The sequence below is a fragment of the Bombina bombina genome, chromosome 1 (genome assembly GCF_027579735.1).
Source record: "Bombina bombina isolate aBomBom1 chromosome 1, aBomBom1.pri, whole genome shotgun sequence".
Taxonomy (NCBI): Eukaryota; Metazoa; Chordata; class Amphibia; order Anura; family Bombinatoridae; genus Bombina; species Bombina bombina.
The window spans coordinates 323,536,805-323,608,893 of record NC_069499.1 but is presented as its reverse complement, the minus strand read 5'-3'; positions in this window follow the sequence as shown (position 1 = coordinate 323,608,893).

Below are 72,089 nucleotides of genomic sequence, written 5' to 3'. Positions count from 1 at the left end.
TAGTGTCGGTGATGTGGGTGGCGGGGGTGGTTTTAAATAATTTTGTTTTGGCAATTGGTGGCATTTTAGTTATGCTTAGTTAAATTGTTTTTTCGGATGCTTTTCATTTTTTTCGGATCCATTCTTTATTCATATGCATTATTCTATTCTAAACTTATGAAAGAGCGAACTGATCCGAAAAAATGATTTAACTTAACATAACTAATTTGCTGAAACAATTTTTTTTTAAAACTTAAGTAAACTAATTTGCAGAAACAAAATGATTTATTTAACTAATGGAAACGAGACAAAATTTTTAGCGTTGTACATGTCTAGTTTTGGCTATAAGCTGTATTCATAGCTATCATTCTTAAGTTTCCATTAGTTAAGTACCCTTCTAAGAATCTGATTGGATAAAAAATTAAAAGAAACATGCAAGAGAATTTTTATCCAGTCATATTCTTAGAAGGATATTTAACTAATGGACACTTATGACTGATAGTTATGAATACAGCTTATAGCCCAAACGTATAAGCTAATTTCTGCTTGAGAGAACCCCTGTGGACTCATACCATGGAAGTTTATAAAACTTGTTTATTGGAAATAAAAGCTATGTTTTATACTTTGACCAGTGTGTCCAGTGTTCCTATGTTGAAGTTTCTATTGCCTTTGACATATGGTGGCTTTCTCCCTGAAGTTCAGCCCTAGTATGGAGGCTCCAATGAGGATCAGGATCCCTGAGTGAATTGTTGTACCATGTGACCACTACAGCAAGCAAATGACTGGTGTTGTGTCAAAAGAAGCTACCTTGTCAAGATTAGCTACCTCGACATGCGCATGCTCACAATTAAGTAATTGCATTCTACAGATATTTCAAAAGAATCTTTGGAATGCAATTACATAATTATAAGCTATTTCCGACAATGTCTTTTCTAATTCTGTTACACAAGGCCGGTGACTGGTCATGCTTGCAATGGGTCCATTAACATTAAAACTTTTGTTTGCACAGTACATTTGCATATAGCGCACAATATTTTAAAGCACTATATGCAAATGTACTGTGCAAACATAAGTTTTAATGTCAATGGACCAATTGTGCACATGACCAGTCAACATCCTGGGGTAACAGAATTAGAAAAGACACTGTTGGAATTAGCTACCAACAGCTACCAACAGCTTTAACTACTCATGCGCATGGATATCCCTGCTTTAAGATTGAATAGGAGACTACTTTTCATCTCTGTCAAGATTAGCTACCCAAGGATGTGCCCTCTGCTTATAATTATGTACTTGCAGTACAAATATTCTTTTGAAACTTCTGTGGAATGCAATTACGTAATTGTGAGCATGGGAACGTTGAGGTAGCTATTCTCTATGAGGTAGGTAGTTTGAGTATTGAGGCTTACATGAGGGCTGGGATTCCAGAGTGACACTAATGTAGCATGCGACTGCTACAGTAAGAACACAACTGGTGGCTAGATAGCAGCGACTGCATGGGTCACACCACAGCTGAAAAGTGTAACATGAAAACCCATTCGATGGAGTTTTTCTAGATGCAAGGGGTTTTGATGGAATCTCAAGGACAGTGATAGTTTACTGAACCATATGTTTACAAGGGACCCTACTTTTCCTCACAGGTTTTAAAAAGAGCCTGGACTTATTATAGAGATGTAAGAATTGTCTCTTTATTAGTGACATTTTACAATTGTTTGAGAGTGTTTATACAAAGTATAGCAGTTAAAGTTAAAATTGTTAGTGGTTCTAATGACTGTGCATTCAATAAAACAAAAAATGATTTCTGTCTAGTAGCCCTTCATGCATATGTAAACTAAGTTTCATTGTACTATCTCTAAATTTCTCACACTGGAAATTCTCACCACTGAAAATCTGGCAAGAATGATATGGCTGAAAAATTCCATCTAACATGGAGGGCAGTGCTTTGAATATTAGAAACCCATGGCGATATTTCCACATTAAAATATAGATTACACCCATGGATCACCCATCCCACGGAAAGCCTATGGGGTCGATTTATCAAGAGCCGAATAGCCCTTGACGCCCCTGTTTTGTGCAAGCCTTCAGGCTCGCGGGAAACAGCAGTTATGAAGCAGCGGTCTTAAGACCACTGCCCCTTACCTGGTCTGCCTGCTCTGAGCGGCGGAAAGCAATCAACCCGATCAGATACGATCGGGTTGATTGACACCCCCTGCTAGCATCTGCAGGGGGCGATATTGCACAAGCAGTTCATCAGAACTGCTTGTGCAATGTTAAATGCCAACAGCATATGTTGTCAGCATTCAGCAATGTCTGTCAGACATGATATGCTACAGCATATCATGTCGGACAGCATTGATAATTTGGCCCCTATATATTCATTATGTCTGTGATCTACCTTGCTTTCAAAGAACAAGAAACCTAATTTACTACTAATCCTATATGAACTGTGGGGATACATGTATATACAATTATTTATTTATATGTATTTTATTGTATAATGTGATAATATTTATTATAAGTATTGTCATGATTTGACATGTCTTCCTTATAAAAAATAAAACATGCAAGAAGCAAAAAACAAATGCTATTGCCTTGGTAATTTTTTAAATTAGCTTATATAATTTACTTTATTTCTGGCGGATGATTACAAAGAGAAATCTTTCTATTTGCTGATTTGAAAATGTTCTAAAAATCAGCCAATAGAACTCCCAGGACAACCCTATAAAAGGGGAAACTGATAGCAAAAACCGAGTGTGCTGCAGGACAGCATGAAGACCAGACAGAAGAGAGGAAGAGCCGTTGCTGCCAAGGAGGATTAGTAAAGATTTTCATTAATTAATTACTTCTTTGTTCTTTTAATTCATGTAGGCTTCTGTTCGTTTATTCATGAACATGAATTAGGCAATGTAGATGTCTAACGTGTAAAAGCGATTATTTACATTATATCTTCAATGTAGGTGGAGAGGCTGTTTTGAAAATTTCACCAGTATCGCTTCCTATAGAGATGTATAGTAAAACGCCTCTCAGCGAGACTGCCTTCAAACACTGATTTCAGCTCTTTTGAACATTTCACCGACAATCTCGATCCCACAATGGATAGCTTTTGAATATATCACCATTACTACAATGCTTTGATCATCGGGGTCTAAGCATGAATCTTTGAATATGCAGTGAGAGCTAAGAACAGGAGAACTTGTAACCATACACAGAGAGATAAAATAATAAGGTCAGCACTCCCTGCAAACTCAGCCTATTTGATTTGTGTTGCAGTTTCAATTGACAGAAACAGCTATTTCATATAAAATAAACATCAAAACAGCAATTTCCAATATATTTTAAACTCTGTAGCTGGTATAAGTCTTTGGAAATACCCTAAAAGGAAACTAGTTCTACAGTAAACTGTCCTTTTAAGCATACCCTGTAGCAAAACCACCTCCCCCAAACAAACCTCTAACACTCTTAGCCCCTTCACTTTGCACCTATTAACAATGCCAATTACTCATCAGTAATCCCCCAAATGCTAGATTACTCCTCCTAAAATCAACAAATAATTTATTCATGCAACACTGAACACTTATCAACCACCTCACACTCAACAAAATTGCCATCTTCCCTGCACCAATCAATTACTTATAAAACACCCAATATATATCCCTCAACATATCCTACCCCATTTCAATTCTGGGGCACCCTTAAAGGGACAGTAAACCTTAAAAATAATGTTATATAATTCTGCACATAGTGCAGAATTATATAACATTATTTAAGTGCTATAGTTCTAATAGCCCTTTTTCTCTTCAAATAAGTAAAAATTACGGTGCTTTTACAGACCCGCTCTCTGCTCTCTGCTGAGCGGGTCTGTAATATTTAGTCAGCGCATCGGGCCAGCTGTATAGTCACAGCCCGGCCCGACCGCACCATAAGACTAAGTGCAGCTCGCTCCTTTCACAGGAGCGAGCTGCACTTAGTGCTATGGCGCATCGGGCCGGGCTGTGACTATACAGCTGGCCCGATGCGCTGACTAAATATTACAGACCCGCTCAGCAGAGAGCAGAGAGCGGGTCTGTAAAAGCGCCGTAATTTTTACTTATTTGAAGAGAAAAAGGGCTATTAGAACTATAGCACTTAAATAATGTTATATAATTCTGCACTATGTGCAGAATTATATAACATTATTTTTAAGGTTTACTGTCCCTTTAAATCATTTACTTGTCAAATTTAAATTTGTCCACTACCTTAACCAAATCTATATATCAAAGATCTGCATACCAGAATCATGATTTTACTGCTTAGTAATACAAACTTGCTTGGTAATACAGACTTTTGAGATTTTTATTTTCAAACCATACACTCACAAAAAAACACACACGTTTGTATGTATACATAAAGCTTTATAGAGTCAATATTTTTTTTAGCTATTTTCAATTTAAAGGGACAGTCAAGTCCAAAAAAAACTTTCATGTTTTAAATAGGAAATGCAATTTTAAACAACTTCCCAATTTACTTTTATCACCAATTTTGCTTTGTTCTCTTGGTATTCTTAGTTGAAAGCTAAAACTAGGAGGTTCATATGCTAATTTCTTAGACCTTGAAGACTGCCTCTAATCTCAACACATTTTGACCACTAGAGGGCATTAGTTCACATGTTTCATATAGATTACATTGAGCTCATGCACGTAAAGTGACCTAGGACTGAGCACTAATTGGCTAAACCGCATGTCTGTCAAAAGAACTGAAATAAGGGGGCAGTCAGCATAAGCTTAGATACAAGATAATTACAGAGGTAAAACATGTATTATTATAACTGTTGGTTATGCAAAACTGGGGAATGGGTAATAAAGGGATTATCTTTCTTTTTAAACAACAACAATTCTGGTGTTGACTGTCCCTTTAATGGTTAATTTCCTTAGCCATTAATGTCTTTAACCAATAATGAAAATGGGTATTTGCTCAAGTAGCCAAATATATGCTGGTGTTTTATAAATAAAAGTAGCCAAGTATATGCTGGTGTTTTATAAATAAAAATAAACCATTAGAGATTTACTGTCAGTGTACTGCTAATATCAAACATGTGCCTCAGTGTCTCAGTTAAGAGGGTACATTTTTGGTGACCATTTTAGTTAATAACCGTAAATCAATTCCACTCTCCACAAATGTTTTACAATGTTCTGAAGCTAAAGATGCTATCTTGGCTTTGGGGATATTGTAAGACAATATATATGACTTTCCTTGGGTATTGTTGTGTATAACCTTTTCTTAGCTTTTCTTGTTTCTTTATCAGCTCTTTTCTCAGGCAACAAAACAATTTATCCCAGCATGTTCCTGAACATAAGACAGTTTTCTATTGAGAAGTTTTTGTCTACCACTGTATCGCCAAAGTTTAATTATGCTGTGTATAGTCTTTAATGTCCCTTGTTGGCATTTCTTAAAATATTTTTTGCTTCATAGTGTAAAATATGCATTTGATTTTTACAATGCTCTATCAGGAAATGCTCTGACATCTGTGCTAGAGAATTGTAGAAAACCATATTAAGCCCCTTTATGACTTTGCAATTAGTATTGCTATAAGGATTTACTGCTAAGCCCTTACAGTAAATTTTGTATAACACTTGGAGGGCATTTTCATAATTTACCCAACAACAGTAATATATTAATGTGAAGGATCAATACCATAATTAGAAATACATTTAAAAACACATATCTATATATCCTGGTATACACTGCAAGTATAAGTCACAGAACCCCGATAAGAATTTGGAATTTCATTGTCTTCTAAGATTTTTTTTTTTTATAAGATCATTTAATGTTTTTTTTTATTAAAGCCGTCTGAAGGATTTATTAAATACCATTGATAGAGTGAATGTTTAATTAAGAGTAAGGGCATTTTGTAATTTATATAATTAGCTTGCCAAAGGCATGGGATGTGTACTATATTTTGTAAATACACTATAGTTACACAATAAATACAACTCACTCTATATTGTTCTTATCCAGCTTGTGCAGCTACAATTCTATGTTAAGTTAGCACATGCATAACATAGCCCCTTGCTATAGAAATTACTACAAGGTGGGAAAATATTCCAAAGGATCTGCTGCTATGTCGAGTGAGCCTGTCAAAATATTACAAGCTACCGACATAGCGACATCACCGAGAGGCATTTACTATACATGCCATTGGTCGGCGATGCTGGCTATATATAGCATTGCCGCCTATATTGGAGAAGTATAGTAAAGTAAACCCTTTGAAATATAACTGCTGTGCCTAACCACTAATCCTAATACCCCTAAACCAAAGTACCCCACGATAGCAAACTAACACTACACGCTAATGAAGATCTGCTGAAAGTACTAAACTATTAACCCCTATACCCCCATATACCCACCAGAAGTACTAAACAATTAACCCCTATACCGTCACATACCCAAAATGCAAACTAGCCTAATACCTAACCCCCCTCTAAACTAAACCCCTAAGTTACAATAAAAAAATCTAAGTGACAAAAAAAAATTAAACGTAAACCGCTACAACCCCAAATGCAATCTAACCCTACTCTACCTAACACCTATCCCCCCTCTAAACTAAACCCCCTAAGTTACAATAAAAAAAAATAAGTTATATAAAATAATAAAACTACAGTGTCCAAAATAAAAAACACCATTAAACTTAACACTAATCTACATGCCCCATAAAATAGTGTAGGTTTGCTCTGATGTAGATGTACTCAGTCAGTGGGAGGTAGCTAGGCATGACTTAGATATAGGCATTTAGGGGAAGTTAGCGGGACGTGCTAGTGGGAATAGACTGCACTTTAATTTAGAAACATCGACACAAGATCGATATGTTCAAATCAGGGAAGTAGCAAGGAGAGTAGCGGCCATGTTTGTATCACCAGCTATCAGCTGTTGAGACTATAGCACCTGAGGTCGTTAGTGTAGGTGTAATAAAACTTAAGTCCCTACAGCAATATTTGGAGTGTGTCTACACAGAAATTAATTTAAATTCCAGTGAGCACACTGTCAGCGCCATGTAGGCCGACTTCAAATAGACTGCAGCAAAATGCAGACAAGCAGTGATGTCAACAATGCCGGTGGTGACGTCATGCTCACATTGACTTCATTGGGAGAGACATTGCCACTAGCCAGCATTGCTCAGTCATGCACCTTTTCTTTGAATACCTTCACAGACCATTAGACTGCGAGGCCACCAAGGCCAGTGAGGCAGTTTCTTGTTGATGCTTTGAATATCAGGGGCCATAGTCTGTTGAAGTTACTGTAGCTGTATTCATAAATACCCGTTTAAAGGGATAAGGCTTGGCTACCAAAGGCATTACTTAAATTCCCTTGTGAGGTAACTGTTTTGAGATAAACAACTTTTATCAGAAATCACTCCACTACTTCACATTTAGCTTATGCATTCACTATATGGTCAAAAGTATGTGGACACCTGGCCATTACATCTATATGAGTTTGCTGGACATCCCGTTCCAAAAGCATGGGCACTACTATGGTGTTGCCCCCCCTCCCCCTTTTTCAACAAGATTTTGTAGTGTGTGGATTTTATGCCCATTCAGCCAAAATAGCATTTGTAAGGTCAGGCACTGATGTTTGTTGCAAAGTTCTGGCTCAAAATTGGAGTTCAAATTCATACTAAAGGTGTTAAGTGGACTTGAGGTCAGGGCTCTGTACAGGCCACACAATTTCCTCTACATCAAACTTGTCACACCATGTCTTCATGGACTTCACTTTGTGCACAGGGGCACAGTCATGCTGGAACAGAGAAAGGCCTTCACCAAAATGTTGCCACAAAGTTGGAAGCACCCAATAGTCTTTAATGTCTTTTTATCCTGTAGCATTAAAGGAACATTTAACCCAAACCTTTTGTTTCAGGATTTAGGTAGAACATACAATTTTAAACAACTTTCCAGTTTACTTCTATTATGAACTTTGTTTAATTCTCTTGGTATCATTTGTTGAAGAAGCAGCAATTCACTACTGGTTTCAAACTTAACACATGTGTGAGCCAATGACAATTGGTATATATAAGCAGCCACCAATCAGCAGCTAGAACCTAGGTTCTTTGCTGCTCCTGAGCTTTTCTGGATAATTTTTTCAGCAAAGAATAACAAGAGAAGGAAGCAAATTAAATAATAGAAGTAAATTGGAAACTTGTTTAAAATTAAATCATGAATGTCTAATTATGACTTTACTAAACCTTTAAGATGACTCTTCAACTAAGGAGCCTAGCCCAAACCTTAAAAAATATAACTATTATTTCCAATGGGAACAGCAAATATATACAACTAATTTTAACAAAATCTTACATTAAAGCATAATGTAGTAATAGTATGGCAGGATTGGAGAAGAGATGATGGTCACACTAATGGTCAGACCCCCCTGTACATCATTACAATCAAAGATGAGTATAAGAAAAAAAATATTGCTCCTTTCCCAATGTCCTGTACCTTGTTTGGCACCAAACAGCACAACCAAATTAATTTATTGATTTGATAAAGCAATTTTTCATTGTTGTTGTTTATGTTTTGGACCACTAGCCAAATCGGCATAAATTCAGGGAAATTTGTATTTGTGCACATCTCTAAAAAAACTTATAGTTCACCAGTGGAAGATCTAGTAGAGATGAAATTACATGAACTGACATTTGACAAAGGTGGCATCCTATGTCAGTGCCACATTTTAATGTCACTGAGCTCTTCAGTATGTCCTATCGAATTGTCAATGTCTATTTATTTTGAGATTTAATTTTCATGTGCTGGATTTTATGAATCTGTTAGCAATGGGATGTGGCTAAAACATCTGAACTCATATTACAAGTTTACAAATAAATGTGTATGCATCAGGTTAGCACAAGTGGAGACCTAGGGGTCGATTTATGAAGCTGTGGATGCTGCTCGTAAGACCGCTACTCCTTAACTCGTTTGCCCCCTCTGAGGCAGCGGACAGCAATCAACCTGATCGGATGCGATCGGGTTGATTGACACCCCTGCTAGCGGCCGATTGACCGCGAATGTGCAGGGGGCGGCATTGCACAAGCATTTATTGATGTGCGGCAGACATGATCCGCTACAGCGGATCATTTCCGCTCGCACTATAATAAATCGGCCCCCTAGCATAGAGAGTAAGAGCTAGAAAAAAATTATGTGCACCAAACACAACATAAATACATTAAAATAACTTGTTACACATATATACACTGATAACAAATATTCATAGAAATATTAATATTTTTTTATTCTAAGGTATGTAGTATATGACAAAGTGTTTCAATGGAAAGTACTATAATGTATATATATATATATATATATATATATATATATATATATATATATATATATATATATATATAATATATATTTATATGTGTGTGTATATATGTGTGTATATACATGTCTATTTTTGTATTTTTAAAAAAAATCTTTATTTATAAATCCACAGGGTAAACAGCACAATTAGTAAAGCACATTTACTGTTATCACAGCACAGTAAGTGAGGTTGTTTAGCATGAACGCACGAAAATACAAATGGATATAAGTTAATAGAAATTATATTGTATATTAACTAATATAACTTTCTTGTATTTAAGACTGATACACAACCTTATTTACTAAGGCCTAGATTTGGAGTTTGGCGGTAAAAGGGCTGTTAACGCTCCGCGGGCTTTTTTCTGGCCGCACCATAAATTTAACTCTGGTATCGAGAGTTTAAACAAATGCTGCGTTAGGCTCCAAAAAAGGAGCGTAGAGCATTTTTACCGCAAATGCAACTCTCGATACCAGAGTTGCTTACGGACGCGGCCGGCCTCAAAAACGTGCTCGTGCACGATTCTCCCATAGGAAACAATGGGGCTGTTTGAGCTGAAAAAAAACCTAACACCTGCAAAAAAGCAGCGTTCAGCTCCTAACGCAGCCCCATTGTTTCCTATGGGGAAACACTTCCTACGTCTGCACCTAACACTCTAACATGTACCCCGAGTCTAAACACCCCTAACCTTACACTTATTAACCCCTAATCTGCCGCCCCCGCTATCGCTGACCCCTGCATATTTTTTTTAACCCCTAATCTGCCGCTCCGTAAACCGCCGCAACCTACGTTATCCCTATGTACCCCTAATCTGCTGCCCTAAGCTCCGGTCGTCAGATTAGGGGTTAATAATTGAAGTTAGGTGTCGGCGATGTTAGGGAGGGCAGATTAGGGGTTAATACTATTTATGATAGGGTTAGTGAGGCGGGTTAGGGGTTAATAACTTTATTATAGTAGCGCTCAGGTCCGCTCGGCAGATTAGGGGTTAATAAGTGTAGGCAGGTGTCGGCGACGTTGAAGGGGGCAGATTAGGGGTTAATAAATATAATATAGGGGTCGGCGGTGTTAGGGGTAGCAGATTAGGGGTACATAGGGATAACGTAGGTGGCGGCGCTTTGCGGTCGGAAGATTAGGGGTTAATTATTTTAAGTAGCTGGCGGCGACGTTGTGGGGGGGCAGGTTAGGGGTTAATAAATGTAATACAGGGGTCGGCGGGGTTAGGGGCAGCAGATTAGGGGTACATAAGTATAACGTAGGTGGCGGTCGGCAGATTAGGGGTTAAAAATTTAAATCGAGTGGCGGCGATGTGGGGGGAGCTCGGTTTAGGGGTACATAGGTAGTTTATGGGTGTTAGTGTAATTTAGGGTACAGTAGTTAAGAGCTTTATGAACCGGCGTTAGCCAGAAAGCTCTTAACTCCTGCTATTTTCAGGCGGCTGGAATTTTGTCGTTAGAGCTCTAACGCTCACTTCAGAAACGACTCTAAATACCGGCGTTAGAAAGATCCCATTGAAAAGATAGGATACGCAAATGGCGTAGGGGGATCTGCGGTATGGAAAAGTCGCGGCTGAAAAGTGAGCGTTAGACCCTTTAATCACTGACTCCAAATACCAGCGGGCGGCCAAAACCAGCGTTAGGAGCCTCTAACGCTGGTTTTGACGGCTACCGCCAAACTCCAAATCTAGGCCTAAGTATGGCACAAGAATACACTGCAGGATTTTTGTTTATGTACTAAAACGGAACAAACATAGTGAAATAAACAAACAGAGGTGAAGAAAAAAATAAAATAATAGGGGGATGATAGGAAGGACCTCTCTCATCCCACCTCCCTATAATTCGATACCCAAAGAGGGGGGAATAGCTCAAGCAAGACAAAATCAGCAAAGCTCTTTGCATTTAAAAAAGGTGCAAAGATATTTTTTTGGACAGACAGCGGATATGCCTTAATAATTGGAAGCCATCCTAGGATAAATTTACTGATTTTCTTATCTGTTGCTAACTGAGTATGAAAAGATTCATATATGATTTGGAACTGAATTTCCTTAAGAAAAAGCCCAAAGGAGGGGGCCCTATGTGCCTGCCAAGTTAGTTATCAAATATCTGGCTGTAAGAATAATTATTGTAAGAGGATATAAATATTGGGAGCCAGTATAGTTACGGATCCTAAGAAGGACTACCTCCTCAAAGGAAAGTTGAAGGGATAATTCGAATAACTGGTTAACCCAGAACTGAATTTTCAGCCAAAATTGCAAAATTTTTGGCAGGACCAAAACATGTGCTTTAAGTTACCATTCGGTAGCCAACATCATGGGCAAACAAAAATTTGTGAAGGATAAAAACGTGCCATCTTAAATGGCGATATGTAATAATTATTGATAAGTTTAATGTAGGATTCCTTCCAACTCATAGCAATCACACATTTATTTAATGTTAGAAAACTCTGACAAATCATATCTGGATTAATTGAAGGCAAAAAGGCAGACCAGGCACTACATAAGTTCTCAATTAATGGTAAACTTTGTTTGGCCAACATCAGGTCATACATAAGAGAAATTGAGGTATTGCCTCTTGCACAATTATTGATACAGATGTTGATCTCTGACCACTCACTTGTATTTGCATCTAAATTGCGACTTGTTATATAGTGGCGAAGCTGAAAATAAGCAAAAAGGTCATTTCTAGGCAGGCTATATTTTTGAAATAGGACATCCGGTGGAAAAATATACTGGCCTTCTGAGAATAATTGATAAACAAATTTAAGACCATTCTCCTCCCACCTTTTAAAAACTTTATGATGGAAACCAGGCATAAATTCTTAATTACCTCTTATGGGTAAGCACTTTGAATAATAAGGATCTACTTCTAACATAGAGCAAAACTTTTGCCAAGCTATAACTACTTTTTTGATAGTTCTTAGTGAATATAGATTAACAGGGATATTTTTAACTAGACAGTGTAGGATAGTCTTTAAAGAAAATGGGGAAATACAATAATTGTCCAATCAATAGTAGCAAAGTTATTAGAATCTGTGATCCAGTCCAATGCTATTTTAACCAAAGTGGCAATATTATAAAATTTTATATTAGGTAATGCCAGCCCCGCTGCACTGCGTTTTTGCATCAATCTAATTAATGAGATATAGGGTTTTTTACTTCCCCAAATGAACTTCGATTACCAAGCATTAAATAGCCGTAAGTCTGTGTTAGTAAGAAACAATGGTAGATTTTGAAGTGGATATAATACCCGTGGAAAAATAATTGTTTTCATTAGATTAACTCATGCAGACATGAATAAAGAAAAAGAGGCCCATAGGAAAAGATAATTTCTGATTTTCTGTAGTAGCAGCTGAAAGTTTAAATTGTACCATTTTTGTGGGGTTCCTATGAAAAAATATACCCAGGTATCTAAAAGAATCGACTACCTTGAAAGGATGGTACGGGTAACTTGATCTGGATTTAATTACCCATATGAGTTCACTTTTTCCAAAATTAATTTTATACCCAGAGAAAGAGCTAAAGTCGGAAAATAATCGCAAAATCAGCGGGATAGTTTGCAACATATTATCCATAAACAATAGCAAATCATCAGCGTAAAGAAGAACTTTCAAATTGTGAGGTCCCATAACCACACCAGTCAAGTTATCCCTTAGCCAAATAGCAAATGGTTCTAATGCAATATTGAAAAGGAGAGGTGACAGCGGGCACCCTTGTCTTGTTCCTCTGCGAAGCATTATTTTAGAGGATATCCTCCTATTAATCATTAAATATGATATGGGGTTTTTATATATTTTATGTATAAAATGAACAAATTGCTCTTGAAATACAAAATTTTCAAGGGCCTTGAATAAATATTGCCAGGTAATGGAATCGAAAACTTTTTCTGCATTCACAGTAAGGAGTGCTATTTCTGACTGAACACCTTTTCTTTTAGATTTATCAATATTCCAAATGTAATCTAGCAGAGTCGCCACTTGCGGATATGTTTAGAGGAATTCCTACCGGACATAAAGCCAGCTTTATCGGGGTGTATGATTTCATCTAAACACTTGGCCATTCTAGCTGCAATAATGGAGGTTAAAGTTTTATAGTCAGTATTGAGATTTGAAATTGGTCTGTAAGACGCAGGATCCTCCATATCCTTAACTTTCTTCAATATTAATGCAATATTAGCAACAGAAAAGTAGTTGGACTTGAGTTGAGTTATTGGCAGAATAATACTCATTATATAGTCTTACTAAAGTACCATTTATCTCTTTGGCTAAGATTTTGTAAAATTCTGCAGGAAGAAAATCGGGTCCTGCAGCCTTACTTGATTTAGTTTAAGCTATAGCTTTGATAATTTCTTCTACTGCAATTGGGGAGTTTAATACTCTTACATATTCCTCAGAGATCTTGGGGAGTGAGATTTTTCAAATTTGCCAAAGTAAATATCTGTTTCGTCATACAGTTTTTGATAAAAACTGTGGAATACTTTAATAATGTTTTCAGAATCTGTATATCTTACATTGCCAGATTTAATCACTGTGATATAATTCTTATGTTTCCTGTTTTTGACCAGTTTAGCCAAGTGTTTAGCTGAACAACCATAATAACCTCTGAAATGAATGTTCAGCTTTATTTCCTCCCTGTATGAATTGTGTTTTAAAAATACATCTCGATTTCTACTAGCTTCACAATATTTACTCCAATTAAGTGAAGTTGCTTCATTAACATATCTTCTAAATGAGTTTTTAGCTTGATTTGCAAGTTGAATTTTGGATGCCCTAGTTTTCTTGTTCCATGCATGCAGATAAGCTTTGATCTCACCTCTTAGGACTGCTTTAGACACTTCCCAAAAAGTCTTTATTTTATTAAAATGTGATATATTGAAAGTACAAAAATCTTTCCATTTCTGTTTCAGTCAGACGATAAATCTGGGAATATTAATCCAGAAGCGAGGAAATTAACAATGTTGGCTTCTATCTGTGGGTCTGGCTAAAGAGATAAAAGAGAGAGATACAATAGCATGATCTGAAATTTCTATATCACTTATCCCTGATGTCATTTTTAAAATAGAGAGAGATTCTGAGACCAATAGCATATCGATTCTAGAGAAAGTTTTGTAGGCTTTCGATTCGCAGGAAAAAACTCGATCCTCCAAGTATCTACCAACTTGAGTTTATGACAAAACTATTTAAAGTATTTTGCACTTTAATTATATTCCTTAAACTTTTTCTTCGATAATCTGTCCAGCTCAGGGCAAAGCATTAAATTAAAATCACCCCCTAAAATAAGATTCTGTCCTATGCAGGGGAACAATTTACCTTTAATATTTTCCCAAAAATGTGGGCTGTAAAGATTAGGCCCATAGATATTACACAGTGTGAAATGAATATCATTAATCTTTATTTGTAAAACAATGTATCTTGCGTCAGGGTCTACCTCAACACTTATAATCTTAAATTCTAAATTTTTATGAAGTAAAATCGCTACCCCGTCTTTTCTATTACTAACTGGTGCTGCAATAACCTCACCTACCCACCTTATTTTCAGCTTCGCCACTTCCGTCTCCTTCAAGTGAGTTTCCTGCAAAAATACCACATCCGGATTATGCTTAGCAAGTGCTTTTATAATCGGTTTACGTTTCATTAGAGAAGTTATACCTGCAACATTCCAAGAAAGAACGTTAACAATTTTACTAGCTGGTAAGATCATCTATATCTTAAGTGAGCATTTCCTAGATCTAATACATGATCCAGTTAGGAAGAAGAAAAAAAAAAAAAGGGGGGGGGGGAGGGGGAGAGGGGAGAGAAGGGGAAAAAAAGGAAAAAGAAACCTGTTCCCATATCGAGTATATGGTGCACACAATAAAACAAATACAGTACAGAGCTGGCGGTCGATGCCACCAAGGGGACCCTGAAATAGATGCCCGCCTTTACATTTCTTTTGTGAGCAAATGAAAAACAAACCCTCCTTGAGGTTAGATTTAAACCCATAACAAACACAAAAAAAATTTTGAGACAAATTGCCCTATCTCCAGACTAAGTTAGCCTCAGAAACATTGTTAAGTGTCAGCCAGTTCTCATTATGTTCGACTACAATCTTAGCAGGATATATTCATCTGGCTTTAAGACCTTTACCAATAAGTTGTTTGCAAAAAACAGCCATAAGTTTCCTTTTTGATGAGGTTTCGCTTGAGAAATCCTGGAATAGTAATATTCTATTACCTACAGAGAAGGACTCGCATTTCTTATATAGTTTTAAAGTTCAACTTTATCCTGGAATTTTTTTAAATTTGACTATACATATTCTATTCCTGGGAGAGCCGTTTACATTAGCTTTTTTTGGGCCAATCCTATGGGCTCTTTCTACTACTAGTGGGAGTTGCTGAGAGGGAAAACCTAAAGCCAACGGCAATGTAGAAGATGAAAATTTCAGGAGATCATCAAATTCTGGACTTTCAAATTCTGACATTATTACGACTGGAACGATCCTCCAGATCTTCCAGATGATTTTGCATATTCAAAATTTTAGATTCATGTTCTTGTGATTGCTTCTCCTGTGAGTTGGCCAGATATTCTAAATCTGAAATCCTACTCTCAGCATCGGCTAGTCTATTAGAAAAAAGACTTACTTCTGAAGAGAGAGAGGTGATGTTAGAAGAGATGCTAGAAAGTTCTTTTTTAATTAGATCAAATAGGGGCGATAAAATTTGTGACAATTGAGCCATTAAAGGCTGCAAATCTGAGGTGGGATTGACTGGTTCAGTGATGGAGTCTAAACTAACATCAGTTAATTTGGATTTCCTGTCTTTTATTTTGGCAGGCATTGTGGGTGAGTTGTGTTTTTCCTGCGTGATAAATCTTTCCATAAAAAAAGAGAAAAGAGAAAAAAACAAAAAAAAGAAAAAGTGACTAAAATAAATCTGCAGACTGTGATAAAAATATAGGAGTAAGGGTGGTGGACCCAAAACGTGGTCAAATGGTGACCTCTAAATATAAGAGTGTGTCCCTTTGTGGCCCTCTCAGGGGCAATGGTATCCTGCGTGGGACAACAAATGAAAAATAAGTGAATGGGAAACTCAATAAAAGCATGTGCCAAGTGTAATTCAATTATATATATATTATTTTTTTATTATTTTTTTCCCCGTTCGTGAGGAGACAATGAAGCCTATTTATGTAATGTCTGTCGGACCTGATCCGACAGTGCGGATCAGGTCCGACAGACATCGCTGAATGTGGAGAGCAATACGCTCTCCGTATTCAGCATTGTACCAGCAGCTCACAAGAGCTGCTGGTGCAACGCCGCCCCCTGCAGACTCGCAGCCAATATGACTCCAGCGTACTCGATCGGGTTGAATTCCGGCGATTCCTGTCCGACTCATCAGAGCAGGTGGACAGGGTTATGGAGCAGCGGTCTTTAGACCTCTGCTTCATAACTGGTGTTTTTGGCGAGCCTGCAGGCTCGCCAGAAACACGGGCCCTCAAGCTCCATATGGAGTTTGATAGATAGGCCCCAATGCCTGACTGTGTATATATGTATACATATAAAATCTATATATAACTCTGATATAAAAAAGAACAACTAGAAACAGAAATATCACAACACAGCACCCTGATAGGGAGCCTTATTTGACTGGCACCTTAATTGAAGGCCCCAAGGTCCAAATGGACAAGTGTTAATAAATCCCAAACAAATTATACAGATAAATTATTAAACTTTCTCAGCTGAATGCTAAAATGAAAAAAAAAGAGACCTAAAGCGCATATATGCTTAAAACTATAATTCTTGGCTAAGTAAATTGTACTTATTTTTAACTTCAAAATATATATCGCTCCCAGCAGAAACTGCACTTGCAATCCGGACTATAAGCAGTTTTTTTTTTACACCCACAAGGGAGATGAAAGGTTCCAGCAGGACAAAAGGGCTAATCAAACTTAGACTGCACTTTAAATGTCCACATCATCCAAGCTTTAATTACACAGAGAAATTGGCATAGCATTCATGAAATAGATGCAAGGTAGTTTATTGGCTAGAATAACTTGAGACTCCTCAGACCAAGAAGAAAGGCTGGATCTTAGTAACCCTGCACAGCTCGTTGAATTAAACTGTGGCACCACCAGCATATGTTCAGATTTTAGCAATAAATGTTATAATAAACCACAAAAGATACTTGGATAAGTGTAGAATAGTGATACTTGCGACTCCAGCTGTTGCAGACCGCAAACACTTGCCAGCACCTAGGCCACTCCGGTTTGAAGATACAGGTGATACGGATACAAGATCTCTAGCTGTGACTACTGACTCTGATTGGGAAGGCAGGAGATCTAATAGATTGAATCTGACCCCGTGAGATGGGGGAGGGGGACTACCGGATTCCTCCGAGCACCACCTACCCCTGTCTACCAGCAGGATTTTCAACTTGGCTCTCCAGCGGCACTTCTTTTACCCACGCTGACCAGGGATTCTGGAAAGCAGTAAAGCTCACAGCAAACAGGATTCCATTACGACCACCGCTCCGGTCTGCACCTTGTAACAACATTAGCGGATAGACCGCACTTCTAGGAGTCCCACAGCAATAGGCTTGTTGTCTGCCTAGCAGCCAATCCAGCCCTTGGAGATTGTCAGGCCACAGAGCAAATGGCAGGGGGAGATGGAAACACGGTGACTATGCAAGCAACCGCTACGGAGGATCACTAGCCATGTGAAAGCTCTGCACCCAAAAGGAAGTCCCCGTATTTTTGTATTTACTGTAAAAAAAAATCTTTGTATTTTTTAAATAAATAAATATATATATATATATATATATATATATATATATATATATATATGTATATATATATATATATATATATATATATATATATATATATATATATATATATATATATATATATATATATATATATATATATATATATATATATATATATATATTAGGGTGTTGTCAGCAACTTCCAGTGTTACCTATACAAGGGCTAGTAACAATGACCTGAATTTAAATAGTTTACAGACCATTGGTGCAGGAGAAAAGGCAAAATTTAATTTAAGCAAAAAGGGTATATCAGCAATTCCTATCCAGCACTAACTAATCCCTAAAAGTATGTGGATATATTACCTTAGCGTTAAGGACCTTCAACATAACAATATACTCTTCAAGAACCTAACAATGCATAATGCATAATATACTGCAAGAAAGGGAGCATAAAATAAAGCATTTATTGGATCTACGTAAAGGCAAAAAATATATGAAAGTAAAATTCGGCCATTCAACTCCTATCATAGTGCACTATGAATACCAAAAAATCATGATTCAATGGGGCCTAGTTATCAACGTGTCTACTTTTCCTGCCTTCGCCGGCCCAATACGCCCGCCTAAGCTCGCCTCACATTGCCGCCGCGGACCTGCAAAAATTTGCCTAAGTTATCAATAAAGCTGTCAAAAAGTCGCGCACCAAGTACGGGGCGATGAGCAGCGGACTGTGAGAGTTATCACTCATCCGATCTCGCTGCTCTTCGGCTTTTTTACAGCTTTCTTGCTAGCCTGTCACTAAGCACTCACACTAACTACACTGTTCTACCCTCTATACCGGCGCCCCCGGAGCCCCCCGCAACTAAATAAAGTTAGTAACCCCTAAACCGCCGCTCCTAGACCCCGCCGCAACTCTTATAAATGTATTAACCCCTAAACCGCCGCTCCTAGACCCCACCGCAACTATAATAAATGTATTAACCCCTAAACCTCAACTCCTAGACCCCGCCGCAACTATAATAAATGTATTAACCCCTAAACCGCCGCTCCCAGACACCGCTGCCACCTACATTATACCTAGTAACCCCTATCCTGCCCCCCCATACCGTCGCCCTCTATAATAAAGTTATTAACCACTATCCTGCTGATCCCGCACCTCGCCGCAAATAAATAAATAGTTTAACCCCTAAACCGCCGCTCCCTGAACCCGCCGCAACCTATATTACATTTATTAACCCCTATCCTGCCCCCCTACACCGTCGCCACCTATAATACATTTATTAACCCCTATCCTGCCCCCCTACATCGTCGCCACCTATAATAAATGTATTAACCCCTATCCTGCCCCCCACTACACCGCCGCCACTGTAATACAATTATTAACCCCTAAACCTAAGTCTAACACTAACCCTAACACCCCCCTAACTTAAATATTAATTAAATAAATCTAAATAATATTTCTATTATGAACTAAATTAATCCTATTTAAAACTAAATACTTACCTTTAAAATAAACCCTAATATAGCTACAATATAAATAATAATTATATTGTAGCTATTTTAGGATTTATTTTTATTTTACAGGCATCTTTCAATTTATTTTAACCAGGTACAATAGCTATTAAATAGTTATAAACTATTTAATAGCTACCTAGCTAAAATAAAGACACATTTACCTGTAAAATAAAAACTAACCTAAGTTACAATTACACCTAACACTACACTATACTTTAATAAATTATTCCTATTTAAAACTAGATACTTACCTGTAAAATAAACCCTAAGATAGCTACAATGTAATTAATAATTACATTGTAGCTATTTTAGGAATTATATTTATTTTACAGGTAACTTTGTATTTATTTTAGCTAGTTAGAATAGTTATTAAATAGTTATTAACTATTTAATAACTACCTAGCTAAAAGAAATACAAAATTACCTGTAAAATAAATCCTAACCTAAGTTACAATTAAACCTAACACTACACTATCATTAAATAAATTAAATAAATTAACTACAAATAACTACAATTAAATACAATTAAGTAAACTAACTAAAGTACAAAAAATAAAAAAAGCTAAGTTACAAAAAATAAAAAAAATAAGTTACAAACATTTAAAAAATATTACAAAAATTTTAAGCTACTTACACCTAATCTAAGCCCCCTAATAAAATAACAAAGCCCCCCAAAATAAAAAAATGCCCTACCCTATTCTAAATTACGAAAGTTCAAAGCTCTTTTACCTTACCAGCCCTTAAAAGGGCCGTTTGTGGGGGCATGCCCCAAAGAATTCAGCTCTTTTGCCTGTAAAAGAAAAATACAACCCCCCCAACATTAAAACCCACCACCCACATACCCCTAATCTAACCCAAACCCCCCTTAAAATAACCTGACACTAATCCCCTGAAGATCATCCTACCTTGAGTCGTCTTCCCTCAGCCGAGCAGCGATGGAACCAAAGAGGAGACCCGGAGCGGCAGAAGTTATCCTCCAAGCGGTGCTGAAGAAATCTTCCATCCAATGAAGTGATCCTCCAAGCGGGGCTGAAGAATTCTTCCATCCGGGCGATGTCATCTTCCAATCGGCACTGAAGAAGCCTTCTATCCGGGCGATGTCATCTTCCAAGCGGGGTCTTCAATCTTCAATCTTCATCCCGCCGACGCGGAACATCCTTCTTTACCGACGGACTACCGACGAATGCAGGCTCCTTTAAGGGACGTCATCCAAGATGGCATCCCTTCAATTCCGATTGGCTGATAGAATTCTATCAGCCAATCGGAATTAAGGTAGGAAAAATCTGATTGGCTGATGGAATCAGCCAATCAGATTCAAGTTCAATTCGATTGGCTGATCCAATCAGCCAATCAGATTGAGCTCGCATTCTATTGGCTGTTCCGATCAGCCAATAGAATGCAAGCTCAATCTGATTGGCTGATTGGATCAGCCAATCGGATTGAACTTTAATCTGATTGGCTGATTCCATCAGCCAATCAGATTTTTCCTACCTTAATTCCGATTGGCTGATAGAATCCTATCAGCCAATCGGAATTGAAGGGACGCCATCTTGGATGACGTCCCTTAAAGGAGCCTGCATTCTTCAGTAGTCCGTCGGTAAAGAAGGATGTTCCGCGTCGGCGGGATGAAGATTGTAGATTGAAGACCCCACTTGGAAGATGACATCGCCCGGATAGAAGGCTTCTTCAGCGCCGCTTGGAAGATGACATCGCCCGGATGGAAGATTTCTTCAGCGCCGCTTGGAGGATAACTTCTGCCGCTCCGGGTCTCCTCTTTGGTTCCATCGCTGCTCGGCTGAGTGAAGACGACTCAAGGTAGGATGATCTTCAGGGGATTAGTGTTAGGTTATTTTAAGGGGGGTTTGGGTTAGATTAGGGGTATGTGGGTGGTGGGTTTTAATGTTGGGGGGGTTGTATTTTTCTTTTACAGGCAAAAGAGCTGAATTCTTTGGGGCATGCCCCCACAAAAGGCCCTTTTAAGGGCTGGTAAGGTAAAAGAGCTTTTTTAATTTAGAATAGGGTAGGGCATTTTTTTATTTTGGGGGGGGGGTTGTTATTTTTTTAGGGGGCTTAGATTAGGTGTAAATAGCTTAAAATTGGTGTAATATTTTTAAAATGTTTGTAACCTATTTTTTTTATTTTTTGTAACTTAGCTTTTTTTGTGTACTTTAGTTAGTTTATGTAATTGTATTTAACCCCTTAATGACCGAGGACGTGCAGGGTACGTCCTCAAAAAAAAGGCAGTTAACGCCTGAGGACGTACCCTGCACGTCCTCGGTGTGGAAAGCAGCTGGAAGCGATCCTGCTCGCTTCCAGCTGGTTTCCGGTTATTGCAGTGATGCCTCGATATGGAGGCATCCTGCAATAACCATACATGGCCATCCGATGCAGAGAGAGCCACTCTGTGGCCCTCTCTGCACCGGACATCGATGGCCGGTATCGTTGGTGGGTGGGAGCCGAATTGGGAGGCGGGTGGGCGGCCATCGGTGTTGCGCGTGACGTCACGGGGGGCGGGATCGGGATCGTCGGGGGCGCGCGCGCGTGCACGGGGGGTGGCAGGCGGGCGCGTGCACGGGGCGGGAGCGGGTGGGAACCGCTACACTACAGAAAAGTAGAAAAGTAAAAGTAAAAAAAAAATTAAATAAACTTTTTTTAAAAACCATCTAAGGGATCTGGAAGGGGTGGGGGGTTGGTCTTGGGGGGGGGGGGGGAAAGCTACACTACAGAAAAGGGACATATTTTATTAAAAAAAAAAGCATTTTTTTTCACTAAACTGGGTACTGGCAGACAGCTGCCAGTACCCAAGATGGCGCACATTAAGTCAGAGGGGGAGGGTTAGAGAGCTGTTTAGTGGGGGATCAGTGAGGTTGGGGGCTAAGGGGGATCCCTACACAGAAGCATATGTAAATATGCTAACAAAAAATGCACAAAAAAGCCCAAATATACCTTTTATTTTAGTACTGGCAGAGTTTCTGCCAGTACTTAAGATGGCGGGGACATTTGTGGGGTAGGGGAGGGAAGAGAGATGTTTGGGAGGGATCAGGGGGTCTGATGTTTCAGGTGGGAGGCTGATCTTTACACTAAAGCTAAAATTAACCCTGCAAGCTCCCTACAAGCTACCTAATTAACCCCTTCACTGCTAGCCATAATACACGTGTGATGCGCAGCGCCATTTAGCAGCATTCTAATTACCAAAAAGCAACTCCAAAGTCATATATGTCTGCTATTTCTGAACAAAGGGGATCCCAGAGAAGCATTTACAACCATTTGTGCCATAATTGCACAAGCTGTTTGTAAATTATTTCAGTGAGAAACCTAAAATTGTGAAAAATTTTACGTTTTTTTTAATTTGATCGCATTTGGCGGTGAAATGGTGGCATGAAATATACCAAAATGGGCCTAGATCAATACTTGGGGTTGTCTACTACACTACACTAAAGCTAAAATTACCCCAAAAAGCTCCTTACATGCTCCCTAATTAACCCCTTCACTGCTGGGCATAATACACGTGTGGTGCGCAGTGGCATTTAGCGGCCTTCTAATTACCAAAAAGCAATGCCAAAGCCATATATGTCTGCTATTTCTGAACAAAGGGGATCCCAGAGAAGAATTTACAACCATTTATGCCATAATTGCACAAGCAGTATGTAAATAATTTCAGTGAGAAACTGAAAGTTTGTGAAAAAATTTGTGAAAAAGTGAACAATTTTTTGTATTTGATCGCATTTGGCGGTGAAATGGTGGCATGAAATATACCAAAATGGGCCTAGATCAATAATTTGGGATGTCTTCTAAAAAAAAATATATACATGTCAATGGATATTCAGGGATTCCTGAAAGATATTAGTGTTCTAATGTAACTAGCGTTAATTTTGAAAAAAAATGGTTTGAAAATAGCAAAGTGCTACTTGTATTTATGGCCCTATAAGTTACAAAAAAAGCAAAGAAGATGTAAACATTGGGTATTTCTAAACTCAGGACAAAATTTAGAAACAATTTAGCATGGGTGTTTTTTGGTGGTTGTAGATATGTAACAGATTTTGGGGTTCAAAGTTAGAAAAAGTGTGTTTTTTTCCATTTTTCCTCATATTTTATAATTTTTTTTATAGTAAATGATAAGATATGATGAAAATAATGGTATCTTTAGAAAGTCCATTTAATGGCGAGAAAAACGGTATATAATATGTGTGGGTACAGTAAATGAGTAAGAGGAAAATTTCAGCTAAACACAAACACCGCAGAAATGTAAAAATAGCCTTGGTCCCAAACGGACAGAAAATGGAAAAGTGCTCTGGTCACTAAGGGGTTAATTGTAGTTATTTGTAGTTAATTTATTTAATGATAGTGTAGTGTTAGGTTTAATTGTAACTTAGGTTAGGATTTATTTTACAGGTAATTTTGTATTTCTTTTAGCTAGGTAGTTATTAAATAGTTAATAACTATTTAATAACTATTCTAACTAGCTAAAATAAATACAAAGTTACCTGTAAAATAAATATAATTCCTAAAATAGCTACAATGTAATTATTAATTACATTGTAGCTATCTTAGGGTTTATTTTACAGGTAGGTATTTTTAAATAGGAATAATTAATTTAATGATAGTGTAGTGTTAGGTGTAATTGTAACTTAGGTTAGTTTTTATTTTACAGGTACATTTCTCTTTATTTTAGCTAGATAGCTATTAAATAGTTAATAACTATTTAATAGCTATTGTACCTAGTTAAAATAAATTGAAAGATGCCTGTAAAATAAAAATAAATCCTAAGATAGCTACAATATAATTATTATTTATATTGTAGTTATATTAGGGTTTATTTTAAAGGTAAGTATTTAGTTTTAAATAGGATTAATTTAGTTCATAATAGAAATATTATTTAGATTTATTTAATTAATATTTAAGTTAGGGGGGTGTTAGGGTTAGTGTTAGACTTAGGTTTAGGGGTTAATAAATTTATTACAGTGGCGGTGGTGTAGTGGGGGGCAGGATAGGGGTTAATAAATTTATTATGGGTGGTGACGGTGTAGGGGGGGCAGAATAGGGGTTAATAAATTTAATATAGGTTGCGGAAGGGTCAGGGAGCGGCGGTTTAGGGGTTAAACTATTTATTTAGTTGCGGCGAGGTGCGGGATCGGCAGGATAGGGGTTAATAACTTTATTACAGAGGGCGGCGGTATAGGGGGGCAGGATAGGGGTTACTAGGTATAATGTAGGTGGCGGTGGGCTCCGGGAGCGGCGGTTTAGGGGTTAATACATATATTATAGTTGCGGTGGGCTCCGGGAGCGGCGGTTTAGGGGTCAATACATTTATTATAGTTGCGGTGGGCTCCGGGAGCGGCGGTTTAGGGGTTAATATGTATAGAGTAGCTTGCGGTGGGCTCCAGGAGCGGCGGTTTAGGGGGTAATAACTTTATTTAGTTGCGGCGGTGTAGGGGGACAGATTAGTGGTGTTTAGACTCGGGGTACATGTTAGGGTGTTAGGTGCAGACATCTCCCATAGGAAGCAATGGGATGTCTGGCAGCAGCGAACTTGTACTTTCGCTATGGTCAGACTCCCATTGATTCCTATGGGATCCGCCGCCTCCAGGGTGGCGGTTTGAAAACCAGGTACGCTGGGCCGGAAAAGTGCCGAGCGTACCTGCTAGTTTTTTTGATAACTAGCAAAAGTAGTCAGATTGTGCCGCACTTGTGTGCGGAACATCTGTAGTGATGTAAGAATCGATCTGTGACTGAGTCCGGCGGATCGAAGTTTACGTCACAAAATTCTACTTTTGCCGGTCTCTAGCCTTTGATAACTAAGGCGAATCAGCCTCGCCACAAATACGCTGCGGAATTCCAGCGTATTTGAGGTTGAGGGCTTGATAACTAGGCCCCATTGGCCCCTATTTAACAAAGTCTGGCGGACCTGATCTGACAGTGCGGATCAGGTCTGCCAGACCTCACTGAATACGGAGAGCAATTCAGCATTGCACCAGCAGCTCACAAGAGCTGCTGGTGCAACGCCGCCCCCTGCAGACTCGCGGCCATTGGGCCGCCAGCAGGGGGGTGTCAATCAACCCGATCGTACTCAATCGGGTTTAATTGTGGTGATGTCTGTCTGGCTGCTCAGAGCAGACAGACAGGTTATGGAGCAGCAGTCTTTGTGACCGCTGCTTCCTAACTACTGTTTCTGGCGAGCCTGAAGACTCTCCAGAAACACGCGCCGTCAAGCTCCTTTTGGAGCTTGATAGATAGGCCCCATAATCATGTGAGAGTGCTCTCAAAACAAAAATAATAAATATACAATATGTATATAAAAGGATAATTTAGAGTTCCAAAGTCCTGTTAAAGTCACAGGGAAAAGTTGCTAGGGTTCCCAGCACTGAATTAGAAGAATTATATCCTGTGGTGGAATGTGCCAATACCAAACAATTAATATATAGTGGATGGTCAGAGTACGTCTGGGTTTGAAAGTCTGAACAGTTACCACCCTTATTTCGGCAAATGCACTGATTGCTGTGCGATTATAATATATATTTATACCTGCATATGTTCATATAGATACATAGGTATAGATTAATAAATATATATTTAATAATAAAAAGAACATTTTCATCTATGTGAAGAACATTAGAATTTGAAATATTCATAACTACCTTCGGCTTTAGCATAATTGGTCTTAAGCGGTGTCGGGTTAGAATGTGAGTGATGTGTTACTTTTTTTTTTTACTTGCTCCATTGAAGTCTATGGGGAGAAGAAGGTAATGCGGTCATGATATCTGAAGTCCTGAAGTTTGTGCACATTGCTTTTCTCTTGCATGCTAGCTTTTCACTTTAGACTTAATTTATGCACACTGATACATCTAAGTTAAAAGATTAATTCCAACGGTGCTAGCAGACAAGTAAAAAAAAAAGTAATTAAGAGTAAGGAAAAACGCTACCTATTTTGTGCAGAATAAGGTAACATATGGATAGACTAATAGGGGCATATTTATCAAGGTCTGTTGGACCTGATCCGACAGTGCGGTTAAGGTCCGACAGACCTCGCTGAATACGGCGAGCGTATTCAGCATTGCACCAGCAGCTCACAAGAGCTGCTGGTGCAACGCCACCCCCTGCAGACTCGCGGCCAATGGGCCGCCAGCAGGGGGTGTCAATCAACCCGATCGTACTCGATCGGGTTGATTTCCAGCGATGTCTGTCCGATCAGGTTATGGAGCAGCGGTCTTTGTGACTGCCGCTACATAACTGCCAGAAACACGGGGCATCAAGCTCTATTCGGAGCTTGATACATATGCCCCCTAGACTTACCTTTTAAAAAATAATTGAAATTATAGATTTATGTACAAATTTTTTTCTTACCTTTCATGTATAGCCATCCTCTTTGGCTTTGCAGTTTAATCTAAGTTTAATCACAGCTCACCCGGTCATGCCTTTTAACTAAACGTAGCGCACTCCTGTGCTGGGTAAACCTCTGTGCTGGGTAAACCTGTCAGCTGACATGCAATTGATATTTTCCTGTCATTATTTATATCAGTAATGTATCATACATAGCAAGCATTATATCATCCAGAGTTATTACAGTTTCTCTTACATTGATCTGGTGTAATAAAAAACTCTAAGGGGTTGATTTATGAAGCAGCGGACGCTGCTACTGACCCACTCCGCTTCAGTTCCGCCTGAAGTGGAAATTAAGAAGCAGCGGTCCTAAGACCGCTGCTCCTTAACTCGTCCGCCACCTCAGAGGTGGCGGACAGCAATCAACACGCTTGAATACGATCGGGTTGATTGACACCCCCTGCTAGTGGCCGATAGACAGCAAATCTGCAGGGGGCGGTATTGCACCAGCTGTTTACATTATCGATGTGTGGCGGACATGATACGCTACATTGTATCATGTCCGTCCGCACAATATTAAATTGACTCCTAAGTTTGCTGAAGACAGTTTAATGTCAAAAGTCTTACACCATGGCAAGAATGAGCACAGCAACAAGACACAAGGTAATTATACTGTATCAGCAAGGTCTCTCCCAAGCAGAAATTTCAATGCAAACAGGGGATTCCAGGTGTGCTATCCAAACTCTTCTGAAAAAGCACAAAGAAACAGGCAAAATTAAGGAATGCAGATGCAGAGGTCGGCCAAGGAAACAGTGCAGCAGATAAAAGACACATCATGCTTACTTCCTTTTGCAATCAGAAGATTTTCAGCAGTGCCATCAGCTCAAAATTGGCAGAAACCAGTGAGACCCTGGTACACCCATGTACTCTCAGGAGAAGTCTGGTCAGAAGTAGTCTTCAGGGAAGACTTGTGACTTGTGGCCAAAAAGTTATCACTCCAACATGGAAACAAGGGCAAGCAATTTAACTATGCATGAAAACACAGGAAAAGGGGTGCAAAAAATGCAGCAGGTTCTTGAATGTAATATTTTGCTGTTGCAGAAGGCAGTTTGTTAACCAAAGGTTTGAAGAGCGGTACAAGAATGATGTCTGTAGACAATATTGAAGCATGGAGGGGGTTCCTTTAAATTTTGGAACTGAATTTCTGCAAAATGAATTGGGGATTTGGTCAGAATTAATGGTCTCCTCAATGCTGTGAAGTAAAAGCAGATACTTGTCCATCAATTTATTCTGCAGCATGACAACAAACACACAGAGAAAGTCATTAAAAATAATCTTAAGCGTAAAGAAGAACAAGGAGTCCTGAAAGTGATGGTCTTACCCTTACAGAGCCTTGATCTCAACATCATTGATTTAATCTAGGATTACATAAAGATATACAGTATAAGCAACTAGAGCTTCCTAAATCCCAAAAAGAACTGTGGTTAGTTCTCCAAGATATTTGCAAGTGTACCTAGAAGAAATTGTGCTGTTTTAAAGGATGGTCACACCAAATATTTATATGAATTAGATTTCTCTTCTGTTTGCTAAATTTGCATTTTGTTTATTGATACAAATAAACTATTTCTATTTCTATTTTTAAAAGCATTCTGACTTTTTCACAGTATTGTAAATAATTAATTTTCTTACATATACTGTGCATTCTCATATATATATATATATATATATATATATATATATATATATATATATATATATATATATATATACTATTTTACTATATCTTATTCATTTGTTCTTAAATATTATAAGTGCCCTATGACTGATTGTGCACTTTTGACTTTATCAAAGTCCAGTTAATGCTTAGCAGCCCGACTATAACCAGAATCAAATGACAGTAGACACCTTTAAAATTTAGTTTAAAGCACTTGCATAGTAAAATAAATTTGCAATATACTTTGATTATTTGTTTTTCCCCCTTTCATGTAATTTAGCTATGAAAATTGTGTATTTTCCAATTCTCAGAAAAGGAAGTACACACTGCAGGCTTCTCAATTCTACACACCTTTCCTAAATTGTCTTCAATTGGTAACAACTGCACAAAGTCAGCATCACTATGGGATGGCTCCTGGAACATGACAATGACTACCGCTCAGTCCCTGGATCTTAATCCTATTGAACATCTTTGGAATGAGCGGGAGAGGTATATTCGCTGCAGACCTACACCTCCGTCGAATCTCCAGGAGTTGCGTGACACACTCATGTCTGCATGGTACACAATACCTCCACAACGTTTTCAGCATCTTCCTGAAACCATGCCTAGACAAATTCAGGCAGTTTTGAAGGCTAAAGAAGGCTCAACACGCTACTAGGTAGCTGTACCAATATATATATATATATATATATAACTTAAGCTAGCAATACCGCTTCACGGGTAATCTTGGCCGTTATGTTCTATGTTAAATAAAAGCATCAAGTAAATAGAAAACAAAGCTAAAAAGTAATAAACTGTGAAAAATAATAACTACTTAAGAATTTGTGTGAAGAAATATCCAATAGCTACCCTATTATTTCATATAAAAGTTTGCAAAAAAAAACATTTCAAATTCTGCTTTAAGACCAAATGGATTAAATTTGTATATGCATTCTGTTTCTATACAAACTAGCCTATTTTCAAAGTTTCCTTCCATCCAATCCTTATTCACTTTAAATACTCCCCAGAACTTTAACCCTCTAGGGTTATGCTGATGATATTTTTTGAAATGTTTACACAATAAGTTCTTTCTTTTATTTTTTTCTTTAATGTAGCGATTACCATTTGTCTTTTCATATCTAAATGTGGCCTTGACAACAATCTATTGGAGATTTGCTCCCAAAAGTCTTTTGGTTTTATGATAAAATTGGTCACTGACATATTTGAGTAATCACAATATTGTTTAGTTTGTTTGAAACCCAACACCACAAACATTTTTTTCATCCAAAAAGCTCCTGAAAAAGCCTTTTCATGAGTTAAGTACCTGTTTTCAAAATAGAAACTGTGAGGTCACCTGAAACTGACTGATACAATAGCCCATTCACATATCTTAAGGTTACTGTAAAAGTGTTTTTAATTAATTCTTTCTTTCATGTAATTGGCAAGAGTCCATGAGCTAGTGACATATGGGATATACAATCCCACCAGGAGGGGCAAAGTTTCCCAAACATCAAAATGCCCATAAATACACCCCTCACCACACCCACAATTCAGTTTTACAAACTTTGCTTCCTATGGAGGTGGTGGAGTAAGTTTGTGCTAAGATTTCTACGTTGATATGCGCTTCTCAGCATTGTTGAAGCCCGATTCCTCTCATAGTACAGCGAATGTCAGAGGGACGTGAAGGGAGTATCACCTATTGAATACGATGATTTCTCTAACGGGGGTCTTTTTCATGGGTTCTCTGTTATCGGTCGTAGAGATTCATCTCCTACTTCCCTTTTCAGATCGACGATATACTCTCAAATTTACCATTACCTCTACTAAGAACTGTTTTAGTACTGGTTTGGCTATCTGCTTTATGTGGATGGGTGTCTTTTGGTAAGTATGTTTTCATTTACTTAAGACACTCTCAGCTATGGTTTGGCACTTTATGCAAATTATATAAAGTTCTAAATATATGTATTGTACTTATATTTGCCATGAGTCAGGTTCATGTATTTCCTTCTGCAGACTGTCAGTTTCATATTTGGGAATATAAACACTTTAAGAAATGTATTTCTTACCTGGGGTTTAGTCTTTTTCAATTTGACTACTTTTTGCATTTGCGGGTATTAGGCCAGCAGGTGCGTCAAATGTTAGACTTTATTACGTCATTTTTGGCGCAAACTTTTTTGGTGCGGGAAATTACTTTTTTTGACGCAACTTCGTCATTTCCGGCGTCATACGTGACGTTGAGATCTTTCACATGGCAGTGTCATTAGTGACGCAAGTGTGTCATTTCCGGTCATTTTTGGCGCCAAAAAATTTTACGTTACGTTGTGCGTCATACTTGGCGCCAATTTTTTCTTCATTATTTCAATACCCCATTGTTGTTTGCCTCCTGTTTTCTTTTCTATCAAGAGGCCTATGCTTTTGCATTTTTTTCCCATTCCTGAAACTGTCATTTAAGGAAATAGATAATTTTGCTTTATATGTTGTTGTTTTTACATTGAGCAAGATGTCCCAATCTGATCCTGCCTCTGAAGTTTCTGCTGGAACATTGCTGCCTGACATGGGTTCTACAAAAGCTAAGTGCATTTGTTGTAAAATAGTAGAAATTATTCCACCGAATGTCATTTGTAATAGTTGTCATGATAAACTTTTACATGCAGATAGTGTTTCTATCAGTAATAGTACATTGCCAGTTGCAGTTCCTTCAACTTCTAATGTGCATGATATACCTGTAAATTTTAAAGAATTTGTTTCTGAATCTATTATGAAGGCTTTGTCTGCATTTCCACCTTCTAATAAACATAAAATGTCTTTTAAAACTTCTCATTTAGCTGATGAAATTTCAAATGACCAACAACATAATAATTCATCCTCTTCTGATGAGGATCTATCTGAAACAGAAGATCCTTCCTCAGATTTTGACACTGACAAATCTACTTATATATTTAAAATAGAGTATATGCGTTCTTTATTAAAAGAAGTGTTAATTACTTTGGATATTGAGTTAACCAGTCCTATTGACGTTCAGTCTAATAAACGTTTAAATGCTGTTTTAAAACCTCCTGTGGTTTCCCCAGGTGTTTTTCCCATTCCTGAGGCTATTTCTGATATGATTTCTAAGGAATGGAATAAGCCAGGTACTTTCTTTATTCCTTCTTCAAGGTTTAAGAGATTGTATCCTTTACCAGCAAAATCTATAGAGTTTTGGGAAAAGATCCCCAAAGTTGATGGGGCTATTTCTACTCTTGCTAAACGTACCACTATTCCTATGGAAGATAGCACTTCCTTTAAGGATCCTTTAGATAGGAAGATTGAATCTTATCTAAGGAAGACCTATTTATATTCAGGTCATCTTCTCAGACCTGCTATTTCTTTGGGTGATGTTGCGGCTGCATCAACTTTCTGGTTGGAAAATTTATCGCAACATGAATTGGATTCTGACATATCTAGCATTGTTCGCTTACTGCAACATGCTAATCATTTTATTTGTGATGCCATTTTTGATATTATCAAAATTGATGTTAGATCCATGTCTTTAGCTGTATTAGCTAGAAGAGCTTTGTGGCTTAAATCTTGGAATGCTGATATGACATCTAAATCTAGATTACTATCTCTTTCTTTCCAAGGGAATAATTTATTTGGTTCTCAGTTGGATTCTATTATTTCAACTATCACTGGAGGAAAAGGAGTTTTTTTGCCTCAGGATAAAAAACCTAAGGGTAAATCTAAGGCTTCTAACTGTTTTCGTTCCTTCCGTCAGAATAAGGAACAAAAACTCAATCCTCCTCCCAAGGAATCTGCTTCCAGTTGGAAGCCTTCCTCAAATTGGAATAAATCCAAGCCATTTAGGAAACCAAAGTCTGCCCCTAAGTCCGCATGAAGGTGCAGCCCTTATTCCAGCTCAGCTGGTAGGGGGCAGATTAAGGTTTTTCAAAGATTTTTGGATAAAATCTGTCCAAAAGCATTGGATTCAGAGCATTGTCTCTCAAGGGTATCAAATAGGATTCAAAGAAAGACCTCCTGTGAGAAGATTTTTTCTCTCATGCATTCCTGTAAATCCAGTAAAAGCTCAGGCTTTTCTGAAGTGTGTTTCAGACCTGGAGTCTTCAGGGGTAATCATGCCAGTTCCTCCTCAGGAACAAGGTTTGGGGTTTTATTCAAACCTATTCATTGTTCCAAAGAAAGAAAATTTGTTCAGACCAGTTCTGGATCTGAAAATTTTGAATCGTTATGCAAGGGTCCCAACTTTCAAGATGGTGACTATAAGGACTATTCTGCCTTTTGTTCAGCAAGGACATTATATGTCCACAATAGACTTGCAGGATGCATACCTTCATATTCCGATTCATCCAGAACACTATCAGTTTCTGAGATTCTCTTTTCTAGACAAGCATTACCAATTTGTTGCTCTTCCATTTGGCCTAGCAACAGCTCCAAGAATCCTTTCAAAGGTTCTGGGTGCCCTACTATCTGTAATCAGAGAACAGGGTATTGCGGTGTTTCCTTATTTGGACGATATCTTGGTACTAGCTCAGTCTTTACATACTGCAGAATCTCACACGAATCAACTAGTGTTGTTTCTTCGGAAACATGGTTGGAGGATCAATTTACTAAAAAGTTTCTTGATTCCTCAGACAAGGGTCACCTTTTTAGGCTTCCAGATAGATTCAGTGTCCATGACTCTGTCTCTAACAGACAAGAGACGTTTAAAATTGGTCGCAGCATGTCGGCTCCTTCAGTCTCAGTCATTCCCTTCAGTAGCCATGTGCATGGAAGTTTTAGGTCTCATGACTGCAGCATCGGACGCAATCCCCTTTGCTCGTTTTCACATGAGACCTCTACAGCTTTGTATGCTGAAAAAATGGTGCAGGGATTATACAAAGATATCACAACTAATATCCTTGAATCCCAAAGTACGACACTCTCTGACATGGTGGATAGATCACCATCGTTTGGTTCAAGGGGCTTCTTTTGTTCGCCCAACCTGGACTGTGATCACAACAGATGCGAGTCTTTCAGGTTGGGGAGCTGTTTGGGGGTCTCTGACAGCACAAGGGGTTTGGAAATCTCAAGAGGTGAGATTACCAATAAATATTTTAGAACTCTGTGCAATTCTCAGGGCTCTTCAGTTCTGGCCTCTACTAAAGAGAGAACCGTTCATTTGTTTTCAGACAGAAAATATCACAACTGTGGCTTATGGCAATCATCAGGGTGGGACTCACAGTCCCCAAGCTATGAAAGAAGTATCTCGGATACTTTCTTGGGCGGAATCCAGCTCCTGTCTAATCTCTGTGGTATATATCCCAGGTGTAGACAATTGGGAGGCGGATTATCTCAGCCGCCAGACATTACATCCAGGGGAGTGGTCTCTCCATCCAGATGTGTTTTTTCAGATTGTTCAGATGTGGGGGCTTCCAGAGATAGATCTCATGGCCTCTCATCTAAACAAGAAACTTCCCAGATACCTGTCCAGGTCCAGGGATTTTCAGGTGGAAGCAGTGGATGCGCTGACACTTCCTTGGTGTTATCAACCTGCTTACATCTTCCCGCCTCTAGTTCTCCTTCCAATAGTGATTTCCAAAATCATCATGGAACAGTCTTTTGTGTTGCTGGTGGCTCCAGCATGGCCACACAGGTTTTGGTATGTGGATCTGGTTCGAATGTCCAGTTGCCCGCCTTGGCCACTTCCGTTTCGGCAGGACCTACTATCTCAAGATCCGTTTTTCCATCAGGATCTCAAATCATTAAATTTGAAGGTATGGAAATTGAACGCTTAGTTCTAAGTCATAGAGGTTTCTCTGATTCAGTGATTAATACTATGTTACAAGCTTGTAAATCTGTCTCTAGAAAGAGTTATTATCGAGTTTGGAAGACTTACATTTCATGGTGTTCTTCTCATAAATTCTCCTGGCATTCTTTTAGAATTCCTAGAATTTTGCAGTTTCTTCAGGATGTTTTGGATAAGGGCTTGTCTGCAAGTTCCTTGAAAGGACAAATCTCCGCTCTTTCTGTTTTATTTCACAGAAAGATTGCTATACTTCCTGATATACACTGTTTTGTACAGGCTTTAGTTCGTATTAAGCCTGTCATTATGTCAATTTCTCCTCCTTGGAGTCTTAATTTGGTTCTGAGGGCTTTACAGGCTCCTCCATTTGAACCTATGCATTCTTTGAACATTAAACTACTTTCTTGGAAAGTGTTGTTCCTTTTGGCTAGCTCTTCTGCTAGAAGAGTTTCTGAGCTATCTGCTCTTTCTTGTGAGTCTCCTTTTCTGATTTTTCATCAGGATAAGGCAGTCTTGTGGACTTCTTTTCCATTTTTACCTAAGATTGTGAATTCTAACAACATTAGTAGAGAAATTGTTGTCCCTTCTTTATGTCCTAATCCTAAGAATTCTTTGGAGAGATCCTTACCTTCTTTGGATGTGGTAAGCGCTTTGAAATATTATGTGGAAGCTACTACAAATTTCAGGAAGACTTCTAGTCTATTTGTTTTATTTTCTGGTCCTAGGAAAGGTCAGAAAGCTTCTGCTATTTCCTTGGCTTCTTGGTTGAAACTTTTGATTCATCAAGCTTATTTGGAGTCGGGTCAAGCCCCGCCTCAGAGAATTACAGCTCATTCTACTAGATCAGTCTCCACTTCATGGGCTTTTAAGAATGAAGCTTCAGTTGATCAGATTTGCAAAGCAGCCACTTGGTCCTGTTTGCATACATTTACTAAATTCTACCATTTTGATGTATTTGCGTCTTCGGAAGCAGTTTTTGGTAGAAAAGTTCTTCAGGCAGATGTTTCACTTTGATTCTTCTGCTTTTTGATTTAAGTTTTTTTCTTTCAAAAGTGAAAATAAACTTATTTTTGGGTTGTGGATTATTTTCTCAGCGGAATATGGCTGTTTTTGTTTTATTCCCTCCCTCTCTAGTGACTCTTGAGTGGAAGACTCCACATCTTGGGTATTGATATCCCATATGTCACTAGCTCATGGACTCTTGCCAATTACATGAAAGAAAACATAATGTATGTAAGAATTTACCTGATAAATTAATTTCTTTCATATTGGCAAGAGTCCATGAGGCCCACCCTTTTTATGGTGGTTATGATTTTTTTGTATAAAGCACAATTATTTCCAAATTTCCTTTGTTGATGCTTTCTACTCCTTTCTTTATCACCCCACTGCTTGGCTATTCGTTAAACTGAATTGTGGGTGTGGTGAGGGGTGTATTTATGGGCATTTTGAGGTTTGGGAAACTTTGCCCCTCCTGGTGGGATTGTATATCCCATATGTCACTAGCTCATGGACTCTTGCCAATATGAAATAAATGTATTTATCAGGTAAATTCTTACATAAATTATGTTTTTTTAAGTTCATTAGGCAAGAGAAATACTCATTTACATGTATGAAATTAACCTATTGTAATCAGAATACGTCTTCAACACTGATTAACCATATGAATGCCATATGCATCTTGGCATCATGGGCATACTTCTATAATCATTTAAGGAAATTGGGTTTTAAAAGTGGATCACTCATTTCATAGGAACTTATAGTACTCCGATTACATTTGCATCACTGCTGAGCCATCTTAATGCATATTTTATTTTGTCAAGATGGGCAGACTGTGTACTATTTTCTATCTCTATATGGTCGCTTTTAAACTTTGACAAGTATTGTTTTTGACAATATTTACATCTATTGCTTGTTAAAGCACTGTTTCCATTTTGGCATGAACTAAAAACAGGATAGGGACAACCGATTTCTATGCAAAGGACTTATCTTCTTTTACTGGATTTTAACATTCTTTAAACTGTAATTTTAAAACTGTAAATAATGAACCCGCTACATACATTGTATCAGCTTAAGAGACCCTTAAATGAGATTGCACCTTCCTGACCGTGTATTTGTAGGGAACCAGCCTCCTTCGATGCTAAGTCCAAACTCATTCACTAGAGTGCTGTTCAAAGTGCCTAGATTATTGAACTCATTGTCACAAATGATCATTCAAGTTTGCAAGTACAATAATCTAGACACAAGCACCTATAAAAGTCGTTACAATCGAATATTAAAATAATAAATAAAAACACACCATTTGTAGAGGTTAAAGGGACACTGAACCCAAAAATTTTCTTTTGTAATTCAGTAAGAGCATGCAATTTTAAGCAACTTTCTAATTTACACAATTTTTCTTTGTTCTCTTGCTGTCTTTATTTGAAAAAGAAGGAATCTAAGCTTTTTTGGTTCAGTACTCTAGACAGCACTTTTTTATTGGTGGATGAATGTATCCACCAATCAGCAAGGACAACCCAGGTTGTTCACAAAAAATGGGCCGGCATCTAAACTTACATTCTTGCATTTCAAATAAAGATTCCAAAAGAATGAAGACAATTTGATAATAGAAGTAAATTAGAAAGTTTTTTTAAAAGTTCATGATCTATCTGAATCACGAAAGAAAAAAATATGGGTTCAGTGTCCCTTTAACCCCTTAATGACAACTGACGTACCAGGTACGTCATGCATTAACAAGCAGTTAATGACAATGGACGTACCTGGTACGTCAGTTGTCAAACAGAGTGCTGGAAGCGATCACAAATGCTTCCAGCAGCTCTGAGGGTATTGCAGTGATGCCTCGATATGGAGGCATCCTGCAATACCACTTTACAAGCCTCCGATGCAGAGAGAGCCACTCTGTGGCCCTCTCTGCACCGGTAGCGATAGTGCCAGTGTCCGCCGGGTGCACGATGCGCGTGCGCGTGCACGATGCGCGAGTGTGCACGTGAGCGTGCATGTGCGTGTGCACGGGGCGCGCGTGCATGTGCACCCATTAGCCACACTGACACCAATGAATGAGGGCAGAAAGGGGAAAAAAAGGGATTTTTAAAAAAAAAAAAAAATAAAAGGATCTGGGAGGGGGTGGGGGTGGGGGTATTGTGGGGGGCTGCTACACTACAGAAATAGTTTTTTAAGTAAAAAATAAAATAAAAATACTTTTTGGGGGGTTTTTGGGGCCAAACTGGGTACTGGCAGACAGCTGCCAGTACCCAAGATGGCGGTAATTAGGTAGGGGAGAGGGTTAGAGAGCTGGAGGGGGGATCAGGGAGGTTGGGGCTAAGGCAGGGGTCCATCACAGCTAAAATACTTTATTATTTTTATTTTAAAAAAAAAAAAAACCTCTTTTATTTAGTACTGGCTGACTTTCTGCCAGTACTTAAGATGGCGGGAACAATTGTGGGGTGGGGGAGGGAAGAGAGCTGTTTGGGAGGGATCAGGGGGTGGGATGTGTCAGGTGGGAGGCTGATCTCTAAAATTAACCCTGCAAGCTCCCTACAAGCTACCTAATTTAACCCCTTCACTGCTGGGCATAATTAACGTGTGGTGCGCAGCAGCATTTAGCGGCCTTCTAATTACCAAAAAGCAATGCCAAAGCCATATAAGTCTGCTATTTCTGAAAAAAGGGGATCCCAGAGAAGCATTTACAACCATTTGTGCCATAATTGCAGAAGCTGTTTGTAAATAATTTCAGTGGGAAACCTAAAGTTTGTGACAAATTTTGTGAAAAAGTGAACTTTTTTTTTTTTTGATCGCATTTGGCGGTGAAATGGTGGCATGAAATATACCAAAATGGGCCTAGATCACTACTTTGGGTTGTCTTCTAAAAAAATATATATACATGTCAAGGGATATTCAGGTATTCCTGACAGATATCAGGGTTCCAATGTAACTAGCGCTAATTTTGAAAAAAAGTGGTTTGGAAATAGCGAAGTGCTACTTGTATTTATTGCCCCATAACTTGCAAAAAAAGCAAAGAACGTGTAAACATTGGGTATTTCTAAACTCAGGACAAAATTTAGAAACTATTTAGCATGGGTGTTTTTTGGTGATTGTAGATGTGTAACAGATTTTGGGGGTCAAAGTTAGAAAAAGTGTGTTTTTTTCCATTTTTTCCTCATATTTTATTTTTATTTTTTTAGTAAATTATAAGACATGATGAAAATAATGGTATCTTTAGAAAGTCCATTTAATGGTGAGAAAAACGGTATATAATATGTGTGGGTACAGTAAATGAGTAAGAGGGAAATTACAGCTAAACACAAACACTGCAGAAATGTAAAAATAGCCATTGTCCGGTCATTAAGGGGTTAAGTGACTTTTTCTGGAGATCCCCATAGCTTTTTTTGAGGGGGTACTCAGGTATTGATTGCCACCACCTCTTTATCTCGTAACAGCTAATATCTACCTCTTCATCTCGTAACAGCTAATATTTGTAATCATTAGATAAATAATCTAGTTTTCACAAGAGGGTGCTGCAAAATATACCAAGCATTGTAAATAACTTTGTCCCTTTGCTTTTCTTGAAGTTACTGAGCACAATATATTAATAAATAATCATTGTGTACTGGCACCTTTTCTCCCACAAACATAGCACTGTGTACAAGATATCATGTACTCAACGCAAATACATATGTAGATGTACAGCTATACATATGTAAATGTGTGTCCTGCTAGCTGTATACAGTCTCTCTATTTGGGAAGAATTGAGCTTTAATTATTAAATAGTGAAAAAGGGGTAGTGTACAAGCGCTAAGGTAATCCCCAAGCTGTATCCAAACAGAGATCCTAACCAACCTCCAAAAAATATGCACAAGTAGTAAGAAGTGAATATAGCGCCAACAAGAGGCCAAGGGATAAATATACTCAGAGAGATAAAAGAAGATTATTTAATGAACCATGTTAAAAAGCATCAGTAATAAAAGACTATATATAAAAAATGTAAAAAGCACATATAAATAAAATTACAAATACAGGAATATCTTACAGATGCTGCTCAAAGGGCCAAAGCTGATAATTACAATAAAAACAGAGGTAATAACAGGTGATCAGTGTGAGTGGTACACCAGAATAAGAGTGTATACTAATAAAACAGAATTAGCCTAAGTACAACTATAACAAGTGCATCAAGCAAAAAACTATTAAACAATAGTACAAACAATAGTGTTCAAAAATAGTGTTTCAAAAATAGTGTTCCAAAAAATAGAAAAATGCACTGCTGTGCAAAAAAAAAAAAAAAAAAAAAGGGGGGGTAGCAAAATAATTGTATATATACGATCAAATAGTGAGTGAGTGCAAATGGATATGAAAATGCTAGCTACTTAATCCAGTGAGGTTAAGATATAATTAAATAAAATACACAATATGCAATAACATAAAAAATAAAATACACAATATGCAATAACATAAAAAATAAAATACACAATATGCAATAACATAAAAAATAAAATATAATCCAAAAAAGTGTTCAAAAAGTTGATCAACAAATGTTAGTGAAGAACAAAAATAAGTCAATCAAAACTAAAAAATGGAAAAAATGGGTGATGAAAAGCAAGGTGAAAGTGAGGAAATTGATTCCTTCCAATGTTAGTTACTTTAACAGATGTGGTAGCTGAAGTAGCTGATTGGATCCTAGCACCTGTCAACTGCTCCTATGGTATCCTAAAAAGTGTCCCTGTAAAAAAAGAAATTCACAACATAGTGTATCCAATATGAGAATGAAGTAAAGATTAAAGTAATGCTTACCAATATGTCAACGCGCTTCTGCCCTCAAAAAAGGGCCTTTCTCAAGACTAGGTCCTAATCCTAATATGAGTCTTCTAATATATTTAATATTTGTGTGGCATCTGTTAAATAAGGGGGAAGAATAATTACATATTTTTGTAAAAATTGGTCCATGCATTTTGATAAATTTGTTAAGGATTCTTACCCTGGTATTATTAAATAGCCCAGGGGTCTGTTTAAGTCCTTATAAATTTTAAGCAAAAAGTAAAATATAAGAATTTAATTTTTAAAGAATATATTATTCTTCATTCAAATTATACCTTCTCTGCTTCTTTTTTTTTGGTTCTCCATGTAATCCTTTATATGAATTTTATCCCCCTGGATTCTGGTTTGACATCTCTAAATGATAACTAATATTCATAACCATAAGTATTGGAGTCACATGGGAATCACCATGTGTAGGGAAGTCCTCTCCAGTACACAAGGCCGCTACACAAAGCCACTAACTGAAAAGCAGCTAAATGGTAAGAACCACAGAGAAGGTAATCTAATTAATTGTCTCAGAGCCGTGGAGAGTCGGCAAACATCAAAGTAAAGACAACATCGGACAAAGATTATCTGTTTAATATAAATTCACATTACAGATTAATAAGAAGTTGTTTTCATGTTACTATAATGATATAACATCCATGAGGTACCTATACAAGAACTGATTGTGAATATTATTATCCATATCTTTGGGCACAAATAATGACTGTTTATTCTTACTTTTATTTTATTTATTATAAATAAATTTCTGAACATTTTGTAACCATACACCTACATTTCTTTAGTCTGATCTATTCTCTTTCTGTCTGATATGCTATTCTTTGGCAAGACAAAAGATATTTCTTGTAATTACAAAATGTTTAGGAGGTGATTGGTGCTCTTCAGGCCAACCGTGTTCCCGACCAAATATTATGCTAATTGTTTTTTAAAGTTGAACAAATATGGCATTTTACGTATAAATGTGTGTGATTATTTGTAATTATTCTACACTTCTCAAAATCTAAAAGAACAGAGTTTCCTCCTGATACAAATACATATGGCTAGATTATGAGTGGAGCAATATCTTCATGTGTGGCCGTAAAGGAGCAAATTTCACCCTTTACATTAAATATCCAGCCATAACAAGTGGTTGGTTAGTGCTCCGACAGGCTCACGATTTCACAATTAACAAAAGACCAGACCTCTGGTTAAAAAAAAATATATCCCTATTGCCGCCAAAATACAGAGTACACTACAGTGCATTTACATTTCAAATAAAGATGAGAATTTTTATTTTAAAAAAAACTGCACAAAGCAGTTATAAGGGGTTAAAGTGAGCTGATGTGACATGTTAGGGGGAAAAAATGTCACTAAAGTGCCTTTGCAAAGAGGTGAATTGGGGACTGTGTTTTGACTCTAAATATATATGTATATGCTTATATACATATATATTTACGTGTTAATATTTGTTTATACACATATAAACACATACATATATATGTATATACATATATATTTATTTATTGCTGCCCATTGTTGCGCAATTTGCCCACCGCTCTGTGCTGGGTGGTTTGCCATGACTGTCGGCATTAAAACAAGGCTTTCATTGGAACCTATGGAAATGCTCTCTCATGAGCACTTGCCTTCCAGGCAATGCAATTGCGAGGTCGGGTTCGCATTGTGCCACACTTGTAATACCAGCACACATTTACGTGCGCTGGTATTACTGAGTGGAGCGCAAATATCGAGCTTGCGTAAGTGCAATATTGCGCTTCACTCATAATCCAGCCCATAGTCATAAATGTTTAGAAAATGCTAATTGATAAGATAATATGGTACAATTGTTGGCTTGGAATTATGGTTGCCTTGAATGGTTGAATGATGAGATCAAATTAATAGAAATGTGTTACTTTGATGTTTACTATCTACAAAGAGCAGTGCAACTAAAAGCTAAACCACAGGAAAAAATAGCCTATCGGCAAACACAATAGTTGATAAAATAGTTGGTAGAATAATAATGAGCACTATTGGCCTATTCTCAACCAATGAAAATTCCAAAAGGGAAAAAATGTTAAAAAATACTTAAGATAGATATTACTTAGCATAAAAAATTACAATCAAAATATAAGTCCCAGTGTCATAACCTGAAATACATTCCACCTATTGTATTATATATTCATATAAATATTACCGTTATGGTTTTTAGTGAATTTCCAAAAATCCCAGTTGAATTGCTCTCAGGATCGAGTTGGAAAAGTCTTATATGACCCAGATATCGATTTTGTTCGCATTGATAGTGAACTCCCACTTGTAAGTGTTCTTTCTGAATCGTTCCGGAGCCACAGATCGTAAGATCCCGATTGAGAACGGATCTTTTTAAGACAGAACTGCAAAAGAAAAAAGGAACAAGCGCATCCGCGATTCACTGTATCAATTTTATTTCAGTCAGATCCCTGACTATGACAAATAAACACTTACAAGATACACAAATAAAATATGCCCATAATATCGATGTTTTCACACAGAAGTACAGGTCTGGCTTTAGTCGAATCACAGGACTAATTGAATTCCTGTTAAGAAAGTTTACCCGTGTGTAAACGAAACGCGTTCAGATAGAGAGTGACATCCTGAAAGATAGCATACCCCTGCTGGCGTAACTACTTACTTCCTGCCAGCTTGAGCGTTATACCATTGGAGAGATATATATGACAGAAATCTAGTCCTGTGATTCGACTACAGCCGGACCTGTACTTCTGTGTGACACCATTGATATTATGGGCATATTTTATTTGTGTATCTTGTAATTGTGCATTTTGTCATAGTCAGGGATCTGACTGAAATAAAATTGATACAGTGAATCGCGGATACGCTTTTTCCTTTTTTCTTTTGCAGTTACTTTGATGCTATAATACAGTTAAAGGGATACAAATGTAATGTATTATAAAGACATGAACCCCCATAAAAATTATTTTGTGATTCAGATAAGGATATTATTTTAAACAACTTTAAAGGATACAAAGTGAATAAAGAAAATGAGATAATAGAGGGTTGTTTAAAATGAATTGCATCTAAATCAAGAAAGTTTAATTTTGACTGGACTGTCCATTTAACTTTAATTCATTGCTTTCATTTGCAGCAATGGTATATTGTGATGTAAAAGTTCAAAATAAGAATGGTTAGGTGTTGTATGTTTTGAAGCTAAATTTACCTTGAGGTCTGTATAAAGTCTACTCATTCTGTTTATTACCCATTATTGAAGCTGGACAATAACCCAATCAGAGACTGTTATGTCATACAATTGCGTTTTCCAGTCCAGTCTGTTCATTACCAAGGGGATTAATAATGTCACACTACCACGTATTCCAGTCCAGTCTGTTCATTACCAAAGGGATTAATAATGTGCCACAGTGCATGAAACACAGTGCTTGAACCTGTGATCACAGCAGCACAATTCTTCATTTCCCATCCACATTTCACCTACTTTGTATTTTTCATCATTTTAAATGTTTGCTTTGTCCTTACCGACCAATCAGAAATATGTACTGTAGTACCAGACAGGAACGGCATTGGTTTTCTTAATAGTTTGTTAGAAAAAGCTTTTTGATCAACATCTGTTGATGCAAGCCATATTTTTTTTTTTTATTACTGCTCTTTTATATACATTATATAACATTTTTTACTTTCAATTAACCTTTACACAAGCTTGTGAAGTTAATCTGACTTTTGCAGTTAAACTGTTCATTGGGAAAACCAATTAGTTTCACTGTATAAAACACTTTTTTTTCTTATTTGCTAACAAGAGAAGCAGACCTGTGGCAGCACTTCAATCTTTTAGATTGTAATCTCTTTTCTGCCAAGTCTCCAAACTGGGCAGGGCACAGAATGAAAACCAATTTCATTTTATTTGCCAGCATTTTTTTGCCTTTTCATCCTAAAGGATTCAGAAATACTATTTCATTTTCTGAAGGGAAATGTTGTTTTGTGCAGCAAAACACATTTTCTGTTTTCTCTTTTTGATCTATGCAAATTTTGCTACATTTCCATTTTAATAAGTATTTCATAATTTGAATCTGAGAGAAATTTATTATCAACCCCATGAGTTTAAAGGACAGCAATTAAACTGAATTAGATGAAGCAACTCCTTGTGGATATTAGAATAAATAAATAAATAAAGCATATATACATAATTAGTCTTTTTTTTTATTTAAATTGAAATGAGAGCTGTAAAAAATGACACCATAAATTTAACACTGTCAACATTTTATATTATAGAAAAGCACCTCTCCACTATAAAACAATTATGAAACAAAAACAATAAGAACAACAGTGCATGTGTATCTGGGTCTAAAAAACATTGATAAAATGACAAAACACTATGCAAAAGGGATAATGTATTAATTACCAAAACACAATTGCTTAAAAAAGAATAATAATACCAAGTTAACCAAGTTTAGTTCTACCTGATCACCAAAAAATAAAATAACAATTATTGGGCATCTCCAATCACATTAAAACATATATAACAATCACAATCTATCAGCAATTTGTTTGCTTTCTGAACAAATTGGTCAGCAAAGTGTATACGATGCAAAATGAATCTGTGCATTAAAAGTCTGCAGCCATAAAAGCCCTTTCAACTGGAAAGTTCCAAAAGGTATTTTTGTGCTACGTATCTGTTTTTGGGATAGAAACTGGGAGGTCAGCCGAAAATGACAGATACAAAAGCCCTTTCATACCTCTTAAGCTTTACAGTAAAGGGATTTTGTATTAACCCCTTTGTTCACTGTTGGAGGGAAATAGTCATTTACATTTGTGGAAATAACAATTTGCAAAACAAATTCATCCTCACTGTGATGAGAGCAGGATGTGATGTCACTAGAATGTGGGCGGGGCTTAGGTCCGGTGTCTGTGTCGCAGTTAGTTTAGTACAATCAACCTGACTAGATGTGTATTGTTATGCTCTGCAATAAAATAGAGTTGTACCATCATTGCTGTGTCCTGCATATGTCCTGCATCTCATGACATGGTGTCAGAAGTTCTGGACTGCGCTTCTGTTCCTGATCGATTGCAATGTCAAAGTTTACCCCACCTGAGCCTTTTGACTTCTCTCAGCCTGCAGTTTGGCCCACATGGCGTCAGCGGTTTCAGCGCTTCAGGATTGCTTCCAAACTGAACAAGGAGAGTGGTGAAGTACAAGTTAATTCTCTTTTATACTCTATGGGGAAAGATGTGGAGCCAGTGTTCAATGCTTTTATTTTCCAAGAAGGGGAAGAATTTAACTTTGATATAGTTATGGATAAACTCAGTGCACACTTTGTGCCCAAAAGAAATGTGATTCATGAGAGAGCTTGTTTTCACAAACGTAATCAGCGTGTGGGAGAATCTGTGGAGTCATTTGTGCGCAGCCTGTATGAATTAGCTGAATTCTGTGAGTTTGGTGTTGCTAAAGAAGAGCAAATCAGAGACAGAATAGTTATTGGAATTGCAGATGCTGAAGTCTCCCTGAAGCTGCAGTTAGAGCCTGATTTAACGTTAGACGGGGCTATTAGGATGGCCCGCCAGAGTGAACTGGTGAAAAAGCAAAGTGCTGGTCTGAGGTCTGAGAGTATTGTGGATGAAGTGCAACAGTCTAGGAAAACTGCTAGTGAAAGGCAGAGTGTGAGCAGTAGATCTAAAGTACTGGAAAGGCCTAGAAGTGGATGGGCGCAACATGGCCGATGCACACGGTGCTACCGGGCTCATGATCAGAGTGCTATATGCCCGGCCAGAGATAGAAGATGCAGGAAATGCAACAGAATAGGCCATTTTGAAGTGGTGTGTAAAACTGAATACATTAAGGAGATGCAGGTGGACAGAGACCAGGAGGGTCAGGAAGTGTCTTTTGTGGGGTCTGTTGTGGAACGGACAAGCTCAGAGGAAGATTGGAAAGTTACTTTTACTGTAATGGGAGCCAAAGTTGATTTTAAGATTGACACAGGAGCAGATATCACTGTAATGTCTTTTGCTGAATTTATGAAACTGCCTCGACAGCCCCAGCTGGCGAAGGTTACTACAAATGTCCATAGTCCTGATGGCCGCATTGATTGTGTGGGGAAATTTCTTGCCAGCTGTGAGTACAAGCAAAGGAAGTTTACCATGTGGGTGCATGTGATCCGAGGTCAGTGTGTTAACAGTTTATTGAGCAGAAAAGCAGCCTGTGACTTGGGCCTTGTGGCCAGAGTGAATGAGATTTCCGAAGATATGTTTGGCGAGTTGGGCCTACTGAACTGAAAACCTGTCCGTATAGCACTTAAAAGTGACGCAGTCCCATACAGTATTTCTACCCCTCGTAGAATCCCGTTCCCGCTCATGCCTCAAGTGGAGAAAGAGCTTATGCGCATGAAGTCTATGGGGGTTATTGAAGAGGTTGTTGAAGCGACTGATTGGTGTGCCCCCATTGTTCCAGTTGCAAAGAAAAACGGAAAGGTGCGCATCTGTGTGGACCTGAATAGGTTGAATGAAGCAGTGAAGAGAGAGAGATTTGTGCTGCCGACACTAGAAGATATAGCTCCAAAGTTGGCTGGGGCGAAGTTCTTTTCCACATTAGACGCTTCTAGCGGCTTTTGGCAGATCCCCCTGGATCCAAAGTGCCGCAAACTAACTACCTTTATCACACCGGTAGGTCGGTTCTGCTTCTGCAGACTCACCTTTGGGATATCCTCCGCTCCTGAAATCTTTCAAAGGGAAATGAGTTCTCTCCTGAGTGACCACGTGGGCACAGCGGTCGTCATGGACGACATTCTAGTGTATGGGTCTACAGTGGAGGAGCATGATCAGCGTTTAAGTTGTGTGCTACAGGCTATCAAAGAGTCTGGGCTGAAGCTGAATAAAGAAAAATGTCATTATAGGAAAACTGAATTATGCTACTTTGGGCATATCATCAACGGGGATGGCATCAAGCCAGACCCAGAGAAAATTCGTGCTATTGAACAGATGAAAAGCCCTTCGGATGTACATGAGCTGAGACAGATATTGGGCCTTGTAAACTACGTGGGCAAGTTTCTTCCAGATTTATCAACAGTTTTACACCCTGTCACAGAGTTGCTTAAGAAAGACGTTGCCTGGGTCTGGGGACCTTCACAAGAAAAAGCTTTTCTGCATGCCAAGTCCCTGCTGGGGTCTGCCCCAGTGCTGGGGTTCTACGACCCTTCAAAAAAGACTGTGGTTAGTGCCGATGCAAGCAGTTATGGGTTGGGGGCTGCACTCCTGCAGCTGAATGACAACAAACTACAGCCTATCGCCTACTGTTCCCGCACACTGACGGCTGCAGAGTCAAAATACGCCCAAATTGAGAAAGAGTGCCTGGCTGCAGTTTGGGCCTGTGAGCGCTTTCAGCGTTATCTAGTGGGTTTGGAGAAATTTAGTCTGGAAACTGACCACAAACCGCTAGTCCCTCTAATCAATTCTTATGACATTGACAAAACACCTTTGAGATGCCAGAGACTTTTAATGAGACTGCTCAGGTTCAATGTTCAGGCAGTGCATGTGCCGGGGAAACAACTGGTTGTGGCGGATACACTATCCAGGCTCCCGCTGGCTGCTGCTGAAGAATCCTCCACGGAATCGGATGTGAAAGTGTATGTTGATTCAGTTCTGGCCTCTAAGTCCATTTCTTCAAGGAAACTGGAAGAGATAAAGAAAGAGACATATTTGGACACAGATCTGCAAGAGGTTATAAGGTACATAAAAGAAGGCTGGCCCGAGAGCCGGGCAGCCTGGATGTCTTTAAATGCTTACCAACCAGAGAGGTCGCAGCTCACGGAGCTGGAGGGGTTGGTGCTGTTCCAGGACCGCATTGTAATTCCTGTCAGCATGAGGAAGGAGATGTTAAACAAAATTCACGATGGCCACTTAGGCATTACAAAGTGCAGAGAAAGGGCAGCTACAGCTGTGTGGTGGCCTGGGATCAGCTCCGACATTGCAAATCACGTGTCTAAATGTGCCTTTTGCCGGGAACGCCGGCCTACTCAGAGAAGGGAGCCCTTGATGTCTACTCCGCTGCCTGCGGGGCCGTGGCAGAAAATAGCTGCTGATTTGTGCGAACTGCACGGGAAAAAGTTTCTTGTTGTAATCGACTACTATTCCAGGTATTTGGAAATTGCACCCCTGAATGATATCATAAGTCAGGCCGTTATCATTCGCCTGAAGAGCTTGTTCGCCCGCTGGGGCATTCCAATGGAGCTGGTGAGTGATAATGGTATGCAGTTCGCTTCTGAATCCTATTTGTATCTTGGCATGATGGGCACAATTGCTCAATGACTATATTGTCACTTTTATTATTTGACAATTATTTTTTTTAAATAATTAAATGTATTAATTATAAATACATGCTTTCTGGTTTGGCGTGATTTGAAAGCAAAATGGAGACTACAGGTTTCCATAAGAAGGACTTAAATAATCTTCTTATACTGGATTTTAATATTACCAAAACTGTAAAAAAAATTAACTCTCATCCTCACAACATGCTATGTACATAAAAGATGTTTAAACAAGATTATTCCTTTGTGACTTGGTTTTTATAGGGGTCCAAACAGGGTCACAACATTGTGTCTACATTGGTGAACACATGGTAACAAGGGCGGGATGCCATTTGGGAGTTTAATAATATAGGTTCAAGCACTATTGTCACTATAACAATGTTCAAGAAGACTCATGCTGTGGACGTATTGCTGTGTTGATTAAACAAAAATATTAACAGTTTTGTTCAATAATTGGGTTGCTACACACCCCACATTTTAATGATAGAATTTGCTTTTGTTCAGTTTGTTGTTAAAGTTATTTTACAAGATAAAACAACTCCTATGACCAACACTTAATATTTTTGTACTAAACAAAAGGGTGGCCTTCAAAAAAATTCATAGACTTATTTAAATAACATTTCAGGAATGTACCCTTATCTTTAGACCATAAACATACATAAAAGATATTAACATCAGATGATGGCTTACTTTTTAAAACCATGGATCCACAGATGATTTATTTCAAGGCTGGGAAGTATCTAAATGATTTCCTTCAACAGGCAGACCATAGACATTGCTATTTGAAGAAGATGTGGCTTGGAATTCCTAGAAAGCGTTGTTTCAAATGTATAGGGTATGTGACCTGTAATGCTATAATAGCAGGATGTCAATGTCAACAACCCAGGCATACAAATCAATTATTTGATAAAAAACCATACATACCATGTAGCTTGATCTATGTGGGGAAAACCTATGGTTATTTTAAAATTAGAATGGCCATTGATTGTAGTGCTATTAGAACTGCTATTAAAGACGGTAACTCTGAACATCCAGTAGCTAGGAACTTTGTAACTCCCAAAGTCACCAACCAGGGTGCCGGCAAAATCCAATGTATCTATGCAAGTAAGCAGGGATTCTCTGTATTCTCAAAATTCAAATATTATTTATATTATTAGATCTGGTGTATCCACAACAGGTTCCCCATGGTTTTACATACATACATATGCATGTATATGTATATATATATATATATATATATATATATATATATATATATATATATATATATACACACATGTACACTGCAAATATATATATATATATATATATATATATATATACACACACATACACTGTATATATATAAATATGTGTGATGTCCAGATAGAAGAGAATCAACTACTGTTTTGAGCTCTTGAGGATGTAATTTAGGTGGTACATACAAATTATCTTCTTTATACAACCATCTTTGGAGGAGAGGAGATGTAAAGATGCAGTTTGATCAGATGGTAGGCACTCTTTAATAGATGCATTAAAATCAGTCAGAATTAATGATAATTTATTGGGTGGTATGAGGGGATTTCAGAAGCATTGACATTCGTCCCTTCTTGACAGGATGTCTGGTTTTTCATTACTCTTGCCAGGATGGTACAAAATGAGGAAGTTGAACCAGTTAAAGAGATAAAAAAATAAAAAAATAAATATGCATGAGAGCATTTTATTTTGAAATAGAAGCATGCTTGAAATATACTTTCATCAGAAAAAAATGCTTCTAGTAAAAATTATTACTGCTTTTCTGCAGCATAAGCACATATTCTTTGAGGACCCGTTAGCCAGTATTCAAAAAACATGCCTACTCCGACAGCTGGCAGTTGTGTATATTGCTTCTGTAGACATCATTTGTGTCAGACAAGCCGCCACTGACTCTCTGAGAAGGTATGGTGTTTGAATATTGGTTCACAGGCCTCACAGCATATGTGCGTACGTCACTGAAAACCAGTAATAACTTTGTACTAGAAGCATTCTTGCTAATGAAAGTATATTGCAAAAATGCTTATATTTCAAATTGAAATGCTCCCATGCACATTTAATTTTTTACTTTTCTATCCCTTTAAAGAACAAGCTCCATCTTACTTGCCTGGATAAAAGAGATTTAGACTTCTGAAAGGTAAAGTAGGTTCTTGTGATCTGAATAGACAAGTATAGGAAGTGTTGTAACTTCCAGAAGATGCCTTCAATTTTCAAGAGCTTCCTTAAGAGCTAAAAGTAATTTTTTCCAAGGTTTTGGAATAAAAGTCAACAGGGTCAACATGCCTTTGAGAGAGTACTTCTCCCAATCCAAACCTCAGAGATGTACTGAAGAGTGGATTTTACAAGCAACATCCCTCTGAAAATAAAGTTGGAAAGCCCCGTTTTGAAAGATCATATTTTAAAAATGCAATCTGTTTCACTAGCTGTGGGAAGAGAAGTGACATCTGTAGATTTAGGATTTTGCTGATCACAGATAAACATCTCTTGCTTTGGATGCTGGCTGGTGGGGGGGGGGGGTATGGGCAGGCCTCTGAACACTCTTGCGATCTCAGTAAATTAAGGGATCACAATTTGGGGCATAGTAACCTCTAAACAGCCAGAATTCAGAGGTGAGGCTATCTTATAGTTGTTCTGCGTGGCTGCTGCTCCCTAACAAATTATGGAGTGCATCTGCCTAAATTGCTGAAGCTCTGGTCTTTTTGACGCTGTGCTTATGCTTGTGTCAAGGTGATGTGCAGGGAGAGAGGGGAGTGGAGCTACTGCTGCTGTTGCAGGCAGTTTTCACAGATGGTTCCAACTTAAATTTTCCCTCCTCAGCACACTGCTCCTCTTGGCTTATAGCTTATGTACCTTGTGGTTAATTTCTTAAATCCAATCTTGTAGGGCGTTACTCCTGTCTGCCAACCTACGTTTTATTTGCTGCTCATGGTTGCCAGCATGAGCTGCAACCATTTATCTTTTCTCTAATGAAAAAATCATGATTTTCTTTGAGGGTTGGTTTTGGCGTACTTATTTGTATAAAAAGGTGTCAGAGAGAGTATCTGGGTTTTCAAGGAAATAATCCTTCTTACTGATGAGGTGTGTACAGGCTAACAGTGGCTAAGCTTGGATTTAAAGGACTACCACCACCTGTTCTATCACACAGTGTCTCCCCAGTGGACACATAATTCCAATATTATTGTTCTGGACCATGCAATGAATTTTCCTTTGCTGCTATAAAAAAAACACAATTTATGCTTACCTGATAAATTTATTTCTCTTGTGGTGTATCCAGTCCACGGATCATCCATTACTTGTGGGATATTCTCATTCCCAACAGGAAGTTGCAAGAGGACACCCACAGCAGAGCTGTAATATAGCTCCTCCCCTAACTGTCATAGCCAGTCATTCGACCAAAAACATGCCGAGAAAGGAGGAGCCATAGGGTGCAGTGGTTACTGTAGTTTAAATTTAAAAATGACCTGCCTTAAAATGACAGGGCGGGCCGGGGACTGGATACACCACAAGAGAAATAAATTTATCAGGTAAGCATAAATTGTGTTTTCTCTTGTAAGGTGTATCCAGTCCACGGATCATCCATTACTTGTGGGATACCAATACCAAAGCTAAAGTACACGGATGAAGGGAGGGACAAGGCAGGAACTTAAATGGAAGGAACCACTGCCCGTAAAACCTTTCTCCCAAATATAGCCTCCAAAGAAGCAAAAGTATCAAATTTGTAAAATTTTGAAAAAATATGAAGCAAAGACCAAGTCGTCGCCTTGCAAATCTGATCAAAAGAAGCCTCATTTTTAAAGGCCCAAGTGGAAGCCACAGCTCTAGTGGAATGAGCTGTAATCCTTTCAGGAGGCTGCTGTCCAGCAGTCTCATAGGCTAAGCGGATTAAGCTTCTTAGTCAAAAAGAAAAAGAGGTTGCCGAAGCCTTTTGACCTCTCCTCTGTCCAGAGTAGACAACAAACAAAGCAGATGTTTGACGAAAATTTTTAGTAGCTTGTAAGTAAAACTTTAAAGCACGGACCAAGTCCATATTGTGTAACACAAGGATGGAACAACAATCTCTTGATTGATATTCTTGTTAGATACCACCTTAGGTAAGAACCCAGGTTTGGTACGCAGGACTACCTTATCCGTATGAAAAATCAGATAAGGAGAATCACATTGTAAGGCAGATAGCTCAGAGACTCTACGAGCCAAGGAAATAGCTACCAAAAAAGAACTTTCCAAAATAAAAGCTTGATATCTATGGAATGAAGAGGTTCAAACGGAACTCCTTGAAGAACCTTAAGAACCAAGTTTAAGCTCCATGGTGGAGCAACAGGTTTAGAAGAAAAAATGGGGTTTATTTAGCAGCACTAAAAAAAGCTAGGAAATGATGATACCAATCTAATTTATGTTTTATACAATCTATTTTATTTAAAAATTCTTATAACACATAAAAACAACAGCAAATGCTTTTCCTAATTAATAAAGGGACGTCTCCCTTATACAACACTTATAAAAACAGACTAGAACCATATAATCCTAGAATTTCAGGTATAAAGGAATTAATTCTATAGATAACATATGGCAAGCAACAAATTTCTAAGATAAATGGTGAATTAAATATTTAAAAGGCACAAATGTATCAATCCTAATAGCTTTACAGTTCTTCAGTAACAAATTCAGTTATAAAGTTACACAGTTACTTTCCTTGGACATATAATTGGCTCAGGCGTGCTGGATAGTTAAAAAGGCAAAAAACAGCCAATATTCTGATTTAGGTGCCAAAGCAATCGTGGTTAATGGAAATGGTTAATTTAACAGATGAATACCTTGATGTCTTTAAAGTTCAGTTTGCGTGTTTTAAAAAACGTAGTGCAAATTAGTGTAGAGGTACCTTAATCTGTCCTGGTTGCAACCGCTGATTATCTTCACTGTGAGGGATTCACAGACTGTTTGTTCCTGGTGCTTCTGATAAGTCACCTGACCTTCTCTTTGATTCAGAGGTCAGGGGTGATGATCCGTTCTGGTGATGTAGTTATCCTTTTTTTTGTTTTCCTTTCTTCTTATAGCCCAAATATTGTTTTCATCTGGGTTCCCTCAGACTTCTTAAGGTTTGAAGAAATCTTTGGTCAGTGTTTAGCAGTAACACCGTATTCCCTGAAGTTACCAAAGGTAGATTTTAACTTGCAGGGTCAGGAGAAAAGTTTAAAGTTGCAGGGTCACACAGCTTTGTGACAGTAGTAAATGAAGTTTAGTAGAGTGTAGCAGGTCCCATTCAACGCGTTTCACCCTTCTGGGCTTTATCAAGAATGAGCAACAGGTTTAAACACAGGCTTGATTCTAACTAAAGCCTGACAAAATGCCTGAACGTCTGGAACATCTGCCAGACGCTTAACTAGCTGACAATCCTTTTTCCAAACCATCTTGGAGAAAAGATAATATCCTAGCAATCCTGACCTTACTCCATGAGTAACCCTTGGATTCACACCAATAAAGATATCTACGCCATACCTTATGGTAAATTTTCCTGGTGACAGGCTTTAGTGCCTGTCTTAAGGTATCAATAACTGACTCGGAGAAGCCACGCTTTGATAAAATCAAGCGTTCAATCTCCAGGCAGTCAGCCTCAGAGAAATTAGATTTGGATGGTTGAAAGGACCCTGAAGTAGAAGGTCCTGTTTCAGAGGCAGAGACCATGGTGGAAAGGATGACATGTCCACTAGATCTGCATACCAGGTCCTGCGTGGCCACGCAGGTGCTATCAGAATCACCAATGCTCTCTCCTGCTTGATCTTGGCAATCAGTCGAGGGAGCAGAGGAAACGGTGGAAACACATAAGCCAGGTTGAAAGACCAGGGCGCTGCTAGAGCATCTATCAGTGTCGATTTGGGATCCCTGGACCTGGATCCATAACACGGAAGCTTGGCGTTCTGGCGAGACGCCATGAGATCCAGTTCTGGTTTGCCCCAACAATGAATCAGTTGTGCAAATACCTCCGGATGGAGTTCCCACTCTCCCGGATGAAAAGTCTGAAGACTTAGAAAATCCGCCTCCCAGTGCTCTAGACCTGGGATATGGATAGCTGATAGGTGGCAAGAGTGAATCTCTGCCCAGCGAATTATTTTTGAAACTTCTAACATCTCTAGGGAACTTCTCATTCCCCCTTGATGGTTGATGAAAGCTACAGTCGTGATGTTGTCTGACTGAAATCTGATGTACCTCAGAGTTGCTAACTGAGGCCAAGCCTGAAGAGCCTTGAATATCGCTCTTAGTTCCAGAATATTTAATGGAAGGAGAGACTCCTCCTGAGTCCACGATACCTGAGCCTTCAGGGAGTTCCAGACTGCACCCCAACCTAGAAGGCTGGCATCTGTTGTAACAATTGTCCAATCTGGCCTGCGAAAGGTCATACCTTTGGACAGATGGACCCGAGATAGCCACCAGAGAAGAGAATCCCGAGTCTCTTGGTCCAGATTCAGTTGAGGGGACAAATCTGTGTAATCCCCGTTCCATTGACTGAGCATGCATAGTTGCAGCGGTCTGAGATGTAAGCGTGCAAACGGCACTATGTCCATTGCCGCTACCATTAAGCCGATTACTTCCATACACTGAACCACCGAAGGGCGCGGAATGGAATGAAGAACCCGGCAGGAATTTAGAAGCTTTGATAACCTGGACTCCGTCAGGTGAATTTTCATTTCTACAGAATCTATCAGAGTCCCTAGAAAGGAAACTCTTGTGAGTGGGGATAGAGAACTCTTTTCCTCGTTCACTTTCCACCAATGCGACCACAGAAATGCCAGTACTACGTCCGTATGAGACTTGGCAATTTGGAAGTTTGACGCCTGTATCAGGATGTCGTCTAAATAAGGGGCTACTGCTATGCCCCGCGGCCTTAGGACCGCCATAAGCGACCCTAGAACCTTTGTAAAGATTCTTGGGGCTGTAGCTAATCCCAAGGGAAGAGCAACAACTGGTAATGCCTGTCTTGAAAGGCAAACCTGAGAAACCGATGATGATCTTTGTGTATCGGAATGTGAAGATAAGCATCCTTTAGATCCACTGTAGTCATATATTGACCCTCCTGGATCAATGGTAGGATGGTACGAATAGTTTCAATCTTGAACGACGGAACTTTGAGGAATTTGTTTACGATCTTTAGATCCAAAATTGGTCTGATGTGCAGATAATTGTGAAAGGTGAAATTTCCCTTTTGGGGGGAAGCTTTGAAGTCCAGAAGATATCCCTGGGATATAATTTCCAACGCCCAGGGATCCTGAACATCTCTTGCCCACGCCTGGGCAAAGAGTGAAAGTCTGCCCCCTACTAGATCCGTTCCCGGATAGGGGGCCGTTCCTTCATGCTGTCTTGGATTGAGCAAAAGTTCCCTCTTATTTATTATTAGAGGAAGTTGATGCCGCACCTGCCTTGAAGTTTTGAAAGGCACGAAAATTAGACTGTTTGGCCCTAGATTTGGACCTGTCCTGAGGAAGGGCATGACTTTTTCCTAAAGTGATATCAGCAATAATTTCCTTCAACCAGGCCCGAATAGGGTCTGCCCCTTGAAGGGAATGTTAATAGCTTAGATTTTGAAGTCACGTCAGCTGACCATGATCTAAGCCATAGCGCTCTGTGCGCCTGTATAGCAAAACCAGAATTCTTAGCCGTTAGTTTAGTCAAATGAACAATGGCATCAGAATAAAAGAATTGTCTAGCTTAAGTGCTCTAAGTTTGCCAAGTATGTCATCCAATGGAGTCGCTACCTGTAAAGCCTCTTCCAGAGACTCAAGCCAGTACGCTGCAGCAGCAGTAACAGGGGCAATGCATGCAAGGGGCTGTAGGATAAAACCTTGTTGAATAAATATTTTCTTAAGGTAACCTCTAATTTTTTATCCATTGGATCTAAAAAAAAAAAAAAAAAAAGGCACAACTGTCCTCGACAGGGATAGTAGTACGCTTTACTAGAGTAGAAACTGCTCCCTCCACCTTAGGGACTGTCTGCCATAAGTCCCGTGTCGTGGTGTCTATTGGAAACATTTTTCTAAAAATAGGAGGGGAAGAGAACGGCACACCTGGTCTATCCCATTCCTTATTAATAATTTCTGTAAACCTTTTAGGTATTTGGAAAAACATCAGTACACACCGGCACTGCAAAGTATTTATCCAGTCTACACAATTTCTCTGGCACTGCAATGGTATCACAGTCATTCAGAGCAGTTAAAACCTCCCTAAGCAACACGCGGAGGTGTTCAAGCTTAAATTTAAATGTAGAAATATTAGAATCAGGTATCTTTCCTGAGTCATTAACATCACCCACTGACTGAAGCTCTCTTTCCTCAGCTTCTGCATATTGTGAGGCAGTATCAGACATGGTTCTTAAAGCGTCAGTATGCTCGCTTACCTCTAAGTTCAGGTAGTCTGGCTAATACCGCTGACAGTGTATTATCCATGACTGCCGCCATGTCTTGTAAAGTAAACGCTATGGGCACCCTAGATGTACTTGACGCCATTTGAGTGTGAGTCCCTTAAGCGGGAGTCAAAGGGTCTGACACGTGGGGAAAGTTCCTCTGGTGATAAATTTTTTAAAGACAAAAAATGATCTTTATTGCATAAAATGAAATCAGTACATTTGGTACACATTCTAAGAGGGGGTTCCACCATGGCTTTTAAACATAATAAACAAGGAGTTTCTTCTATTTCAGACATGTTTATACAGAATAGCAATGAGACTAGCAAGCTTGGAAAACACTTTAAATCAAGTTAACAAGCAAATATAAAAAACGGTACTGTGCCTTTAAGAGAAACAAATTTTGTCAGAATTTGAAAAACAGTGAAAAAATGCAGTAAATCAAACGAAATTTTTACAGTGTGTATAATAGGCTAACAGAGCATTGCACCCACTTGCAAATGGATGATTAACCCCTTAGTTCAAAAAACGGATCAAAAAAAGAAATAGCCGTTTTTAACAAGCTGTGGCCCTACCTTCCCCAATAAATGACTTTGGAAAGCCTTTGGGCCCTTTAGAGATGTCCTATAGCATTCAGAGGGCCTTTGAGGGAAGCTGGATGTCACAGTTTGTAATTTTAACTGCACCAACTGTAACTTTTATACTACAACAGTGGAAATTGTTTCTAGTCACAATTTAAGCCAGCCATGTGGAAAAAACTAGGCCCCAATAAAGTTTTATCACCAAAGCATATATAAAAACGATTAAACATGCCAGCAAACGTTTTATATTGCAATATCATAAGGGTATTACCCCTGGGAGTAAGCATGATACCAGTCGTTATTAAATCACTGTATTCAGGCTTAACTTACATTAATCCGGTATCAGCAGCATTTTCTAGTGTTTTCCATCTCTAGAAAAAATTATAACTGCACATACCTGATAGCAGAATAAACTGCACGCCATTCTCTCACTGAAGTTACCTCATCTGTGTAATCCCCTCAGACATATGTGAGAACAGCAATGGATCTTAGTTACAACCTGCTAAGATCATAGAAACCTCAGGCAGATTCTTCTTCTATTTACTGCCTGAGATAAAATAGCACAACTCCGGTACTATTTAAAAATAACAAACTTTTGATTGAAGAAAATAAACTAGCTATATTTAACCACTCTCTCCTACAACGTCCTTGCTTGTTGAGAGTTGCAAGAGAATGACTGGCTAGGACAGTAAGGGGAGGAGCTATATTACAGCTCTGCTGTGGGTGTCCTCTTGCAACTTCCTGTTGGGAATGAGAATATCCCACAAGTAATGGATGATCCGTGGACTGGATACACCTTACAAGAGAAAACCAATCCATCATTTACAATGTATAGTTGCACATTGTCACCACATATTATTAGAGTAAGTGCTGAGGGAGACATTCCCTTTATTGCTGTGATGGGCATATTTTTATGGGAAGGAATGGGCTCAGATGATTAATTGCCAAAATGCTACTGATGCTGCTTCTGAAAAGATGTTTTTTTTTGCTTGTGAAAATGCTTGCTATTGCTAACTTCTTCAACTTTGGCTCAGTATCCTGATACCCTATAATGAATTGCAGATCTTTGAGTGAATTATAAGGGGAAGTTAGAACAATGTCTGCTGCAATCTGAGACAGGGAGCACAGATTTTTCCTCCTCTTTCTCTCTTGTACTACTGCTGCTAGCTACCTCATCCAAAATCGTGGCCGGACTTTTAGCCGACGGACATTTGGCAGACGGACATTTGGCCGACGCACATTTGGCCGAAACACAAGTGTCTGTCAGATAACAGTCCGGCCACGAGATACATAGATTAGATAGATAGATCAATAGATGCAATAGATACATTCGATAGATACGATAGATAGATAGATAGATAGATAGATAGATAGATTTGATAGATAAATAGATAGATTTGATAGATAGATAATTTCCCAGACAGAGAATTACAAAACGTGTGGTCTGTGACCCATGGTAAGATTCCCAGAGGCAGTTGCGGCGCCCGAGGCTCTGATTAGAACAGAGCATTCTGGAACGTATCTGCCCTCGGCCGAAATCGGAACATTCTTTAGCTTTCTGTCTGTCGGCCAAATGTCCGTCTGCCAAATGTCCGTCTGCCAAATGTCCTTCTGCATTTTGTCAGAGCACCATCCAAAATAATCTTACTCTTGGAATAAACAAAATAAGAGAGGGCCATATTTTGTGTTGCTGGATCTAGTGGCAAATTGAATAGTTTGTGCTGAATGCATTGGCAATTGAAAGTGGAATAGAAAAAGTGTAGCAGGATGCATTGGCAATTGTGGCAGGAGTGCCCGGTTGAGGGTCAATGGCACTACTTATTCTGCTTCTTTTTTTTGCTGATGAAAAGTGTACATTACACTGCAAACTGTTTCTTAGCATTTGACCCATTCCTAGAGTTTAGGGCAGCACCATCTTCATTCCTATTTGGTTGTCTCATAGATAATCTTCTTTGAAGATGGGCTGCACATCTGCCCACTCATTCATGCTACTAAGTCATGTTTGCACCCTGGGTCAAGTGAATTTAACAGGGCTGTTTTAGTAGCAGGTTTCTTACATATTAGAACGATTGTGGTGGAGATTTCTTAGGTTTTGATTTTACAGAAGTGAAGGCCTTATACTAAACATGTGCATTCGTCATCAGACAATTACATATTCATCCAAAATTCTGCCCATTTGGTAATTAATCAGCATACTGACTAGACAAATGGACCATGGACCAAAATGGTGGAGTACCAAAATTTTACATGTTTGTTAGTGCATTTGTTTAGTTTTTTGTTTGTCACGGAGCACAAGAAAGCGAGGAGAACCTGAGATCATTTGACACATCATTATGGGGTCTGACCATTCATGTGTACCCTGATTAATCCTGACAGTAGGCATGTTCAGTGACAAAATATTCAGTTTGCTGAATCTTTCAGAACAAATAGCTGGAAAATTAGTTTCCCTAAATATTCCTCTGCTACACTATTCAGTATTACTTTTATAATAGGAATAATGAATTTTCATGAAACATTTAGATTAATTTTTGTTAAACAAATATAAATGTTCCTTTGCTACATGTGAAAAAGTTCATCTGTAGCATTATATAATAACTTGGACTCTAAGAAGAAGGTTCGGGATTAGCGCAGATCTCCTGCATGCTAGAGGTAAGTATTTTTAATACCTACAGGAAATTTGAAGAAAACGAATACTGATGAATTTCGTTAATATTTATTCGTTCTCTTTAAATTTAGTTGGTGCATTTGTTCGGATATTTGTCTTGTACTTATGCTTTAATGTGTTTTAAATAAAAATACTCGAAATTCTAATTTTCTTCATATAGAAAAAAAGTTATTTATATATTTTTTTATTCATATTCAATATCTATCTATATATACTGTACATATTAGACATGTGCACTTTTCATATTTTCTTCGTTTTCATTGTTTTGAGCTACAGTGCAAAGTCTTGCCAGTCCATGAGCTAGTGACATATGGGATATAAAATCCTACCAGGAGGGGCAAAGTTTCCCAAAACCTCAAAATGCCTATAAATACACCCCTCACCACACCCACAATTCAGTTTTACAAACTTTGCCTCCTATGGAGGTGGTGAAGTAAGTTTGTGCTAAGATTTCTACGTTGAAATGCGCTTCTCAGCATTGTTGAAGCCCGATTCCTCTTAGAGTACAGCTAATGTCAGAGGGACGTGAAGAGAGTATCACTTATTTGAATACAATGATTTCCCTAACGTGGGTCTATTTCATAAATTCTCTGTTATCGGTCGTAGAGATTCATCTCCTACCTCCCTTTTCAGATCGACGATATACTCTCAATTTACCATTACCTCTACTAATAACTGTTTTAGTACTGGTTTGGCTATCTGCTATATGTGGATGGGTGTCTTTTGGTAAGTATGTTTTTTATTACTTAAGACACCTCAGCTATGGTTTGGCACTTTATGCATTTATATAAAGTTCTAAATATATGTTTTGTACTTATATTTGCCATGAGTCAGGTTCATGTATTTCCTTCAGCAGACTGTCAGTTTCATATTTGGGCAATTTAAACATTTTAAGAAATGTATTTCTTACCTGGGGTTTAGTCTTTTTTTCAATTGACTACTTCTTGCTATTGCGGGTATTAGGCCCGCGGGTGCGTCAAATGCTAAACTTTATTGCGTCATTTTTGGCGCGAAAAAATACATTTATGATGCAACTTCGTCATGTCCGGCGTCATACGTGACGCCAAGACCTTTCACACGGCGGCGTCATTAGTGACGCAAGTGTGTCATTTCCGGTTATTTTTGGCGCCAAAAAAGTTTACATTACGTTGTGCGTAATACTTGGTGCCAAATTTTTTTCATTATTTCAATACCCCATTGATGTTTGCCTCTTGCTTTTTTCTCTATCAGAGGCCTATGCTTTTGCATTTTTTCCCATTCCTGAAACTGTCATATAAGGAAATAGATAATTTTGCTTTATATGTTGTTTTTTCTCTTACATTGAGCAAGATGTCCCAATCTGATCCTGTCTCAGAAGTTTCTGCTGGAACATTGCTGCCTGACATCGGGTCTACCAAAGCTAAGTGCATTTGTTGTAAAAGTGTAGAAATTATTCCACCAAATGTAATTTGTAATAGTTGTCATGATAAACTTTTACATGCAGATAGTGTTTCCATCAGTAATAGTACATTGCCAGTTGCAGTTCCTTCAACTTCTAATGTACATGATATGCCTGTAAATTTTAAAGAATTTGTTTCTGATTCTATTCTGAAGGCTTTGTCTGCATTTCCACCTTCTAATAAATGTAAAAGGTCTTTTAAAACTTCTCATTTAGCTGATGAAATTTCAAATGACCAGCAACATAATATATTATCCTCTTCTGATGAAGATCTATCTGATTCAGAAGATCCTTCCTCAGACATTGACACTGACAAATCTACTTATTTAATTAAAATAGAATATATGCATTCTTTATTAAAAGAAGTGTCAATTACTTTGGATATTGAGGTAAACAGTCCTATTGACGTTCAGTCTAATAAACGTTTAAATGCTGTTTTTAAACCTCCTGTGGTTTTTCCTATTCCTGAGGCTATTTCTGATATGATTTCTGGGGAATGGAATAAGCCAGGTACTTCTTTTATTCCTTCTTCAAGGTTTAAAAAATTGTATCCTTTACCAGCAAAATCTATAGAGTTTTGGGAAAAAAATCCCCAAAGTTGATGGGGCTATTTCTACTCTTGCTAAACGTACCACTATTTCTATGGAAGATAGTACTTCCTTTAAGGATCCTTTAGATAGGAAGGTTGAATCTTATCTAAGGAAGGCCTATTTATATTCAGTTCATCTTCTCAGACCTGCTATTTCTTTGGCTGATGTTGCGGCTGTCTCAACTTTTTGGTTGGAGAATTTAGCGCAACGAGAATTGGATCCTGACATATCTAGCATTACTCGCTTACTGCAACATGCTAATCATTTTATTTGTGATGCCATTTTTGATATTATCAAAATTGATGTTAGATCCATGTCTTTAGCTGTATTAGCTAGAAGAGCTTTGTGGCTTAAATCTTGGAATGCTGATATGACATCTAAATCTAGATTACTATCTCTTTCTTTCCAAGGTAATAATTTATTTGGTTCTCAGTTGGATTCTATTATTTCAACTATCACTGTAGGAAAAGGAGTTTTTCTGCCTCAGGATAAAAAACCTAAGGGTAAATCTAAGGCTTCTAACCGTTTTCGTTCCTTTCGTCAGAATAAGGAACAAAAACTCAATCCTCCTCCCAAGGAATCTGCTTCCAATTGGAAGCCTTCCTCAAATTGGAATAAATCCAAGCCATTTAGGAAAACAAAGTCTGCCCCTAAGTCCGCATGAAGGTGCGGCCCTTATTCCAGCTCAGCTGGTAGGGGGCAGATTAAGGTTTTTCAAGGATTTTTGGATAAAATCTGTCCAAAATCATTGGATTCAGAGCATTGTCTCTCAAGGGTATTGAATAGGATTCAAAGTAAGACCTCCTATAAGAAGATTTTTTCTCTCATGCATCCCTGTAAATCCAGTAAAAGCTCAGGCTTTTCTGAAGTGTGTTTCAGTTCCTCCTCAGGAACACGGTTTGGGGTTTTATTCAAACCTATTCATTGTACCAAAGAAAGAAAATTTATTCAGACCAGTTCTGGATCTGAAAATTTTGAATCGTTATGTAAGAGTACCAACTTTCAAGATGGTGACTATAAGGACTATTCTGCCTTTTGTTCAGCAAGGACATTATATGTCCACAATAGACTTGCAGGATGCATACCTTCATATTCCAATTCATACAGAACACTATCAGTTTCTGAGATTCTCTTTTCTAGACAAGCATTACCAATTTGTTGCTCTTCCATTTGGCCTAGCAACAGCTCCAAGGATCTTTTCAAAGGTTCTGGGTGCCCTATTATCTGTAATCAGAGAACAGGGTATTGCAGTGTTTCCTTATTTGGACGATATCTTGGTACTAGCTCAGTCTTTACATACTGCAGAATCTCACACAAATCAACTAGTGTTGTTTCTTCGGAAACATGGTTGGAGGATCAATTTACCAAAAAGTTTCTTGATTCCTCAGACAAGGGTCACCTTTTTAGGCTTCCAGATAGATTCAGTGTCCATGACTCTGTCTCTAACAAACAAGAGACATTTAAAATTGGTTGCAGCATGCCGGCACCTTCGGTCTCAGTCATTCCCTTCAGTGGCTATGTGCATGGAAGTTTTAGGTCTCATGACTGCAGCATCGTACGCGATCCCCTTTGCTCGTTTTCACATGAGACCTCTACAGCTTTGCATGCTGAATCAATGGTGCAGGGATTATACAAAGATATCACAATTAATATCCTTGAATCCCAATGTACAACACTCTCTGACATGGTGGATAGATCACCATCATTTGGTTCAAGGGGCTTCCTTTGTTCGGCCAACCTGGACTGTAATCTCAACAGATGCGAGTCTTTCAGGTTGGGGAGCTGTTTGGGGATCTCTGACAGCACAAGGGGTTTGGAATTCTCAAGAGGCGAGATTACCAATACATATTTTAGAACTCCGTGCAATTCTCAGGGCTCTTCAGTTTTGGCCTCTGCTAAAGAGAGAACCATTAATTTGTTTTCAGACAGACAATATCACAACTGTGGCTTATGTCAATCATCAGGGTGGGACTCACAGCCCCCAAGCTATGAAAGAAGTATCTCGGATACTTGCTTGGGCGGAATCCAGCTCCTGTCTAATCTCTGCGGTGCATATCCCAGGTGTAGACAATTGGGAGGCGGATTATCTCAGCCGCCAGACTTTATATCCAGGGGAGTGGTCTCTCCATCCAGATGTGTTTTCTCAGATTGTTCAGATGTGGGGTCTTCCAGAGATAGATCTCATAGCCTCTCATCTAAACAAGAAACTTCCCAGATACCTGTCCAGGTCCAGGATGTTCAGGCGGAAGCAGTGGATGCACTGACACTTCCTTGGTGTTATCATCCTGCTTACATCTTCCCGCCTCTAGTTCTCCTTCCAAGAGTGATCTCCAAAATCATCATGGAACAGTCTTTTGCATTGCTGGTGGCTCCAGCATGGCTACACAGGTTTTGGTATGCTGATCTGGTTCGGATGTCCAGTTGCCTGCCTTGGCCACTTCCGTTACAGCCGGACCTACTATCTCAAGGTCCGATTTTCCATCAGGATCTCAAATCATTTAATTTGAAGGTATGGAGATTGAACGCTTAGTTCTAAGTCATAGAGGTTTCTCTGACTCAGTGATTAATACTATGTTACAAGCTCGTAAATCTGTCTCTAGAAAGATTTATTATAGAGTTTGGAAGACTTACATTTCATGGTGTTCTTCTCATAAATTCTCCTGGCATTCTTAGAATTTTACAGTTCCTTCAGGATGGTTTGGATAAGGGTTTGTCTGCAATTTCCTTGAAAGGTCAAATCTCCGCTCTTTCTGTTTTGTTTCACAGAAAGATTGCTATACTTCCTGATATTCACTGTTTTGTACAGGCAAGTTTTTTTCTTTCAAAGATGAAATATACTTATTTTTTTGGGTTGTGGATTCATTTTTTGCTGTTTTTATTCCCTCCCTCTCTAGTGACTCTTGAGTGGAAGACTCCACATCTTGGGTATTGATATCCCATATGTCACTAGCTCATGGACTCTTGCCAATTACATGAAAGAAAACATATTTTATTTAAGAACTTACCTGATAAATTAATTTCTTTCATATTGGCAAGAGTCCATGAGGCCCACCCTTTTTATGGTGGTTATGATTTTTTGTATAAAGCACAATTATTTCCAAATTTCCTTTGTTGATGCTTTCTACTCCTTTCTTTATCACCCCACTGCTTGGCTATTCGTTAAACTGAAATGTGGGTGTGGCGAGGGGTGTATTTATAGGCATTTTGAGGTTTGGGAAACTTTGCCCCTCCTGGTAGGATTGTATATCCCATATGTCACTAGCTCATGGACTCTTGCCAATATGAAAGAAATGAATTTATCAGGTAAGTTCTTACATAAATTATGTTTTTTCTATATAGGTTTGAAGCTATACTGAGCAATATGATTGAATTGTCTTAGATATCTTGGGAAGAAGGGTGGCTATGGAGATAGGGGGTGTATGAGATCCGTGAGAGAAGTTACAGGGTGTTGTAAATAAGAAAAAATCAGTGTAATGCAGGTAAGGAGAATTTTTAACTGGCAGTAAATGTTGGATAAGTTAAAATATCATTTGTACATATATATATATATATATATATATATATATATATATATATATATATATATATATATATATATATATATATATATATATGTATATATATATATATATATATATATAAATAATATTGTGTATAAATTTAGCTATACACACACACACATATACAGTAGTGATGTGCACATGAAATTTTTTTGTTTCGTCTGAAAATTTCGATTCCTAAATTTAAAATGTTTGTTTTAGTTGGTTTTCATTCATGGTCATGTTTGTTTCAGACGAATTTAATTGGAAATTTTCGTTTCGTGCTAAAATATTCGTTTTGAGCTATAGTGCAGATTTGTGCAATTTTTCTTTATCTGAAGATGTAATCAGCTATATTAGCTTTAATTTTGTCATTCTATGTAATTCTTAAACTTATTCTTTTATTTATACATCTAATTTTTGTGCACTGCATTTTTGGTAAAAACAAAGTTTTCTTGAAGGTTCAGTAATAACTATTAGTATACTATGCGTACGTAACGTTACTATATTTAAAGTGTCTATACTTAGAGGGACATGAAACACAATTTTTTTTATTCATGATTCAGATATAGAGGCCTACTTATCAAGCCGTCAACTTTCTTGCATTCGACAGCATCAATACGCTCGCCTGACATCGCCTAACATTGCGGCCGTGGACCTGAATACTCTCTCCTTATTTATTAAAAAAGCAGTCAAAAAGCCGCGCACCAAGTACGGGGCGATGAGCAGCGGACTGTTGTTAAATATATGTGTTGAATATTGGATGCGCCGAAAAGTACTCTTATTAAAATCAGTACAAATTAATATTTATCAATAATTCGCCACTGCTCGCGGCGGGCTAGACTTGTCTATTTATTGGGGGATTATTAGTACATAGCGACAGCGGACACCATTTCGCCCGCGGCGAGTAACGGTGAGATTATCCGTGTCTACAATGACGGATGAATTGACGGCTTAGTACATGGAGCCCTTAGTATACTATGCGTACGTAACGTTACTACAGGGAGTGCAGAATTATTAGGCAAGTTGTATTTTTGAGGATTAATTTTATTGTTGAACAACAACCATGTTCTCAATGAACCCAAAAAACTCATTAATATCAAAGCTGAATAGTTTTGGAAGTAGTTTTTAGTTTGTTTTTAGTTATAGCTATTTTAGGGGGATATTTGTGTGTGCAGGTGACTATTACTGTGCATAATTATTAGGCAACTTAACAAAAAACAAATATATACCCATTTCAATTATTTATTTTTACCAGTGAAACCAATATAACATCTCAACATTCACAAATATACATTTCTGACATTCAAAAACAAAACAAAAACAAATCAGTGACAATATAGCCACCTTTCTTTTCAAGGACACTCAAAAGCCTGCCATCCATGGATTCTGTCAGTGTTTTGATCTGTTCACCATCAACATTGTGTGCCGCAGCAACCACAGCCTCCCAGACACTGTTCAGAGAGGTGTACTGTTTTCCCTCCTTGTAAATCTCACATTTGATGATGGACCACAGGTTCTCAATGGGGTTCAGATCAGGTGAACAAGGAGGCCATGTCATTAGATTTTCTTCTTTTATACCCTTTCTTGCCAGCCACGCTGTGGAGTACTTGGACGCGTGTGATGGAGCATTGTCCTGCATGAAAATCATGTTTTTCTTGAAGGATGCAGACTTCTTCCTGTACCACTGCTTGAAGAAGGTGTCTTCCAGAAACTGGCAGTAGGACTGGGAGTTGAGCTTGACTCCATCCTCAACCCGAAAAGGCCCCACAAGCTCATCTTTGATGATACCAGCCCAAACGAGTACTCCACCTCCACCTTGCTGGCGTCTGAGTCGGACTGGAGCTCTCTGCCCTTTACCAATCCAGCCACGGGCCCATCCATCTGGCCCATCAAGACTCACTCTCATTTCATCAGTCCATAAAACCTTAGAAAAATCAGTCTTGAGATATTTCTTGGCCCAGTCTTGACGTTTCAGCTTGTGTGTCTTGTTCAGTGGTCGTCGTCTTTCAGCCTTTCTTACCTTGGCCATGTCTCTGAGTATTGCACACCTTGTGCTTTTGGGCAATCCAGTGATGTTGCAGCTCTGAAATATGGCCAAACTGGTGGCAAGTGGCATCTTGGCAGCTGCACGCTTGACTTTTCTCAGTTCATGGGCAGTTATTTTGCGCCTTGGTTTTTCCACACGCTTCTTGTGACCCTGTTGACTATTTTGAATGAAACGCTTGATTGTTCGATGATCACGCTTCAGAAGCTTTGCAATTTTAAGAGTGCTGCATCCCTCTGCAAGATATCTCACTATTTTTGACTTTTCTGAGCCTGTCAAGTCCTTCTTTTGACCCATTTTGCCAAAGGAAAGGAAGTTGCCTAATAATTATGCACACTTGATATAGGGTGTTGATGTCATTAGACCACACCCCTTCTCATTAGAGATGCACATCACCTAATATGCTTAATTGGTAGCAGGCTTTCGAGCCTATACAGCTTGGAGTAAGACAACATGCATAAAGAGGATGATGTGGTCAAAATACTTATTTGCCTAATAATTCTGCACACAGTGTATATTTAAAGTGTCTATACTTACAGGGACATGAAACACAATTTTTTTTATTCATGATTCAGATATAGAGGCCTACTTATCAAGCCGTCAACTTTCTTGCATTCGACAGCACCAATACGCTCGCCTGACATCGCCTAACATTGCGGCCGTGGACCTGAATACTCTCTCCTTATTTATTAAAAAAGCAGTCAAAAAAACGCGCACCAAGTACGGGGCGATGAGCAGCAGACTGTTGTTAAATATATGTGTTGAATATTGGATGCGCCAAAAAGTACTCTTATTAAAATCAGTACAAATTAATATAAAGTGCTCCAAGTGATATGGTGCTCACATACATTCATCAATCTGTGAATATCAAAAAATCAGATAATAATATATCTAAATAGTGTAACATAAAACAATGTAAAAGTTCATACGCTTGTGATGCCAAATATCACTAGTCCATAATGAGTGTAGGATTACTCTCAATTCCTCTCCAATGATATTGCATCAATTTTCCAACGATCTAGAGGGTCGTGCAAGCAGCTTCTTCAGAAGTTGTTGGTGTCCAAATTCTAGTACCGTGTCAAAATAAAAGGAAAAAAGAAGGCACCACCATAGTGCACAATCAGTATGAAAGATCAAGACCAGCACAATAAATGTACTCACAGGATTTTAGGCACTTGAGAAGTGCGACAAATGCCTCCTGGCTCTTATAGTCACCCAGACAACTTCTCCTGTATTCTCCAAATCTCCCAGGGTTCAAGTCGGCCTCCACCATCAGGGATTCACTGAAGTTGTATATAGTCACAATAATAAAGTGTACCTCTACACACTTAAAGGGACAGACTAGTCCAAAATAAACTTTCATGTTTCAGATATAGTATGCAATTTTAAACAATTTTCCAATTTACTTTTATCACCATTTTTTCTTTGTTCTCTTGGTATTCTTAGTTGAAAGCTTAACCTAGGAGGTTCATCTGCTAATTTCTTATACCTTGAAGGCTGCCTCTTAAGAATGCATTTTAACAGGTTTTTCACCACTAGAGGGTGTTAGTTCATGTTTTTCATATAGATAACACTGTGCTCGTGCACGTGAAGTTACCTGGGAGCCATCACTGATTGGCTAAGCTGCAAGCCTGTCAAAAGAACAAATAAAGGGGCAGTCTGCAGAGGCTTAGATACAAGATAATCACAGAGGTAAAAAATATATAAATATAACTGTGTTGGTTATGCAAAACTAGGGAATGGGTAAACAAGGGATTATCTATCTTTAAAAACAATTCTGGTGTAGACTGTCCCTTTAAGTTAAAGGATTATACTGAATTGGTAGTTGAAATAAGCTTGTGGAAAAGTCTGATAAAATAAAGACTTTTATTCAAATAAAAACACAACGTTTCATGATCTACATTGACCGTTTCATCAGGTGTAATCCCACGAATTACACCTGATGAAACGGTCAATGTAGATCGTGAAACATTGTGTTTTTATTTGAATAAAAGTCTTTTTATTTTATCAGACTTTTCCACGAGCTTAATAAATACATAAGTACCTGTAAAATAAATCCTAACCTAAATTACAATTACACCTAACACTACACTATCATTAAATTAATTTACTAAATTACCTACAATTAACTACAATTAAATAAATAAACTAAAGTATGAAACCCCCCCCCACTAAATTACAGAAAAAAAATAAAATAATTACAAGAATTTTAAACTAATTACACCTAATCAAATCGAAATAGAAATAAACCCAGGCGCCTGTCCTAACGGAGGCAAAGGTACTACTAACAACAATGGACTCAAATGGAAAAATTAAAATATGATATTTAATCAATACATATAAGTTGGCATCATGGATCCATGCTATACATTAATATACAAATAATTAGATAAAAACAATAAGCAATGGCAGCAGTTATGCAATCAATAAAAACAGCAACAATGCAACCAGTAAAAACAACAATAACAACTGGTATTAATCTCCATTAACTCTAAAGGTAACCCTAGGTTATGACGGTAAGGAAATGTGTATATGGAATACCAGTGATAAATTGTAAGCAATAACTTCTATGTCCAATGGTGATCCAAATTAAAATGATGATAATTTATAAGTGGCAACGCCTGTGTCCAATGGTGATCCAAATTAAAATGATGATAAGGTGCAAAGTACTTGTGTAGAGGTGATAATGATAATCCAATAATATCCAAATGAAAAAATAAAAAATAAAAATATAAAAAATAAAAACAGGATAACACAAAAATGTGTGTAAAAAATTGGAGCAAATGGTGCAAAAAATGTGTCAAAAATGGTGCAAAAAAATGTGTCAAAAATAATAATCACAAAAAATATATATCTGAGTGTCACAACAATCACAAAAGCAATGTCTCCATGCTCCTTAAAGCTGCAGTCCAAAAATACCAAATAGCAAATAACGGTGGTCCTCCTGTGAAAAAAAATAAAAATATATAGTGTAGATGGTTTACAAATAATAGAATATATTTATAATAATGATAAATATAATATATTTTTTTCACAGGAGGACCACCGTTATTTGCTATTTGGTATTTTTGTACTGCAGCTTTAAGGAGCATGGAAACATTGCTTTTGTGATTGTTGTGACACTCAGATATATATTTTTTGTGATTATTATATTTGTTTTTATTGATTGCATAACTGCTGCCATTGCTTATTGTTTTTATCTAATTATTTGTATTTTAATGTATAGCATGGATCCATGATGCCAACTTATATGTATTGATTAAATATCATATTTTAACTTTTCCATTTGAGTCCATTGTTGTTAGTAGTACCTTTGCCTCCGTTAGGACAGGTGCCTGGGTTTATTTCTATTTCTATTTATCTTTTCTGGTAAGAGCTAGGTATCACCACTCCTGGGCAATTGGGTACATTTATTCGGTGCTCAAGTAGACCTCAGTCTCTACACCTAATCTAATCCCCCTAATAAAATAAAAAGCCCCCCAAAATAATAAAAATCCCTACCCTATACTAAATTACAAATAGCCCTTAAAAGAGCTTTTTGCAGGGCATTGCCCCAAAGTAATCAGCTCTTTTACCTGTAAAAAAAAAATACAATACCCCCCAACATTAAAACCCACACACCCAAGCCTACTCTAAAACCCACCCAAGCCTACTGTAAAACCCACCCAATTCCCCCTTAATAAAACCTAACACTAACCCCTTGAAGATCACCCTACCTTGAGACGTCTTCACCCAACTGGGCAGAAGTGGTCCTCCAGACGGGCAGAAGTCTTCATCCTATCCGGACAGAAGAGATCCTCCAGACAGGCAGATCTTCAAGACATCCGACGCAGAGCATCCTCTTCAAACGACATCCAATGACTAAATGACGGTACCTTTAAGTGATGTCATCCAAGATGGCGTCCCTTCAGTTCCGATTGGCTGATAGAATTCTATCAGCCAATCGGAATTAAGGTAGAAAAAATCCTATTGGCTGATGCAATCAGCCAATAGGATTGAAGTTCAATCCTATTGGCTGATTCAATCAGTCAATAGGATTGAGCTCACATTCTATTGGCTGATTGGAACAGCCAATAGAATGCAAGCTCAATCCTATTGGCTGATTGGATCAGCCAATCCCCCCCTCAACATTAAAACCCACCACCCACACACCCAAACCTACTCTAAAACCCACCCAATCCCCCCTTAATAAAACCTAACACTACCCCCTTGAAGATCACCCCACCGTGAGACGTCTTCACCCAGCTGGGCACAAGTGGTCCTCCAGAGGGGCAGAAGTCTTCATCCAATCCGGGCAGAAGAGGACCTCAAGACGGGCAGAAGTCTTCATCCAGGTGGCAACTTCTATTTTCATCCATCCAGAGCAGGTCCATCTTGAAGCCAGTCGATGTGGAGCATCCATCCAGAATGACGACTA